The sequence below is a fragment of the Colossoma macropomum genome, unplaced genomic scaffold (assembly GCF_904425465.1).
Source record: "Colossoma macropomum unplaced genomic scaffold, Colossoma_macropomum, whole genome shotgun sequence".
Classification (NCBI taxonomy): Eukaryota; Metazoa; Chordata; class Actinopteri; order Characiformes; family Serrasalmidae; genus Colossoma; species Colossoma macropomum.
Window position 1 is genome coordinate 8,813 of NW_023495195.1, and position 72,089 is coordinate 80,901.

Below are 72,089 nucleotides of genomic sequence, written 5' to 3' on the forward strand. Positions count from 1 at the left end.
AAGGCAGAAGAGGCAGCAGCATCAGGATGGGCAGCTGTTCAACTCGGCAAAGGAAAGAAAGGAAAAACACAGAGTCAGTTCTACAATGGGTGATTGATTAATTTGATTAGTTTAAATGATTGATTGGTTCAGGTGAATAATTTCGATTAGTTCATGTAGCAACAGCAGTATCAGTGGGGTCAGGTTGTGAGGGTGAGGTTTGCACCGCGTTGTACAGCAGGAGGCTCAATGTTGGTAACCCGGTCCAGAGGGCTGGCGAGCAGTGGCACCCGATCGAGGCAGAAAAGGCAGCAGCATCAGACGCACAGGATGGGCAGCTGTTCAACTCGGCGAAGAAAAGAAAGGAAAACACACAGAGAGTCAGTTCTGTAATGGGTGACCGATCACAAAGAGACTCTGTAAGAAGTTTCTTACACATGTATGTGTAAGAAAGACTATTAGAAGCCCACAAGAAACACTTGAAAGTTGTGGTTTCAGCCAAAGTGGGGTCTTACGAAGTACTGACCGGAAGGGTGCCAAAACTTACGCACATGCCACATTTTGTTTATTTATTGAGCAAATAAACAGTGAACTGTGACTAAAATGAGCAGAAATGTGTCATATTTGAGTTTGTTCCATGCAGCACTTGGAAAATCATGCGGTGCCCAAACTTTTTTACAACTGTATAATAGATGTTACCTACAAACCTTTAGAGGAGATTAAAACTATAAATATTGATAAGCAATTGGTTCAAAATTGGTCAGACATGCAGAAAGAAAGTGCAAACAGAAGTGCTGAGCTTGACATCCTATCAATAGAAGAACCCTTTTAGGTGCTACATAGAATCCTTTTCAAAAAGGTTCTATATAGAACCATCTACAGCACATTCTCCATTAATCTGAAGAACCATTTCACCATGCAGAGAACCATTTAAACATGCAAATTGTTCTTTGAGTGTTCATAATTTTATATAGAACCATTTTTGTCGGGAAAAAACCTTTGAGGAACCATCATTTTTAAGAGTGTGGATGAAATGACAGTGAAGCTCTTCTTCATCTTGATCGTGACTGTGTATTGTACAACCCTATTTCCAAAAAAGTTGGGATGCTGTGCAAAATAAATAAAAACAAAATGCAATGATGTGCAAATCATTTAAACCCTATATTACATTGAAAATAGTACAAAGACAACATATCAAATGTTGAAACTGAGAAATGTTATTGTTTTTTGAAAAATATGTGCCCATTTTGAATTTGATGGCAGCAACACATTCCAAAAAAGTTGGGATGGGGCAACAAAAGGCTGGTAAATTTGTGTTATGCTAAAAAAAAACACCTGGTGGTTGATTGGCAACAGGTCACTAACATGATTGGGTATAAAAAGAGCATCCCAGAGAGGCTGAGTCTTTCAGAAGTAAAGATGAGGAGGGGTTCACCACTCTGTGAATAATAACATTAAAAGATTCAGAGAATCTGGAGAAATCTCTGTATGCAATGGACGAGGCCAAAAACCAGTATTTGCTGGCCGTGATCTTTAGGCCCTCAGGCAGCACTGCATTAAAACAGACATGATTCTGTAGTGGAAATCACTGCATGGGCTCAGAAACACTTCTGAAAACCACTGTCTGTGAAAACAGTTTGTCACTGCATCCACAAATGCTAATTAAAACTCTAAAACACAAAGAAGAAACCAAATATAAACAGAATCCAGTAATGCTGCCACCTTCTCTGGGCCCGAGCTCATTTAAAATGGACTGAGGTGGAGTGGAAAAGTGTCCTGTGGTCTGACAAATCAACATTTGAATTTCTTTTTTAATAATATACAGACAGACAGAGATGGAGACGGACTCGGACAAATGCTTACACTGCTGTGGAACTATATGCAAATTAGATAAAACACAGATTGCTCAGTCTTAGATTTTGACTGTTTCTGTGTGATGAAAGCAGTCAGGGTTGCATATTGTGACATGCGAGCTACATTTGTCAGTCAGAACAGAGGCTTCAAATTGATAACTTGCATCCTTTATATTTGCTCATGTTTGCAAATACTATGAACTTTTTATTTACTCTAAGATGCTTCAACATGATCATGGTGAAGCAGCTTAGAGTAAATATGATGGTCTAGAAAACAGGCTGATCACTTTGACTCTTCCTACTGAGAAGTGAACTAAAACATTGCTGTCTAGTGGACTGAATGAAGTTTTGACATGAACAAGAAGGTTGTTCCACCCCAGCACTAGTTTAAAGGAAAATCCACAAAATTTTCACAATTTCTGCCTAGTTTGATCTAGTTTGGTTGTTAATAGCAGAGGGTCACACTAAAATTTGGCAAATGAGTTAATGAGCCTATGAGCAAAATCCAGCTGATCCAGCACAGGCAGGCTTAGCCCACCCAGAACCTAGCCCCTAAGCCCTCCTACATACATCCAGCTCTGACAGAGAGGTGAAGAAAGAATGAATCGCTTAAAATATACTCTATATAATTGTTATATTTTCATTACCACTACCAATTTTTTTTAAAGAAATAGGCATTTGATGGCAACATTTGCTTTAGGCTAAACAAATTGTTTCAAGTAATGCATTCCACTGAGTCTGACAACTGTGCACATACAAGTCTCTAAAAAAATTACAGTTGTTCTGTAATTGTGTGAAGTTTCATAATTTGTCTTTTTTAACTACTCCTCGAGCTTTCATTGAATTTCCTAAAAAATCTGAGTCTGAAGGTAAATAATTATTAAAAACATTTTGACTTTTAAGTACAGTGTGCGTGCAAGATTGGAACAAGTGGACTGAACTGGTTTATTCTGAATTAATGGGCTAATTCCATCCATGATTGTCTGATTGTAACCGAATTGAGAACATGTGTACAGAATCTTGAGGGCATACAGTAAATTAATTCTCAGCTCTATCACTCAAAAGTAGGGAATGAGCTGCTAAAATGGTGCTTGATATCTTGTTGCTAAATTGTTGCTCAGCATGATAGCATCTACCATCAGACTAAAGTCCTGGGTTCGATTCCCTGTCTGAGAAAATGGCTGGATCTGTATAAAACATAGTGGTCATAACCTTCAGGGATCTTCATCATAAGAAATGGAGGGCTTTCCAAAATTCAGCTGTCTGCTGTATGTCTTCTACGGCCAGAAGCTGGCACATAAGGCATCATTGGCCTCATAGTGCTTGGACTCTGCTGATTGCCATTTGCAGCTACATATATTGGCATTGGACGTAGTTCTTACTCTTGACCTATGGTATGCATGTAAAAATTGGATGGGATTTCCCTTTAAAAAAAGGGAAAATCCCATCCAACTTTTCAAAATGAGGGAGTTTTTCTTGGCTTGGCTTGCTCACTGTGGCTTGGATTTTTGGTAAAAGCTGCTAAAGCTGCTTTGGTAAACGCCTATTCTAAAAAGTGCTTTATGAATAAACTTTGACTTGGCTCGACTAAGTTTGTGCAAATTACACAAGGCAGCAAAACAACCATTGGCACCAATAAGGGAGGTCATTGGATCATTCAGTCGTCAATGAATGGGAGTTAATGGAGCTCAACAGCTAAAAATGAAAAGTTAAAATAGTTTCTAATCACTGAACCAGAACTTTCCTTTAATTTTAGAAAGTAGAGGGATGTATTTCACAAAAAGCAAAGAAATCTCACCTGTATGTTTCCTTTTTTACAGAGCAAACGGGTTTTGGCAGCAGGATGCTAACATTACTGCTACTGAGTGCTGTTTGGTTAGCATTACTGCAACTGAGTGCTGATTGGTTAGCATTACTGCAACTGAGTGCTGATTGGTTGGCATTACTGCTACTGAGGGCTGATTGGTTAGTATTACTGCTACTGAGTGCCGATTGGTTAGCATTACTGCTACTGAGTGCTGATTGGTTAGCATTACTGCTACTGAGGGCTGATTGGTTAGCATTACTGCTACTGAGTGCTGATTGGTTAGCATTACTGCAACTGAGTGCTGATTGGTTGGCATTACTGCTACTGAGGGCTGATTGGTTAGTATTACTGCTACTGAGTGCCGATTGGTTAGCATTACTGCTACTGAGTGCTGATTGGTTGGCATTACTGCTACTGAGGGCTGATTGGTTAGTATTACTGCTACTGAGTGCTGATTGGTTGCCAAGCAGAGCAGCTAACTGGCTTTTCGTACTCACTTGAGCACACTGTAAAAGTTGATGCATGTTTTTTGCTTTCCATATTGCATTTGGAAAAATGACAAAGCTTTTGTAGCTTTTGCAAAGTTAGGATTTACAAAATTTACAAGCTGCATCAGTGTGGGCAGACATGAGGCAGTGAAACTATCAGTGGTCTAACAGATCTGACCCAGAGAAAAATCACTTCTACATTAACGGCAAAGTAGATCAACTTGGAATCAAGTTGCTGCCAACATGATGATGCACCTGCTGGCTTTTTTCTCAAGCTTTGTGAATATATGCTATACATAATAAATAAATTTGCAGAAATTGCAAAAGACAGTCCTCAAAATATATATCAAAATATATATGCTGAGATTATTGATCAGAATATATATCAAGATATACGCTGAGATCACTGGTCAGAATATGTATTAAAAGATATATGCTGAGATCACTTAGGGCCCAGAGAAGGCAGCGGCATTACTGGATCCTGTTTATATATGATTTCTTCTTTGCATGGTAGAGTTTTAACTTGCTTTTGTGGATGCAGCGACGAACCGTGTTCCTGTTGGAAGTGTTCCTGAGCCCATGCACTGATTTACAGAATCGTGTCTGTTTTTAATGCAGTGCCGTCTGAGTGCCCAAAGATAATTGCATACAGAGATTTCTCCAGATTCTCTTCACCATTCTATCCTTTTATTTACATGAATACTTTAAATGTTTTAATGTTTTATTTTCAACCTGTGTTTCCACCAACCTTATCTAAATTGATGTCATTCTGCTTTAAGGCTGACTCATACCTTAAATCCATTGCCACTTTAAATTTAGTGATACCTTAAATCTGCTAGGGCGGATGCATTTTCCTTTTTTTTTCCTTTAGGTTTTGCTAAAGCATTAAAAAAATTAAGGGGAAGGAGGGGGCTTTCAGGTGTCTTATATATTTATATGTATATTTATATAGTGATTACACTAAAATTTCTTATTTTTTCATATACAAAAAAATCAATGAGCCAAGTCTATCTTACAATCATTAGCCTTTTGGTTTTTATAAGAATTACTTTTTGTACAGTTTTCTTAATTGTATGCATTTGAAGACACATGTTATTTGAGTAGGCACCCTGGGCCTGGCCTGGGACAGGTTTTCCTGTGGAGGTCTTCAAACAGAAAAATAAACAGGATGGGAGGGTTCCCATAAACATTCCCCTGAGCCATATCCCACCCAATCTGCTAAATGATAAAATGACCACCACCTCGCCACGATTCCAACAAGCATGAACACTGTAAGCAGAAGAGATACTGTACCACCGTTACTATACTGTTCTTGCAGTACTACTCTTACAATACTTCTGCTACAACACTACTGTTATAACCTGACTCTTACAATCTGACTGTTACAGCATTACTCTTACAACACTACTCTTACAATGCCACTGTTACAACACTGCTGGTACAACATAACTGTTACAACATTGCTCTTAAAACACTACTCTTACAATACTACTCTTACAATACCACTGCTACAACACTACTCTCAAAACACTACTGTTACAACATGGCAGTACGTTTGGCCCAAATACAACTGCCCTCTCAACTGGAGAGCAGTGTGGCAGGGGAGAGGAACTGAGTCCAGGAGAGTTTCTCTACTCTAACACACCAAATATACCTGGCAATGAGTTCAATCATGTGAATCTGACATTCTAGACACAGCCTGAACGCAAACATGGAACCAAAACTGCCCAAGGCTGACCATATGTGAGCATATTGCAGTTTTTTTTTCTGTTTCATCACTAAACCTCAGCTTTCCAAAAAACATCAGTTGCTCATGTTGTCTTTCTATTGTTTGACGGGGAATTCCATCATTTTTTTTTTCAAAATTTCCTGTAAATTTCCTCCTAAATGATTACGATGTAAACAGTCATTATGAGTGGTTTGATGTGAAATGCTTCATTCTTGAGTCAGAACTGCGTCTACAGTGGTGCTGAAAACTGCATGTCTGAAAAGTTGTCTTTAAGGCTTTACACAGTGAGATTTTAAAATCATGGTGGAGGAGTACATGCAGGACATTCTGTGGCAAAATAGTCCCCATCGAAAAGAAATTATTTCAGATTTTCCACTAATCTCCATCATCAACATTCCATGTAAAACTCAGTTGACTCGTGTAGGTTCACTGGTGGATAGTAAATGAAATGTCTATATTTGTGTTGTAGTCATGTTGACCCCTGGTTCCTATCAAGACCACTGTTTGACATCTGAGTCACTAAATTTCTCTATAATCAAACCACTCTGAATTATTTTGATTGCATGTCATTGATTGATAGGGCAAAATTAGACTGTATGGAATAACTAGAAAGGGAACGTTTGTGAACAAACTTTAAGTTGGCTTGAAAAGGCCAGGTAATTATGTTAAAACCTTAAAATAGTGGTAGACTGCTGATGGTTACTAAAGTGTTGCTTAGATGTTGATATGTGGTTGCTATGGTATCTGGTTGAGACCTGGTTGTTGCTAAAATGTTGCTTGGTGGATGCTCTGCTATTAAACACACTGTTATCTTAAATCCACTGTTATGTTAAATCCACTGCTAACTTAAATTCACTGCTACTTTAAATCCACTGCCACCTGAAATGTACTGCCACATTAAATTTACTAATACCTTAAATCCACTGCCACCTGAAACTCAATGCCACCTTAACTTTGCTGATACCTTAAATCCACAACCACTTTAAATTCACTGTCACCTTAAATTCACTGATACCTTAAATCCACTGCCACCTTAAATTTAGTGATGCCGGCTCCCGAGTGGCGCAACCGTCTAAGCGTTGGCCCTATCATCAGGAGATCGAGAGTTCGATCCCTGGTCATGCTACAGCCATCCTTAGCTGGGAGTCCGAGAGAGCACAATTGGCCTCGCTCTCTCTGGGTGGGTAGGATGGCCCCTCCTTCTCCCCCCATCACTCCGCGCGATGCTAGTCAGCGCAGGCGTCTGTTAGCTGACGTAACAGATCTGGCGGTTGCCGCTTTCCTCCGAGCGCGTTCGGCTGTCTAGTGACGTTGCGTGAGCGGCAGTTCGAAAAGAAGCGGTGGTTGGCTTCACAGGTCTCGGAGGAAGCCTGTGTTAGCCTTCACTCTCCTAGCGTTGATAGCATCGTGTGATTGGGGGAGTCCTAACTAGTGGGTGGAATTGGAGACGACTAAATTGGGGAGAAAAAAAAATTTTAGTGATGCCTTAAATCTACTGGCACCTTACGTTTACCTTAAGTTTACTGATTTACCTTAAATCCATTGCAATTTACATTTCCTGCTATCTTAAATTTGATGCTACCTTAAATACACTGCTCCCTTGAAGCCACTGTTTCCTCGTGTCACGGATTCTCCCTTTGTCCCTCTCAGTGTGTCTTTCGTCCCCTCTATGGTAGCCATGTGCCTTTTGTTTTCTTGTACCATGTGCTTTTGTTGTTCTGTGTCTCCTCCTTGGTCCTGCCCCTTGTTATCTGTTCCACCTGCCTGTGCTCCGCCCCTCATTAGTCACAGGTGTTTCTCGCCTCCGTGGACGTCGCTGCAGGGCCGCCTGCCTCCGTGGACATCGCTGCGGCCCAGCCTGCAGCCAAGGACGCCGCTGCGGCCCAGCCTGCAGCCGAGGACGTCACTTCTGAGTTCCCTAACCTGCTGGTTGCCTCCATGTCTCCAGACTTGCCTGTGGCCTCAGCGTCACCAGTTCCTGCTCCCTGGGCCACTCCTGCTTCTGCACCCTGGGATGCCCCAGTTTCTGCTCCTGCACCCTGGGATACTCCTTTTCTCATTTCCTGTCCTGGTTTGGCGCCAGCCTCTCAGCATCATGCTCTGCCACCAAACTCCCAGCGACCTCCTCCTATGCCTACCTTTCAGCATCCAGTAACTGCCTCACAGTATTCTGCTCCAGTGCTGACCTTCCAGCGTCCTGCTCCTGCAATGTTTCCCCAGCTCCCTGCTAAAGTACTATTCTCCTTGCGTTTCCGGTTCCCCGCTCAGTCTGCCACCCAATTCCTTCGCCTGCATGAACTTCTTAATTCTGTGTCTTCCCCCTAGTCTGTCCAGTCTCCAGTCCATAGTTTTGTTTTTGTCCCTGTAACCATGTATATATCTGTACCTGTCTCTGTGTTCCTGTTTCTGTGTTTGGTCTTATTGTACCTATTCCTGTCCATGTTTCTGTTCCTGTCCCAGTAACCATGTCTGTTCCTGTCCCCATGTCTGTTAGATCCATCTCCTGTTCTGCCATCTTTCCAGCCTCCTATGCAGTCTTTTGTCTAGCCCACTGTCTGTTCCTCTGTCCAGACCTCCCTCCAGTATCCTGTTTCTCCACTCCAGTCTCCTGTTCTCTCTCCACTTTTGTTTCCAGTCTCGTCCCTGTCTGGTCCTATCCAGTTGCGTGTTCCATCTCCTGTCCAGCCCTTTGTTCCGTCTCTTTCCACTTACGTCTCATCTGTCTCGTCCTTCATCCCATCACTTGTCCAGTCCCATGTTCAGTCTACTGTCCAGTCTCGCATTCAACCATTGTCCAGTCTCATGTCCTGTCATTTCAGAGGTTTCCTGTCCATTCCCTTATCCAGTTTCCTGTGCATTTCTCTGTCTAGTTTCGTCATTGTCCCTTGTCCAGTCCCTTGCTCGGTTTAGTGTATGATCCCGGTCTGGTGTCCTGTCCCCTGTCTAGTTTCCTGTTTGTTCCTATGTTTTCCCGGTCCCTCCTCCTAACCAGCTCCCACTTTGGATGGCCTTTTTCGTGCCTCAGGAGCTGTGCATTAGGTGGGGGGTTCTGTCACGGATTCTCCCTTTGTCCCTCTCAGTGTGTCTCTTGTCCCATCTATGGTAGCCACGTGCCTTTTTTCTTGTACCATGTGCTTTTGTTGTTCTGTGTCTCCTCCCTGGTCCTGCCCCTTGTTATCTGTTCCACCTGCCTGTGCTCCGCCCCTATTCACAGGTGTTTCTTGTTTCCCCTCTGTGTATTTATACCCCTGTGTTTGTTCAGTCTCTGTCTTGCATTGTGGATGTATTTGTGGATGTTATCTTGTTTGCTTGTCTTTTGTAGTGTGTGGTTTTTTTTTGTGTCATGGATTTCACTGCTATGTTAATTTCACTGCTACCTTAACTTTCCTCATATCTTAAATTCACTGCCACTTTAAAAAAACTGCTACCTTAAATTTGGGCTACTTAAGGTGGTATGGTGGATGTTAGATTGGCAATGTGGCGAGTGTTCAATCACCTGCCCCCCACACATGACCAATTACTGTCCTTGTTTACCACGTTCCATTTTAAATTCATTTTGTTTGGTTTACTTTCCCAGTTCATTGCCCTTCTGTTTTTTTCCAAGTTGCACCTTTCTCTCTACTTTCAATTATTCTGCACTTGAGGGCCTATCACCTTAAACTCACTGGTACATTAAATTCACTATCTTAAATACACTGTCACTTTAAATTTACTGATACCTTAAATACACTGCTACCCTGAATTAACTGCCATCTTAAATTCACTGCCACCTTAAATTACCTGCTATTTTCAATTCATTGCCACCTTAATTACTAAATCTGTCACTAAATTAGACTTTATGCCAGGGATCCTTAACCTTTTTCACCTCAATGCCCACCTATTTATCCCTAGAAATCTTGAAGGCCCACAGGATAACCATACTCGTACTTTTCACTGTTTTTTATGACAAAATGCCATCACCAACCCACTACAGACCACTGGCTCCCCACAGTATTGGCCTGAGGACCAGCAAAGGGTGCTTTGCAGCCCACTGTTTGAAAAACCCTGCTTTAGATAGTATTCTAAATGCCCTGTGGTTCAATCAACAAGGTCAACAGTTCAGCCAAAAAAAAAATTAAAAAAGAAATTACCCATATACACGATTAGGAAAAAAAGGAAAGAAACTGTCACTGGGGTGGTTCACTCAAGGGTACATCTCAGTACTTTTAGTCGTTGTATTGACTTCACAAAACATCAGGCCATGAAAAGATACACTGGGAAAAAGGTACACAATTAAAAATCAATGTAATAAAACCAATGTACATACACGTAACAGTGTAGGACATTACTGCCAAATCCTTAGCAGGGATTTGTTAAAACTGATTTAAAGTCTCGCTGGTCAGATATGCAGAAATAAAATGCAAACAGAAGTGCAAAGAAAAGCAGAAGGTTGTCTGGTCCTGTATGGATGTTCTTGTTTTTCGTCTCACATGGAACTGGACAAACTCCCGGTGTGTCTGTGGAACATAAACAAACAACAAATCACAACACATGTGAAATTCTAACTACATTCAAATATGAATGTAGTTAGAATAATGTGCTGCTGAGCAGTTATTTCCAGTCATACAAGACCAGGGGCCACATTACAGAAACTTCTTATTTTTTTTGTCTCAATTTACGATCTGACAGGTCAAGATAAGATTTTTCACAAATTTGTACTACAAATGCAAATTTTACTTTAATTTAGGAATTTGATCTTTTCTTACAGCATCTTATCTCAAATCTTAACTTACTTGATCAAAGCTGAAAATCAATTGTCAGGTCTGTAATCAGAATAATCATGTTAGTTAGCCAGACAGCTAACATTAACTACTATTACTGATGTTTAAAAAGGTCAAACAACACTAAGGCACGATAATCTTGAAATTATGAATATTGTGGCAGCGCTTCATGCTGTTTATCAGTGTCACTGCTCCCCAGTCTCCATTTCCCAAACGCTTTAGCCGATATGGCCCAGGCTCCTATTTCTTTGAATGGGACGAGACCTAAAAGCTCAAAACTGAAAATCAAATAACTGTTTCAAAATCATATTTGAAATTAGTGAAAACATTAGTGTTTGGCTTAGTAATACACAAAAATTGTGCTTTCTCAGGTTATGCTGGCTACTGCGCTTGCTCAGATCTCCAAAATGACTGACTCCATTTGGCGAGTTTTCAGAGACACAGGTATAGTGCCGTACATAAGCCCTAATTGTCGCAACTACATCTTGCTGTAGCTCTTTCCAACAGCTCTTTAATGCCTGCGAGCTGCATCTTTCCAAAGTCTAGTCTGCAGCCTCCTGTCAACCCAGGGGAAGGCATTGTGGCCACTGCTATATTGATGTGGCATCCCCTGTGTTGATGTCATGCTGCACTAGGTGAGACTATATCAGCTCCAAATGCAAAGCAGTCCTGAAACTCCACTAAGATGAACCACAACATTTATAAAGTTCTTGGTGTTACTGGGAAAACATTCTTTAAAAAAATGTAACATTTCTTGTGGCGCCCCACAAGGTTCAGTTTTAGGGCCTTTGCTTTTCTCTTTGTACATGTTTTCTCCATCTATCTCCATCTATCTTTTTAGCCATGTGACTCACTTGCAGGTACCCTCCAGGGCTACAGCACACATACAGCATTTTAGCTCTGTTTAAAGTTAAATCAGCGCCTCCATCCACTTCTTATTCTCACTATTCGTTGCAAAAGTGCAGGAAAACTACAATAGGGAGTTTTTGACAGTGCTTCTGCTGTAGTTAACCTGCTAATGCTGTAAACCAGAAGTAAGCTCTTTGTGAAAAGGGTCCATTGTCTATTTACACCTTATGGGAAGTGATTTAAGGTGTCCACTGTTACAGCCTGTACTTTCTGTGCTTTCAGCCAGAAACTCTTTTTCATCTATTTTGGTATATGGATACAATCTGTTTTCTAATGTGTTGTCTTTCTTATCTCCCTTATTTTATTAATATTTCTCTGCCAATGTATTTTGGTGTTTCAGTTTATTTATTTGTTTACTTGTTTTCTTATACTTTTACTTTATTTTACTTTCCCATTCTTCTCTGACTGGACTTTGTTTATTTTAATAAAAATAAATAAATAATAACTAAACAGGTCTTGCTGGAGGCTGTGTCCAAAACATCAGGTGTTGCAGGAAAATGAGTGGATAAGGACTTTGGTTCCACCCACCATTAGCAAAATGCCTCTGAGTGTTCTGCACACACATCCAGTATAACAGAAGTCCTCATGGGGAACAGAAAGAGAAAATAACAAGGAGGTTCAGCTGCATGAAGCTCTTCTGCGTCAGGGTAGGGCAAACATTTGTTGATTTTTTTTTGTCTATGGCAGTTGTACATTCCTCCATCAGTCTTCTTCACACTGCTGAGTTTGATGGAGAAGTTTCCTTTTGTCCACTCGTCTGGAAAACTTTCAACTCGACCTCTGAACGATGCAGCCTGCTCATCCAACGATGCTCTGCTGTCGAAGATGTCGTACACAGTGCTGCTGTCTCTGAATCTCCAGAACACAGTGACTTTATTTGGCAGTGCTTTACCACTGTTTAGGCATGGCAAGATGACGGTGTCTCCCACAAAAGCTTTAGTGTCCTGCAGGGACACTGAAAGGGACAATGAAACACACATAAAATGAAAAGTGTCCAGGCACAGTCTGGCTTTTAGTTTTCCATTTCTTACTGAAACCTCAGTGAAGCTCTAGTCTTTCAAATATTTGTTTATTGGGTGTAAAATGTGCTCACCTTTCTGAATCAGCAGGAACACTAAGGGCCAACAGCGTCTGAGGAGAACATCAGAAAACAAACAGAGAAAAAATTGGTTTGTGCCACAGAAGCCGGCAGAAATACACTGACCCTGCCACTAACATACTGCTGTTCTTGCTGTGCTTCCACTTATACGCTCTGGGTGCAAACAGCTTGCAGAAACAGGTTCTGCATAGGCTGATGATAATAATCTCATTTTTTGGAAAGACATAGAGTAAGTTACCTGAACCTGATTTTTAGGTGTCAGTAGATGGTTTTGTTTGGGCTGCTGCAGATAAACAACAAATTGCTAGCCACGAGGTTAGCTACAGCTACGGAACCGATCGATTATGTTTGAGATGCCGTGACCAACTAATTGGAGTATATTTGTGGAGTAAATGGAGTAGAAAGTGACGTTAAATGTAAATGCTGGCTTGTTATGTTTCATTATAGCGAGCTAACTAAAGTTGCATTTCAGTTAGCAACTGTAATTATGATGCGTTAGGTGGTTAGCTCTATTAGCTCTATTAGCTCTGTTAGCTCTATTGGCTCTATTAGCTCTATTAGCTCTGTTAGCTCTGTTAGCTCCCCTGAGGGGAATTACCAAAACTGACTAACAAGGCTGACTAACTGTAGGTCCTTATTAACAATGTGTCTCACATGAGAACCTAGGTTTTTTACCTCATACGTGATGCTCGCCTCATCTTATCAGTGTCGTATGCGTGGTAATAGGGCCTCGTAAAGAATCAACTTGATGCTTCCGTGGCTGCTTTCGCTGAACCCGTCTGTGTATGTCACGTGATGTTAAGCTGAAAAATCAGGCTAATCAAGAGAAAGTATGAGTATTTAATAATAATAATAATATTAACAACAACAATAATAATAAATTAGATATAATTTTTTAGATTTTCTTTCTTTTTCCGAACGCTGCATGCTGCCTATTTTGGGCGATGGACCACTGTCAATGACACCACTCCATGATATACTTGTACCGGCACCAGAGAACATGCCCTGACCACCCAGATGGTAGGTGGTTACCAGCTGTGTCCTGATATATTTAATATTTTTAATACAGTTGTATCACGTATTTGGCAGCAATTGTTTTTGGAGACTTTTATTTTATAAAAGTTGTTCTGTTCACTTTGTGCTCTTTTATACGTCGCTATATATTTTGCACAGCTACTTGTTGAAGTTTGTTTATCTGAATGATTTTAATTTATGCAGAATTTTTATTGAATGTTTTACTGAATATTGTTGTGTTCATTTATATATATTTTAGAATTTGTGTTGCAACAGTGCTATCATAAAAAGACTCTTTTGGGGTGCAAATTAGATTTTGGCTAAATGGCTCTGTCCTGCTGTATGTATATGAAATACTGATGTCCTGCTGTATAATAAACATAAAACATGCATGTCCTGTGACCTGTTTTTGTGTGTTTATTGCACTGTAAGGTTAATTATACGGCACTGCTTTCTTTAGCCCATTAATGCTCATATTTTCCAATTTATCAACTAACGGCGAAAAAGTGAGATTTTATCATTTAATTTATCAGTCAGTGTTTGGATCACATGGTACTGACTTTTTTACCAAAACAACAGAACATCCAGTATTGAGTGTGAACAAAAGTGGTGAAAATTGACGTGTTTTCAAACTCAATCACATGTGGTACCGTTCATCTAAACAGCCTATGCCATAGTTTGGCCAACCGTGATAAATTATGATTTGTTGATTTTCTAGGTGAAATTAGTCACGTGAATGTATATATGGGAGCCCGTCCCACATTTAGGGTTTTTCCAGCATGTTAACTTTTGTTGTGCATAGATTTAGCAGAAATTACATGTTTAATTGTGTTTCTCTATAAAGATGTTAACTATTTTTTTGCAATTACAAATTCCACAACACATGTCCGTTTCATTGGGGTGCCCAAACTTTTGCCTGAGACTGTACCATTAGCTGAATATTACATCACTTTGGCTAATAAATGGGTCAACCAGCCAAACATAAATGGCTTAAAGGCAAAAAAACATAAATAAGCGGCTGAGCCTGTGCAATTACACAAGCGTATCTTCTACACAGGAACGTTCCTGTATTGCAGTGTTAAAGTTATCCTGTATAATAAGTGGACAGTTCCTGTGTAGTTATTATGTAGGTACTGTGTAATAATGCAGTGGTAATATAGATGCTGTATATATTAGGGGTGGGAATCTCTAGGCACCTCACAATTCAATTCGATTATGATTCAGAGGCTGTGATGCGATTATAAAACGATTATCGATGCATCTTGATGCATCTTTTTTTTCTATATAGCATTTATATATTTATATTAAATAAGTTTATTTATCACTTGCACAACATGTCAGGACATTTATGCATTGAAATGCTTGTGGTGAGGCTCAGCTAATCACTCTACAGAAAGTAAATAAGTAAAAATAAAAATACAAGAAAAACCAACTGAAATATATTAAATATACACAAAATATACACAGAATGTAGAGACAATAAACATCTTAAAGTGACTGAGTGACTCTGTGATATTGTTATTTAAAGTGACTTGGTAGTTTTAAAGCAAAGTATTTGTCATGATCCATAATGAATTTACTTCCAATATCTTTTTTAATAAAACAGATGGAAGTGATGTGGCAGGTGAACTAGAAGGTTCTCATTCAGTGCTCTTGTTTGGAGCACGAGAAGCTGCTGCCACTCATCTGCGATAAATGCGCAGTTACGGTGAAATAAGATCCTGTGGTAGTGGATCTCCACGCAGCACGTTACAGCCGTCCTACCCGTTTTCTTTAGTGATTTTATAACTTTGGTTTTGGTCTAGTTGTAGAGACGGGGGGTGATCGCTGTGTCAGTAAAGTATCTTTGAGACAGGTCGTGTGCAGCATAGCGCGAAAGCCCTGTTTCACAACGACTGAGAACCAGCGTGCAGACTGCAGGTCACATAGCAGCGATGCGTTATTCGCATTTATAAGCAGCGCAGTTGGTTTCCTGGTACGTTAAATCTGCAACGATAGACTGTCAAACACTAAAAAGTGGCGAAGCTGAAGTCGCTTCTCTTTTGAATTCTCCTGTTCCACCTTAAATGGTGCCGCATTTACATTCATGCATTTACGCCTCAGTTAGAATTTAAGGTAGAACGGGAAAATTCGAATAAGAAGCGACTATAATATATATATATATATATATATATATATATATATATATACATACATATATATGTGATATATATATATATATATATATATATAATCACAGCACTAGCAACACAAATGCTGGCTAAATGTTAGGAAAGCTGGCAGACCCTGTGTAAGTAATGTCTTAATGTCCGCTATTACATACTTCTTTTTACTGCTGGGGAAAAAAATTAAAAAACTGCCGTTCCAGTCTGATTACTAGTGAAGTGTAATTACATATGTTATTTACTTCTGTAACAGTGACTAAATCATTAGTAGTTACATTGTTGTTGCATATGTTGTTCACATGTAACTACACAGCTATTAGAGACACTTAATATAAAGTGGAACCAAATCTTGCAGCAGGTAATGTCACATTACAAACAGCATTTATAATAACCTTATTACTACACATTCTTTTTTAACAAGATCAATACTGAGGCAACAGTAACAAGAACACATCCTGAGGCCTTTTCCTCATTAGGTCAGTGGCTGCATGTGGTCAGCGTCTCTTATCCTGTGTTGTCCTGTTTGGTTATTACAGGTGATCTGTGTCTATGTTGCACTGAAGCTCTGGAGGAGCGAGTTTTTTTCCACTGTATGCTTGAATATGGATGAAATGACTATAAAGATCCTGATCTTGATCGTGATGATGGGCCTTATGTGTAATAATAGAAGTTGGTTTCCCAATAAAGAGGAGCAAAGAGAATCTGACACTTCAAGTAGATAATATGACTAATAAAGAACTATAATAAGGCAATTAATGAAAGAGTAGCTGTTAATGAAGTAATGCTCTTTTTATTTGAGGGTCCCATTTCAGAAGATTTCAACCACTACCCTGTAACTCAGTTCCGAAAGGCAAGGTGACACTATACCTTGAGAGGTTCATTCTGATCATAAATGATTTTTTGGAAGATGTCGGGTGTCTGTAATTCCTGCCGTCTACCTTACTGTCCATTTTTGGAATGAGAAACAATTTGTGCAGGGCAGATCTGTCACACGTCCTTAGCTTGATGGATGGAGAAGATCTCAAGTATTTCCTCTTTAGCGCATTGCTGAAGGAGTTCCTGGCCTTCGGACGTCAGTTCTTTGGGTTTCACAGTGCTCAGAGCTCGACTGACCCACATGTAGATTCCAGGAGCTCCACCTTTTCCCTCACATTACTGAGAAGGTCAAAGATGTGAGCGCCACTGACAGGCTTCACGATGGTGCTCACAACACCCTGTTTTACAGGGTTCATCTGCTGTGATTTCACCTCAACCATAATAACATTCATATAGAAATTTAGTGTTTCGTTAGTTCCATCCTGCATCACTTGTAGTTGCCTAAAGGAAGAAAAATGCAGAGTTTCAATTTAAGATTTGTTTGCTACTTAGTTACAAGTTTAAGTTTAATAAAAACTTTAAACTCAGATTCACAAATGAGTTTCCTTTACTAAACTGCATCTGTAGGTCTCTGTTCATAAACATAAACTAGCCAAAACAAATTTACTATAAAATGAAATAGTGTTTGTATAAATTCAGAAAAAAGACACGTCAGTCACAACTGCATATGTGTACATATTTCTATATTGTGCTCTGTTTACACAAAGTTATGTTAGTTCATCATTTATGTTGAATAGACTCTCCCAAAATTTTACGCTGCTGCACTGACGTTGAACCGTGTGCTGCACTGGGTCGGTATGACCAACAGGTCAAAACAAACTCAAAACAAAGTGCACCCTGTGCCCTGATTGGTGTTCTGACTTAGCGCTTCTTTCATTTTGCCATGTTACATTTTTATGCACACATAAACCAAAAGGAACGACAGATTTCTCATAATGTAGTGGAGTAAAAAGTAAGATATCTGACTTTGAAATGTCGAGGAGTGAAAGTAAAAAGTCGCGCAAAATGGAAAAACTTCAGTAAAGTACAGATACACAAAACAACTACTTAAGTACAGTAACGAATTACATTTACTTAGTTACTGTCCACCACTGTCAGTTTCTGAAAACCTACTCATTAGGCTGCCACTCATACTCACAGTCAGTGAGGTATCTAGAACTTTCAGAAGGCAAAGAGTGATATTTTTCTCATGAAATTGGTCCTATCAAAACATGATTAGTTGATTCCTTTATCACTTAATAATTGTCCAGATAAGAAAAAGCCGTTTTATTGCTAATGTAACAGAAAGTAACTGTATATTTACTGGATATATGATTATTAATCTTCTCATCTTTCCTGTGTTCTTGATTCTACATGTTTAGTCTTTTATCTGTTTCTCATTTGTGTCACTGTTTATTTGACTGTGAGGGGGCGTGTCTGCCTGTAGGCCACATCTGATACATCACTGGCTAAAGGTTTCTGCATTAAACATCACCGTGTTTATGAGCGACTGGCACGTTTGTGATTCTATGACTGTATGTTGAACAGATTTTGGTGCAGATTTATTGTTATTGATGTTCTGTGTCACAAAAACTCTTCTGGAGTTAAAAGTGTCGTGATTTACTAAACAGACGCAGCAGCTCTTTAGAATAAGATCAAAGAGGAGGAGCTGCTGTTTTTTGCCTCTGACTCAATACATCTGCAAGACAGACAGACAGACAGACAGATAGACAGACAGACAGATAGACAGACAGACATATAGATAGATAGATAGATAGATAGACAGACAGACAGTAAGGCAGACAGATAGATACACATATATAGTTAGACAGAAAGACAAAGACAAACAAATAGAGAAATAAATAGATAGATGTATAGACAGAGAGATAGACATATAGGCAGATAGACAGATAAATAAACAAAGAGACAGATAGATTGATAGATATATAGATAGACAGATAAATACATATATAGATAGATAAATAGACAGACAGACAGACCCAAATCGCATATGACTTTGTTTTTCACAGACAGTTTTGATGTAAACAGAAGGTAAAAACCTTTTCTCCTCATGTCAATCATGATTTTGAAGGTTTAATTAAGATTTCAGGAGGCAAATTTATTTACTACACGTTTATTTTAAAAGGGCAGTTCAAAGTGCTTTACAAAGTGATGAATAAAAACAAAACATAAACAGTACAATAAAATAAGGGGGAAACAAAAAACTAAAATGAACTGAAAAGAAGTGCAAAGTCTAAATGGAAAGTATGAAAGATGCAGAAGATAAAAAGAAGAGTCTGACTTTAAAGATTTAAAGACGAATTAGGGGCAAATCTGAGATCTTCTGGCAGCCAATTCCAGCTTCAAGCAGCAGGCGAGCTGGTTTAGAGCCACAGAAGGACTTTTATATTTCATTGGTTTGGCCAAAACTGTTTCTGCTACATGTTGAATACAGTCTATGTAAAGAAACAGAGTTTTAGGATTAAACAGGTGAAGGCTGACATCCTGCATTGATTGGGGAATTTAAACTTAAAACTAAATTTCAGGCTGGATTAAAGCTTTAATTTGGATCCGTTGGTACACCCAGGTTTCTGACTTAGTCTTTAGATACTGGAGCTCTGAAGTCTGCACTGACCTTCAGTCTTTCCTCTTCATTGCCAAGTAATACAACTTCTGTGTTGATTTATCTGGAGGAAATGTTGACAGATCCTTTAACTCATTTTAAGATCTGTTTCTACAGCACATTTTACAACGAGCGTCACAAAGCAGGTTCAGAGAAAATCCAGGTCCGAGCCCCAAATGAGCAAGCCGAGGGCGACGGTGGCAAGGAAAAACTCCCTAAGAGCAAGAGGGAGAAACCTTGAGAGGAACCAAGACTCAAAAGGGGAACCCATCCTCCTCTGGTCGACTGGATTTGCTCTGAGCACCGACACAAAGTATCTATGGGACCACAGTCTTTTGGTGAGAGAGTGAAGTAAACCTGGGTGTCGTCAGGAGAACAGTGATAGGTGATTTTGTGTTCTGGCAGGATTCGGCCTGACGGGAGCACGAAGAGAGATTATGAAGATCTTAATGGAAATGAATGAGCTTAAAGGGGCCCAAGGCAGCTGATTTTCCTAAACCAGCAGAACATCCTGGAACAAATGGACGCTCTCCTAGGCTTCTCCTTTTTTGACACACTCTTGGATCCACCTGCAGAAAGAAGATTTCACATTCAGTGTTTGCATATCAAATAATGGAAATGGCTATTTTACTAAATATGTAGTGCCTGTTTTAAAGTTATATTGCCATTTATCTCAAACTTCACTAAATCTAAACTACACATGAATTTAATTAACCATGTAAACTTACTCATATCAGCAGTGCGGCGACTCTGCAAATGGTCCTGATCTGAAGATTGACCAGCATTATCGTCCTTTCTGGATTTCTATGATGTGAGAAATTGATCATATCATCAAACTTGTAATCATTTAAGTCTCACCACAATTCAAAGTGTTCATATTAATATTGCATATAACAGCATGTTAATAATATGATGTACATAATGTTACTGGGACAAAATAGCACAACATTAAAACTACTTTAAAATGATTCTTACCTTTTTGAAGATGCTGGGCTTTGGCATCTTGAGATTGAAGATGTTCTTGAGCTTTTTCAGGTTCATGTTCTTCGGCCTCTCTGTTTCGGGCCCTGCAATTGAAGCATCTGCATCTAGATGCTTCCGTAAGGCAGTCATCAGGGCCTCATCAAATGCAGAGTCTCGAGGGTCCAAAGCTTTTTGCAGAGAACCTTCCTCACCAAACCTTTGAAAGAGCTCAAGAAACGTACCTGTTAGAGCTTCCTCCAGCTTTGCAGCACTAGAGGATGCAGAGAACTCGCTGAGAATTCTCTCAATCAGCTCTTTCGGATCGTTCGAGCTCGCTTCCTTTGTTAGGTCTGATGAAGTTGCTGCTGACTGCGCCAGAGTCCGAAGAACAAGCCAAGTTGCCAGGATGGCATGATCCTTTGTTTCCGACGTAAGCAGACCTCTGCTTGAGACTTGGCTTGATACGAAAACGTCATCAGTGATCTGGCTGGAGACCAAAGGTTCCTCTTTGATAGAGGGAGAGGAACCAGACTCAACCGATGCAGGACGGTACAAGTCTTTAGGGTCTGCACTCTTAATTGCCCTGACGACAGAAACAGCCAGAGATCCTGCCAACAGCTCACTCTGGGCTTTTACTGCTTCAATGAGCTGATTTTCGGATCTCATTCTCTGAAGAAGCTCTTCATACACAGCATCAATGATGGAATGGTGAAGTTTTTGGAGAGCATGCTCTCCATCTTCCACTGTGACAGCAGTGAAAAGGGATAAAATTCCTTTGACCATGTTGGTAACATTCTGGACCTGGTCCTCATCAATTAAGAGAGGAGATCCATGGACCCCAGTGGATGAAATCCCCTGTACTTTTTGTAATATTGCACGTACGCAACAACGGAGAGCATCCACGGAAATGATTGGACGAGATGTGTTGATTTCTTCAGAGCTGTGTGAGTCACTTTCTGGTGTCTCTTCAGCATTTGAATCCACAGCATCCAACTCATGATTGGACAGTGCTGACACTTTGTCCATCACACTGTTCACGATTACTTCGGAGAACAGATCCACTGTGTCAGAAAACACCTCAGATGGGGGTCTTGAGATCTCAAAACTCTCAGGAGTGACTCTGAAGGGCATCACCAGACTCGGAATGTCATTAGCAGTGGTAGAAACTGGTCGAGGGGCAATGCATGACCTGAGCAAACATTTCACCGCCTTGTCTGCAAATTCAACAAGAAACTCCGAAGCAAAGGGTCGTTGTAGGTAAGGGTAGTGCCGTAGAACAGATGCTGACATGTTCAGAGAACTTAATCTGTCTGTCAGTATGAGCCGGACCATGTTGGCCAACTCCTGAGGGGCTGCGGTCGAAAACAGGTCCTCCACTCTTTCTGCTGCTGCAGATAACTCCTCAAGAGAGTTAAAAGGACCTGAGCTCTGTAAACCCAGGGAGGCCATCATGGTGTCCAGTAAAGAGGCCACTGAAACCCTCTCTCTGCTCTTAGGTGGCTCGTGTTCATCGATCACTGATGGTCTTTCTAGGTGTGATTTCTTACCAACACTTCCCCCAACACTGATCTCTAAAGGATCGACCTTAGGTGGTTTCTGCTGATACACTGCAGAAAAATCCCTGAGGTGTCTCATGGCACTGTTGTAAGTACTACACGCAGTGTACCACAGAATCTCCTCAGGGGCGTCAACACCTGATTCCATCCAACCCAAAGCTTCAGACCGTGTTTCTTTCAAACCATCTGGTGTTGTAGAATCCAGATGTTCGCAAATTCCATCAATGACGGAATCGACGAGGTCGAATGCCTTAAGCAAACATTCCGACGGAGTTGGTTCCACACTGCAATGTCTTTGGCTTGTGTGAGCACGCCGGGAACGTGGAGAACTCACAAGGAAGCTTGAAGACTCGAGTAAGATTTTACTCACTTCCTGAGCTGCCTTGATCCGAGTATCCTCACTCTGGATTTTCTGGAAGCTCTTAGCTGAGAAGCTTCGACAGAAAGAAGGTACCCGACAATCCAGAGTAGTGGCAGGTATGCGGTCTCCGAAAGATGAACCTGACACCTCTTGGATGTATGCCATTAAATGGTCTACAAGCAACTCTGATACGAGAGATGTATCAGAGGTACATTGTCCAAGTACTGACCGAGCATCCTCAGATACCTCGGACTTTGTAAATGAGTCCAGGTGGACTAACAGCTCATCCACAAAGATTTTGGCATACAAGGATGCGTTCCTCAGAGTTTGTCCAGGAACGGAAGTCTCCATCTTGCAAGCCATATTGGTCAGTTTCATAAGGCTGGGGATTCTATGACAGGACTTAGCTCTTTTGAGTGCTTTATCAGCCATGCTGTCACTTCCACCACAGGCTGGATCAGAGCTGATATCATTACTGATCGATGAACTCTGAGAGGACGTTTTCATGTCACCCAGCTCTGATAGCAAGCATTCTGCAAAATCTCTGACGCACATCTTTGGAGGGCAAGACAAATCCAATGCACTCTTCAGTTCTTTGGCCTGATAGATGGTGTAAACCTCAAGAATCACATCTTTAGCACATTCCTCAAGTTGTGCCTGGTCTTTGGATGTCAAGCTCTCAGCACTGGGCTCAACAGACAGTGACGAATTACGGCGCTCAACTGACCCACAGGAAGACGCCAGGAGCTCAGTCTTTTCTGTCACATTTCTATGAAGCTCAAGCATGTGAGAATCATCAAGAGCGTCAATGATGGTCTTCACAATGGTGTTCAGAACTTCTTTGGTGACTGACTCCAAAGAATGATTTAAGGATCCTGGTCTCGCAAGGAAAAGCGAACTGGCATCCATATTCAGAACTTCACAAGTTGTTGGAATGATGACCTTCTGTGATACTGTGGTCACGATCTTCTCAATGGCCATGTTCAATTTGGTGATTTCATCCCTCGTAAACTACAAGTAAAAGAACATATTGACAGGATTAGTCATCACTAGCATTGCCTTACAGGGTTCATCTGCTGGGATTTCACAATAATGATATTAAAATAAAAATATAAATGAATTGTATTTGAATTATAAAAGCTCACCATTTGATGCATCCCACCAAGTATGACTTGTAGTTGCCTGAAAGATAAAAGATAATGCAGAACAGCCATTTAGTGCTGATGTAACAGAGACAGCGACTTTTGCACTAAAGTGACGATCATAAAAGTACACAAATTCATCATTATTGAGTCTTGTCTATTTAACCACCCTAGAGGGAAATGTCATGTCTGTTAGCTTGTTTCATCACATTTTATTGGCTACCAGCTGCTAAAGAACCAGGATTAACCAATCAGGATTCAGATCTGTTACCATAACATTAATAATTTGAAAGCTAACCTGCTAGCAACATAGCTGTAATGGAAGATAAGCCATAATAAATGCCATATATGTGTTTTATTCCTTATGCGTAGTAATGTCATTCATATGTATATTTCATATCTGTGTACCTGTATATACATTTGTACATGGTGCTGGATATTTGTATGTTTGTATTTGACAGTGTACATTTGAGTAATTCCTGGCTGCACCACTCAGTGCTGAGTACATACCGATCAGTCAGGCTCTGTAGGAAATGGGCCAAAGCAGAGTCATCAGGTTCTGGGAGAGAACCTGCTGCTGCGTTACGGAGCGCTTCCTCTGCCATGGTGGACTGTCCTGAGATTTAAAAACACACAAAAAACACAAGAAATCAGGGACCTGCACAGCAGCCTTTTGTTTTGATAAGACACAAAATTTGTGTTTCCACGATTTCTCCTGCTGACAAACTAGAATTTTGCACAAGGGGGCACTACTAGAAGCATTCATTGTCTAAACAATCAAGCATAACAATAATAGGCCTAATAATGATAACAACATCAATAATAACAATAATAATAATAATAATAATGATTCTATAATACAGAATATAATAACCAGTGCAATAAACTGTAACATAACTAGAATTGTACATATAAAAATTGCCATTTTTGTCAAACACATTCAAATGTCCAAATGGTTCTATGTGAAGAACCTCATTTCTACTTATCATACTAATATCCACACCTACACAGTCAACAGCTTCACTTCTGGCTACCTTTCACTAAGTGTTCCATCACTGGTAGAGTTCTTTATCTCTGTTCTGGTTCTTTATCTCTATTCTAGTTCATTTTCTCTATTTTCATTCTTTATCTTTTTACTGGTTCTTTATCTCTATTATGGTTCTTTTTCTCTAATTCTTTTTCTTTATCCTAGTTCTTTTTCTCTATTCTGGTTCTGTACCTCTATTCTTGTTTTCTATCTATATTCTGCTTATTTTTCTCTTTTTCATGGTTTAATGTCCTGATTTGGTTCTTCATTTTCGAATTATCTTCCATTCTTCCTTCTTTTCTGGGATGTAAACAAGTGTAAAACTGTACTCACCTCAACGGGAGAAGATCCACGCTGTCCTATCTGAGAGCTTGTCGGGTTCTAGATAAATATCGCACGTCCGAACTCTACAAGGTCAGCAAGTCGACTGAACACGAGGCTGGAAACTTCAGCTATTTATATGGAAGCCCCGCCTCTTTGTGACGTCACATACGCTGTTTGGTTACCATGGAAACCAGACTCCACTATATATAAAACAGCTACATATATAAATACGTGTGTGTGTGTGTGTGTGTGTGTGTGTGTATACATATCATATATATATATATGAATGAACCCCATTAAATAAAACTCTTAGCTTTTATTGATCGTCTCTAAGCCGTTCGGCGATGTTTGTCGGTGCTGGTTGGAGTTTATTGCTGTTCACTGCTGAGAGTTTCAGCGGGACGTTCTCTTTTTAGTCCGTCTCATATCGCTCCCTACTCCCTATCTAGTGCACTACGTAGCTCACATAATAATATCTTCAACATCCAAACAGCGTGCTGTATGTAAAACAGAGAGCCATTTGGGATTCAGCCACAGGCTGCACGACTTCTTATTGGGCATATAATTCACTATTTCGGTGTAAATGCCATCGTCTGACATGCACTACAGAGGGAGCATGAAGCCATTTGAGACACAGCCTGCATTTCTCCACCGCCCCCTTACATATTTACTACTTCTCGTTCCACCTTAAATGGTGCAGCAGTTACACTCTGGTGCCTGAGGCGAATCTGAGGGGCCAGAATGTAGCTGCTGTACTATTTAAGGTGGAACGGGAAAATTCGAGTCACCTTAGCTAAGAAGGTGGTTTCATCCTCGTTTACTCAGTTTAGTCAGTCAGGAGAGCTAACGTTAGCTTAGCTAGTTAGCCAGGCGTAACGTAAGAGTGCTTTATTCCGAACAGTACTTCGGCACTTTTCGCGTTTCAGCAGTCCGAAGTCATACAGGGTGTAATGATTGCTTGGACTCTGCAAAATCTGCTTAGCAACCAGGATGCATTTTGATTGGTCACATTTGGGCCAATACTTTTAAAGAAATAGGAAAAAAAGCGTCATCGGTTTCAACGGTTTGTACCGTCAGTATTCCGTACACCAGCTTCCACAGAGGGAGCGGTTTTCCGTTCAGTGTTTTCCCTGCATTTTATTTGAAGTTTTATGAAATCTAATTGCATAAAATTATACATTAACAGATTATAAAAGTGAATTAATGTAAACAATGAGTGCAGTGAATGAGGCTACCATGGAAAGAAGCCCAGTAAAGTGAGTCAGTGCTGTGAAGCTGCGCAGCTGAAAGGAGTCTGCTGAGGTAAATTAGCTGACGGTGTAAACTTAGATGAACAGCTCAGTACTAAACATACTGTGTTTCATGGTGATGATCGATTATTTAATATTCGTTTTAGTGTTAAATATGATGTTTAAAGAGAACCATTTTTGTTACTAAAGAACCCTTGAAGAACCATCGTTTTTAAGAATGTACTAGTGTCTGAGTGTGTCAGTGCTAAATGTGAAGCTACACACTTTGCATTATTAAGAGTTCTTTGCATCGTTAAAAGGTTCTTCAGATTGATTCGAGAATGTGTGGTAGATGGTTCTATATAGAACCTTTTTGAAAAGGGATCTAAATAGCACCCAAAAGTGTTCTTCTGCTGTGGTGATTTCAAGCTTGTAACAATAGAGGAACCCTTTTCAAAATGGTTCTAAATAGAACTATATTCAGCACGTTCTCCATCAATCTGAAGAAATATTTCACAATACATAGAACACATTAATCATGCAAAGGGTTCACATAGAACCATTTTCCTTACTAAAGAACCCTTGAAGAACCATCTTTTGTGAGGGTGTAGTATAATGATAAGGATATATACTGGTGGCTGCTGTTACTTTGGCTTAGGAAACTAATCAGTTCCAAACATTTCCACTAGGTGGAGCTGTTTAACCGCACTGACTACACTTAGTGAACCTGGTGCTGCTGAAACAGCGCCTGCATGTTCTACAGCTTCACTGTATTAGTCAGTCATTAAAGGGAAGATCCACCAAATTTTAGATTTCTGCATAATTCAATCACTGAGATGTAAACAAAGTCAGTCACAGTGGTTTGATGTGAAACGGTTCACTGTAGAGAAACTTCAGTGTCAGATTTCTTTACAGTGGTGGGTGATGGTGATAGGAACCAGGGGCTTATTTACTGTCTAGAACCACCAGTGAACTTACATATGCTGTCGGAACAAAACCTTGTATCTCCATTTTTGTCGTTTTTTGTTTTTTGGGATAATTTGAAAATGATCTGTTGTCCTGTTTAAACACCTCAGTGTCACTGCTGGACTGAGAATAGTCCACCAACCAAAAATATCCAGCCAACAGCGTCCTGTGGGCAGCGTCCTGTGACCACTGATGAAGGACTAGAGGATGACCAACACAAACTGTGCAGCAGCAGATGAGCTATCGTCTCTGACTTTACATCTACAAGATGGACTGACAAGGTAGGAGTGTCTAATAGAGTGGACAGTGAGTGGACACAGTGTTTAAAAACTCCAGCAGCACTGCTGTGTCTGATCCACTCAGACCAGCACAACACACACTAACACACCACCACCACGTCAGTGTTACTGCAGTGCTGAGAATGATCCACCACCCAAATAGTACCTGCTCTGTGAGGGTCCAGGGGGGTCCTGACCACTGAAGAACATGGTAAAAGAGGGCTAACAAAGTATCAGAGAAACAGATGGACTACAGTCTGTAACTGTAGAACTACAAAGTGCACCTATATAGTAAGTGGAGCTGATAAAATGGACAATGAGCGTAGAAACAAGGAGGTGGTCATAATGTTTTATTATGTTAGTTAAAAAGAATTAACTGACGGTAGCTAAGCTAGCTAACCTAGCTTACTGTCTAGCTTAACTAGAAAGTTCCTGGCTAGTTTGCATTACACAGTGAACCAAAATAAACCATATTTACTCGGTTCACTAAAATAAAATGAGCTAAATCAAATCCTGTCTATCTATATCAAGTTATTAGAGCGCCTGCTGTTAACTGAGGGCAACCTACAAAACTAGATTGGCTGCTGTGACTGAGGGCAACAGCTAACTGTAACTAATAGCAACTTGTTGACTGTCCAGTCTGAGGTCAACAACTAAAGTAGACTTTTAAAAAATATGGTTGTTCCAGGGTTCTTTAGTTCTCTAGTTTAGACAGCGCTTCTGTATAGAACCGTGAACACTTAAAGAACCATTTGCATGCTTAAATGGTCCTTTGCATGGTGAAATGGTTCTTCAGACTGGTGGAGATGAAGGATGTTCTATATAGAATTTCTTTTAAAATGATTCTATATAGAACCAAAAATGATTCTTCTATTGTTACAGGCTGGCAGCCATAGGAGAGCCCTATTTGGTGCTATATAGAACCATTTGCAAAAAGGCTCCATATGGAAATGTAGACAATACATTCTCCGTTAATCTGAAGAACTATTTCAGCACGAACTCATGGTTCTAAATCCTAATCCCTCCATCTCTTTGAGAGTGTAAAATTAGCTAAATATCTAGTATTAGGTACTGTTTGTGTCACATAATGAATTGACATAAACCACATCTGCTCAATTCACTACAATAAAAGGAGATAAATAATGTCTACTGATATCAGGCTCTGTTATTAAAGTGTTCACAGCGTAGTGTTAACTAATGGCAACAAGTGAAACTACTGTGTGTTAACGGAGGGCAACAGCTAACTGTAACTAATAGCAATAAAGTTAACTGTCAAATCTGAGGCCGACAGCTAAAGTAGACTGTTATGTTTAAGGGCTACAGTACTAAATAATTTATAGTACTGAAGTATATGAAATAGTTGCTGCATCAAGCATGAAATGTTTCTGATTTAGGATTATTATATGCAGATAAAATGAATAAATAATTAATGAACAAATCTTACAGTTTTCCTTTAGAAATTATTCCGAAAACAATTTTTTTGGGCTATTTTATTTCAACTTTATTTAACCAGGAAATTCACATTGAGATACAAAATCTCTTTTACAAGTAATAAACACAAAGTGTAATAGAAAAATCTTAAAATTCCAGGTGTAAAACATTATATTGATGTTTTTATGTAAGAATCAACCTTCAAAAGAAAGCATCAAGATCAGTAGTAGTTTTGATGTTTAAGTATCGACCTGCCCTTTTCTGATTTAGACCATTTTCGCATTACTGCGTGTTGACATGTGTTGACGTGTTTGATGCAGGCTGTAAGCACGGCGCTGGAGCAGGTGGACCGCGAGAAGATCTATGAGTGGATCAATGAGCTGTCGAGGTTATTAAGGCCCCAATCCCGTTTCTTCTTTTTACCCCTACCCCTTGTTTTTGAGTGTCACCATAACCCCTTAGAACTAAGTTACAGGGTAGTGGTTGAAATCTTCCGTCTGAAATGGGACCCTCAAATAAAAAGAGCATCACTTCATTAACAGCTACTAGCGCTGCTCTGTAGGCGACGCTGCCAGTCTGCAGTGACAGCAGAGGAGGGTAAAGTTCAGCTCCTCACTGCTGGGCTTTAGTTACATTTAGGGACACATATGCCTTCAAAGAGGGGGTATAAGGTAATTATTCATTATACCCCATCCCTAATTCTTCAGTGATACGAAGTTGAAGTCAGTTGTTCACCAGCTTCGTTTGATTTTTCCCGTTCAACCTTAAATGGAGCAGCAGTTACGTTCTGGCGCTTCAGGCATCAGAACTGCTGGACTATTTAAGGTGGAACAGGAAAGTTAGCTAGCTAGCTACCGAGTCATTAGCATGCTGTTAGTGAGTTTTTATTCTTGTCATGAAGAAAACGACCATAATACACTGAAACGACATTAAACTAAGACGTTATGATGGTTATCATAATTTTTTAACTCTACAGTCTGTAATTGTAGAACTACAAAGTGCACCTATATAGTAAGTGGAGCTGATAAAATGGACAATGGGCGTAGAAACAAGGAGGTGCTCATAATGTCTGATGGGTGTGTGCTGTGTAAATATTCTAATAGATATACTTTTATTCCTACTCTTTCATACCTTAACTTATTGTATTTTTTTGTTTCTGAGTATGTTATGTCTTTTTATTTCTGGCTAATGTACGTAAGGTTACGCGCAGTTATGTCTTGCTGCTGTAACACTGCAGTTTCCCTTTGGGATCAATACAATTCTGTCTGTCTGTCTATGTATGTATGTAAAGGTCCACACTGGAGTGCCGGGAACGAAGAACCAACCCAGCATATTATCATGAACAAACTAGCTGACATTTGTCCCGAAAAGTTTTCACTCAGCTGCTGCTCCAATGAAGCAAGATTTAGTTTTGATTTAACAAATGGTGTAACGCACTAACACAATGTTGTCAGTTAACAGATTTTAAACAGTGTTGTTGTTGATGTGTATAGTTTTGTATCTTTGACACTGTTAAACGCTAAGTAAGATATGTGACTGATTCTCCCAGCAATGTATCTGATGCATATTTTTCTTTTGATGTTTTTTAACAGGAAATTGTGAACATCTATCTCTCCATTAACCCTCCCACGCTGACGGCGCACCAGTCCAACAGAGTGTGTAACGCCTTAGCTTTGCTGCAGTGTGTGGCTTCGCATGTAGAGACACGGTAAGCGCTGCACACTCCAGGGAAAAAAGCCAAATATCATGTACTGTAGCTAAAACAAAACTAATGTCACTAGTGTGCAGGTCCCATCCATTGCATCGTGGATGATACAGTGCTGTGTTATTGTTTTTATGATTAATTATGTCACAGCATGCGTTCCTGAGGAGTTCACAAGTAGCTTTATATCTAGAACACTGGCCAGTTGCATGTGTAATAGAAAAATAGATTTCAGCTACGTTCGAATTACAAGCCTCGTTGCTCAAATCCGATTTTTTTGCTCAAATCCGATCTCTCTGACACGATGGTTCATACTCGTTTAGGTAAGTGACTCAAATCTGTCATTAATGTGAACAAACCGCGTCCTGAAATGACCCGAATGCGCGCATCCTACTCAGTAACGTCACGTGAATGAGCAGAACGAGCTTCACTGTGAAGATAATTAACTCTGATCCGCTCTCAGCTTCATTATTAGAGTGAGATGAAGTAGAAAAAACGGTGAGATGAGCTGCTTTTCCACCGTTTACAGGCTTTAAATTCTGTTCGGCGCTGCTGCCATGGTAACGCTGAATGATGGAGCACAGGCAGTGGAAAAAAAAGCACATGAATTCTGATCTTAGCGTCACATTAAGGTCACATGGCCACAAATCGGATATGTATCCGATCTCGGAGCACATATGAAGTGACTCAGGTTGGATTTGAAAAGATCAGATTTGTGACTACACAGCCCTGAAAACATCAGATCAAAGTCACACTAGGGCAGAAAAATCTGATTTGTGCCACTTCAACCAGGTAATGTGAACATAGCCTTCGACTGTCTGTGAGACTGAATGACAGCAAGTGATGTTTTATGGCAAATAAACTCATCACATAAAGTACTAATAAGGAGCTAATTTGATGTTGGTCCTTTGTGCCAGTTTCTTATTTATTTTTACCAGTTTTGTTTTTTCCTCCTTTTCCTTGTTGTAAAAATCATTGTTCTTTTAGTATTTTTGTTTTTAGTATTTCAGTTTTGCTGGTGTCCAAATTGTTAACAGTGTATTAAGCATTATGAAGATTGTAGTATTCAAATATTGCATTTTTGCCATATTGTCCATTGCGATTGTGATCTCAGCATTCAGAGATTTTGAACAGCTCTCTATGTGTTGGTTTCTTCTAGATCAGTGTTTTTGGCAGCCCACATCCCCCTGTTCATGTATCCATTCCTGCACACCGTCAGAGTACCTTCGAGTACCTTCGTCTCACCAGCCTTGGAGTCAACGGTATGTGCCTTAACCTCTCTCACAGAACATTTCAAATACACAATTAGGCTGCATCGAATTTTAATAAGTCTTTCCTCCTCACTGCCAAATAATACAACTTCTGTGTTGATTTATCTGGAGGAAATGTTGACAGATCCTTTAATTCAATTCAAGATCTGTTTCTACAGCACACGAGCGTCACAAAGCAGGTTCAGAGAAAATCCAGGTCCGAGCCCCAAATGAGCAAGCCGAGGGCGACGGTGGCAAGGAAAAACTCCCCAAGAGCAAGAGGAAGAAACCTTGAGAGGAACCAAGACTCAAAAGGGGAACCCATCCTCCTCTGGTCGACTGGATTTGCTCTGAGCACCGACACAAAGTATCTATGGGACCACAGTCTTTTGGTGAGAGAGTGAAGTAAACCTGGGTGTCGTCAGGAGAACCGCGATAGGTGATTTTGTGTTCTGGCAGGATTCAGCCTGACGGGAGCACGAAGAGAGATTATGAAGATGTTAATGGAATAGATAAATGAGCTTAAAGGGGCCCAAGGCAGCTGATTTTCCTAAACCAGCAGAACATCCTGGAACAAATGGACGCTCTCCTAGGCTTCTCCTTTTTTGAAGGCACACTGTTGGATCCACCTGCAGAAAGAAGATTTCACATTCAGTGTTTGCATATCAAATAATGGAAATGGCTATTTTACTAAATATGTAGTGTCTGTTTTAAAGTTATATTGCCATTTATCTCAAACTTCACTAAATCTAAACTACACATGAATTTAATTAACCATGTAAACTTACTCATATCAGCAGTGCGGCGACTCTGCAAATGGTCCTGATCTGAAGTATGACCAGCATTATCGTCCTTTCTGGATTTCTGTGATGTGAGAAATTGATCAAATCATTAGCCTCGAAATCATTTAAATCTCGCCACAATTCAAAGTGTTAATAAGGCATATAATATCATGATGTACATAATGTTACTGGGACAAAATAGCACAACATTAAAACTACTTTAAAATAATTCTTACCTTTTTGAAGATGCTGAGTTTTGGCATCTTGAGATGGAAGATGTTCTTTAGCTTCAAGTTCATGCCTTTTTGTTTTGGGCCCTGCAGTTGAAGCATCTGCATCTAGATGCCTCCGTAAGGCAGTCATCAGGGCCTCGTCAATTGCAGAGTCTTGAGGGTCCAAAGCTTTGTGCAGAGAACCTTCCTCACCAAATCTTTGAAAGAGCTCAAGAAACATACCTGTTAGAACTTCCTCCAGCTTTGCAGCACTAGAGGATGCAGAGAACTCTCTGAGAATTCTCTCAATCAGCTCTTTCTGATCGTTCGAGCTCGCTTCTTTTGTCAGGTCTGATGAAGTTGCTGCTGACTGTGCCCGAGTCTGAAGAACCCGCCAAGTTGCGAGGATGGCATGATCCGAGGCAGGACGGTACAAGTCTTTAGGGTCTGCACTCTTAATTGCCCTGACAATGGAAACAGCCAGAGATCCTGTCAACAGCTCACTCTGGGCTTTTACTGTTTCAATGAGCTGATTTTCTGATCTCATTCTCTGAAGAAGCTCTGCGTACACAGCTTCAATGATGGAGCGGTGAAGTGCTGGCACTTTGTCCATCACACTGTTCACGATTACTTTGGAGAACGGATCCATTGTGTCAGCAAACACCTCAGATGGGGGTCTTGAGATCTCAAAACTCTCAGGAGTGACTCTGAAGGGCATCACCAGACTTGGAATGTCGTTAGCAGTGGTTGAAGCTGGTTGAGGAGCAATGCATGACCTGAGCAAACATTTCACCGGCTTGTCTGCAAATTCAACAAGAAACTCCGAAGCAAAGGGTCGTTGTAGGTAAGGGTAGTGCTGTAGAACAGACACTGACACGTTCAGAGAACTTAATCTGTCTGTCAGTATGAGCTGCACCATTTTGGCAATCTCCTCAGTGGCTGTGGTCGAAAACAGGTCCTCCACTCTTTCTGCTGCTGCAGATAACTCCTCAAGAGAGTTAAAAGGACCTGAGCTCTGTAAACCCAGGGAGGCCATCATGGTGTCCAGTAAAGAGGCCATTGAAACCCTCTCTCTGTTCTTGGGTGGCTCGTGTTCATCGATCACTGATGGTCTTTCAAGGTGTGATTTCTTACCAACACTTCCCCCAACACTGATCTCTAAAGGATTGACCTTAGGTGGTTTCTGCTGATACACTGCAGAAAAATCCCTGAGGTGTCTCATGGCACTGTTGTAAATACTACACACAGTGTACCACAGAATCTCCTCAGGGACATCAACACCTGATTCCATCCAACCCAAAGCTTCAGACCGTGTTTCTTTCAAACCATCTGGTGTTGTTGTAGAATCCAGATGTTCGCAAATTCCATCAATGACGGAATTGACAAGGTCGAATGCCTTAACCAAGCATTCAGACGGAGTTGGTTCCACACTGCAATCTCTTTGGCTAGTGTGAGCACGCTGGGAACGTGGAGAACTCACAAGGAAGCTTGAAGGCTCAAGTAAGATTTTACTCACTTCCTGAGCTGCCTTGGTCTGAGTATCCTCACTCTGGATTTTCTGGAAGCTCTTAGATGAGAAGCTTCGACGGAAAGAAGGTACCTGACGATCCAGGGCAGTGGCAGTTATGCCGTCTCCAAAGGATGAACCTGACACCTCTTGGATGTATGCCATTAAACAGTGTACAAGCAACTCTGATACGAGAGATGTATCAGAGGTACATTGTCCAAGTACTGACTGAGCATCCTCAGATACCTCGGACTTTGTAAATGAGTCCAGTTGGACTAACAGCTCATCCACAATGATTTTGGCATACAAGGACGCGTTCCTCAGAGTTTGTCCAGGAACGGAAGTCTCCATCTTGCAAGCCATATTTGTGAGTTTCATAAGGCTGGGGATTCTATGACAGGACTTAGCTCTTTTGAGGGATTTATCAGCCATGCTGTCGCTTGCACCACAGGCTGGATCAGAGCTGATATCATCACTGATCGATGAACTCAGAGAGGACGTTGCCATGTCAACCAGCTCTGATAGCAAACGTTCTGCAAAATCTGTCGCACACATCTTTGGAGGGCAAGACAAATCCGATGCACTCTTGAGTTCTTTGGCCTGATAGATGGTGTAAACCTCAAGAATTACATCTTTAGCACATTCCTGAAGTTGTGCCTGGTCTTTGGACGTCAGGTTCGCAGCACTGGGCTCAACAGACAGTGACAAATTACGGAGCTCAGCTGACCCACATGAAGACGCCAGGAGCTCAGTCTTTTCTGTCACATTTTTACGAAGCTTACACGTGAGAATCATCAAGAGCGTCAAGGATGATCTTCACGATGGCATTCAAAACTTCTTTGATGACTGACTCCAAAGAACGGTTTCAGGATCCTGGTCTTGCAAGGAAAAACAGCCTGGCATCCACATTCAGAACTTCACAAACTTTTGGAACGATGACTTTCTGTGATACTGTGGTCACAATCTTCTCAATGTCCATGTTCATTGTGGTGATTTTGTCCCTCGTGAACTTCAAGCAAAAGAACATATTGGCAGTATTAGTCATCACTAGCATTGTCTTACAGGGTTCATCTGCTGGGATTTCACAATAATGATATTAAAAATATAAATTAATTGTATTTGAATTATAAAAGCTCACCATTTGATGCATTCTACCAAGTATCAGTTGTAGTTGCCTGAAAGACAAAAGATAATGCAGAACAGCCATTTAGTGCTGATGTAACAGAGACAGCGACTTTTGCACTAAAGTGACGATCATAAAAGTACACAAATTCATCATTATTGAGTCTTGTCTATTTAACCACCCTAGAGAGAAATGTCATGTCTGTTAGCTTGTTTCATCACATTTTATTGGCTACCAGCAGTTAAAGAACCAGGATTAACCAATCAGGATTCAGATCTGTTACCATAACATTAATAATTAATTTGAAAGCTAGCCCACTGGCAACACAGCTGTAATGGAAGATAAGCCATAATAAATGCCATATATGTGTTTTATTCCTTATGCATAGTAATGTCATTCATATGTATATTTCATATCTGTGTACTTGTAAATACATTTGTACATTGTGCTGGATATTTGTATGTTTGTATTTGACAGTGTACATTTGAGTAATTCCTGGCTGCACCACTCAGTGCTGAGTACATATCGATCAGTCAGGCTCTGTAGGAAACAGGAGACGTCCTGATACTTAGCAGATTCTCCAGGCTCCGAGAGAGAACCTGCTGCTGTGTTACGAAGAGCTTTCTCTGCCATGTTAGACTCTCCTGAGATATTAAAACACAGAAAAAAAACAAGAAATCAGGGAATTTAAATACAGGTAAACCTACCAGATTACACCGTTACACAGAGTTACCAACTTCATCCCACAGCAGCCTTTTGTTTAGTATGACACAAACTTCAATGAGTTGCCACCATTTCTCCTGCTGACAATATAGCATTCTCCACAAGGGGGCACTATTAGTACAATAGTTTTCATGTGCATTGTTGAAAGGTAGGAAATCACCTTTTTTATAACAGAAATATTTAGCACGAGATTTTATAACAGAAATATTTAAATCTGTGGAATTATTTTGGAAGCTTTGTTGAAATTGAGCATTTGTACTTTTACTCAATTACAACAGCAAAAGAAAATATTCATTTAGACCCTCACAGTTCTTGTACTCACAGTACTAGAAGCCTAGTAATAATAACATCAATAAAATGTGTCAATAATCAATAAAACATCATGTGTGTGTGTGTCTGTGTGTGTGTGTGTGTGTGTGTGTGTGTGTGAATGAACCCCATTAAATAAAACTCTTAGCTTTTATTGATCGTCTCTAAGCCGTTCGGCGATGTTTATCGGTGCTGGTTGGAGTTTATTGCTGTTCACTGCTGACAGTTTCAGTGGGACAAATGAGCGCGTTCTCTATTTAGCTCCGTCTCAAATCGCTCCCTACTCCCTATCTAGTGCACTACGTAGCTCTTATAACAGCTAATAGCTTCTACATCCAAACAAGGTGCTGTAGATATAATAGAAAGTCATTTGGGATTCAGCCACAGGCTGCACGACGTCTTACTGGACATATAATTCACTATTTTGGTGTAGATGCCATCGTCTGACCTGCACTACAAAGGGAGCATGGAGCCGTTATTGTCTCGCTTTTAGGCAGCTTAGTTCACTATTAGCATAATGAGCTGTATTTGTTTATACTGTAAAACGCTGCTTTCACTGTGAGATGTTCTTCTTTTCTAACTCTGCGTTTCAAAAATCTCAGACGCTGCAGACTCGAACTCCACCGTCCCTCTGATCACCTTCATCTGTTAATGTTGATGATGAAATATTACAGTGATGGTGGTGAATAATGAGGAGACGGAGCTGAACGTGTGTGTGTTCATTAGGAGGAATAACGTTAGCGCGCTCGGCTAAAGCGCTTCTGATGCTGCATAAATTCTTCAGTACAAATTCTTAGCATTAGCAAATTACGCTAATAAGTGCCAGGCTGAAGCTTCTTATTCGCCGGTTTCTGTTTATAATTTCCCCGTTCCATCTTAAATGGTCTGGCAGTTACACTCTGGTGCCTGAGGCGCGTCTGAGGGGGCAGAATGTAATCTGGGCTATTTGGGCAAAAACTCAATTTTCACAGCAGAGGCTGTGTTGGATTAGAGCAACAGCAGCTCCTCCCCCAGTCCGCGCCCTGTTATCGCAGCATGTTGTAAATTTGGAGGCTCGATGGTACAGTTGAACAATGAAGAATGAAGGCAAAATACTGTTGACCATTTGAACCAATGGGGAACATCCATTTGGCGGGGCTAAAACTGGCCTAGTGACCAGTGGCGTTTCTACGTTAGAGATAGGTGGGCCTGGCCCCACCGGATGTCGCTGTGGAGCAGTGCACGACATGATCAATAATTCAGTATAACAACTAATATATATGTATTTTTCTTAGTAACTAACATTGTTGCGCGATTATTACATATGACAGTGGTCAGGCTGTCCAATACATTCCAAATACCTTCCTGTACTTGTTGTGTAAATGCCAGTAGGCTCCCTACTTCTCCTAGCAGGCTTGGTTTGATGAGTGTGGGGGGCGTCAGCGCTCATCTTACCAAGTGAGCAGTTAAAAAACAGTCTGCATGTTCAACACACTTTCATTAACCAGCTGTGGGGCCGATCACGCTGGCCCAGTGCTGAGAGCAATACAACATAATACATTTACATACGTCCAGACATTTAGTAACGTTGTTTTTGGTGTAGGTGTTGCTACACAGCTAGGCATTGTTCCCCATCAGTTTTGGTAGCCACTCATTAAAGCAAGGTAAAATAATGAGTCGAAAATGTAATGAAAGTTCACTTTGGCTCCAGCCATTAGATCTTAGATTAGAGATTAGATTAGAGAAATTAGAGATGAAACATTCGGGACACACCAGCCAGAGGATTTCAACATCATTCAGTCCGGAAAGGACAAAAACCGCCCCTTCAGTCCAGAGAGGTTCAAGAGAAAAACATGGCTAACTGTGAGTGTAGCTAAAACCACTCTCCTGCTCTCCTCGCCTGCCCACTTGAGTTCATTCATGTATTGGTGGATTTTGAGAGAAGGGTTTTTGGCAAGTTTGCCCAGGCTGGCTGTACCAAACCCCAGCTAACAGGTAAGGCAGCTACTCACACGGTTAATGACACAAAATACAGCCTAATGTAGCTGCTGATTTCTTAATAATGTTAGCTGCATGATGCTATACCATCTATATGCTAGTTAACAGTGAACTTCCTCATGCTAGTTGTAGTAAGATTGTAGGTAACAAAATACAGCTTTAATTTCTCATCTAATCACTAATACAGCCTATCATGGAGGCTGTAGTCTGAACTGAGCAGCTACCTGAACTAAACTCTTCTCCTCATTAAACAGAAGGTGGCGTAGTTGGGTGTTTTGTTATGGGCCACTGATGAAAGCACATTTTTCATTCGCTTTCATTTTGCGTTGGTTCAGCTCCTTTTCTGCTTTCCTCTTGCTCACATCTCTCACTCTGGAGCTCTTTTTAGACCAAAGCTTATGTTGATGCATCCAGCCATCTAGTGGACTTTATAACCATTGAATGGAAAACAGCAGGTAAGGCAAATTGACGCATACATACACCAGAACATCACTATCAGTCAGGTTTACTGCATGTTTCAGGTTGCAGAAGTTCTGCAAGGCCAGTATCAAAGAAATGTTCAAGAAAATCAAACTTTATTCTTAATTCTGTAAACTGGATTAGTTTAGAGACTGTAGCCCATCTGCTGGTGCCCAATGTTAGCCATACTCTAGTCCAGGGGTCTTTACTTAAAATTCAATAAGGTCCAGTTAGAGAAAATGTCCTCAAGCAAACGTCCAGAACATCATAATGTCTAACTTACATCATGACTCAGTGCCATATACTGTTTACTGAAGTAGCCTAGTAGGTATATCAACATCTTATACAGTCAACAACTGAATATCAAATCAAATAAAGTACAATTCAGTAACATTTCAACAACATTTATTGTGATTTTTCCCTTTTTAGATCATGACGTGTGAAATAACTTCCCTCTGACTCACTTTCTTCTCTGACTGCTGTTTCTCGCCTCGTCCCTCCCCTGTGTGTGCGTCACTCTCTGGAGTCTCAGTGCTTAACGTATTGCACAGATCTGATTGGCTGAGTAGCGTCACGTGTGATATTTACAACGAATGTGATTGGTCTGTGAGTCTCCGGCCGCTAAAGCTACCGTAAAGGCTAGAAGAGTTACGCTAATTAAAACAGGACCACATGTCGAAATGAAATCATTCTCCATTGTTTATCGGTTACAGGTCCAGGTCCGCATAGGACAGCGTCTGAGTCCGGACCCAGACCGCGGCCCGCCTATTAGTGACCTCTACTCTAGTCCATAATCAGTGACCAGTTTCTGATCATCTTTGAACAGACCTAAGTAATAAATGCTCAACATCTGTGGCCAGAAACTGGCCAATAATGAATGAGCAGAGAGTGACAGCAAACAGGAAGAGATGTAAGTGTACACCTGTATAGTGGAGCTGTGAGGTAGAAGTACAAGTGGAAGTACAAGTGTTTCTAATAAACTGGCCAGTGTGTAAAGAGAGTAATCAGCTGCATCTTTCTCAGCTCCACTCATCAGACTAAACACCACCTGACCATTTACAATCAAGCAGTATCAGTTTTTTCTACTTTTCTAATGAAACTAAAAGTAACCAGACAGCGTCCAGCAAAGCAATGTTGAAAAGATCAAAAGGAAAAAGTTTAATAAGAACACAGAAAATCCACGGCTGATCAAAGTCCAAACATAAATGGGGATATAAATCACTCCTACACACCACACAGTAACCAGGTTTAGAGGTGTTTGAAATACTTTAAAACAGATTTTATTTTTAGATCACAGTGACTGGACATTCTGATTGAAGAGGAAAATAAGTAAAAAAGATTTACACCCATCAGGCGTAACATCCTGACCACCTCCTTGTTTCTACGCTCATTGTCCATTTTATCAGCTCCACTTACTTTGTAGATCTACAGTTACAGACTGTAGTCCATCTGTTTCTCTGCATACTTTGTTAGCCCCCTTTTACCCTGTTCTTCAGTGGTCAGGACCCCCAGGGACCCTCACAGAGCAGGTACTGTTTGGGTGGTGGGTCATTCTCAGCACTGCAGTAACACTGACGTGGTGGTGGTGTGTTAGTGTGTGTTGCGCTGGTGTGAGTGGATTTTTAAACACTGTGTCCACTCACTGTCCACTCTATTAGACACTCCTACCTTCTCAGTCCACCTTGTAGATGTAAAGTCAGAGACGATAGCTCATCTGCTGCTGCACAGTTTGTGTTGGTCATCCTCTAGTCCTTCATCAGTGGTCACAGGACGCTGTTGGCTGGATGTTTTTGGTTGGTGGACTATTCTCAGTCCAGCAGTGACACTGAGGTGTTTAAAACTCCAGCAGCTCTGCTGTGTCTGATCCACTCAGACCAGCGCAACACACACTAACACAACACCACCAGACATCAGTGTTACTGCAGTGCTGAGAATGACCCACCACCCAAATAGTACCTGCTCTGTGAGGGTCCATGGGGGTCCTGACAACTGAAGAACAGGGTGAAAGGGGGCTAACAAAGTATGCAGAGAAATGGATGGACTACAGTCTGTAACTGTAGAACTACAAAGTGCTCCCATATTGGTGAACCTGATTAAATGGAAAATGAGTGAATACAAGGTAGATGTAAATGATAAAGTGGCTGTGTGTGTGTGTGTGTGTGTGTGTGTGTGTGTGTGTGTGTGTGGTGTACTGCACATTTCAGTTTGGTGTGTATTTTTCTTTAACACCTGTTTATTGGTATGTTAACTGTTTCCCTTTCTGCACTGACTATTCCATTTTGTTAGTGTTGGAGGCCTGAACTGTATATTTATGTAAGACCATTAAATCAGTTGTTTCCATATGATTTTTAGTGTTGTCACTGAAATTCATGCATGCATACAGGTGAAAACAGGTGAGCTTTAAGATTGTGTTACAAGGCATGATACACTACATACTAGCTTAATAGATGATGATGCACATTAAAACTGTGGCAGACTGTTGATTGTTCAGCTGTGTTCACCTGTGCTGTACTGTGTTCATTGGGGATTTGGGTCACTTGGTTTTCTTTTTATTGTTGTCTGGATTCTGTTATTTCAGAATAAAAGTTCATGTTAATCTACATCTGAGCAAATGCTGTGCTTTTGGTTGAGGTACATGTAGTTCTAGAGATTCAGATTTATGCAGAAACTATATAGAAGTAAATTGAGTATATTTAGCCAGCTGGGAGTGTTAATAGCACAACGTATCCGGATGTGAGCCGAGCATTTGGGCCAGAATTGGGCCGACATACAAACCAAACCAGATACAAAAGTCTCGGCCGACGAGGTTTAAGCTCGGTATGCAGTATTCAGCCTAGATGTGGCCCAACTGATTTTTGCTATCTGGGAGACTCAATGTTGAAAGGTAAGACGTTGAAACAACGTCGCGATATCAACGTTGATTCATCTTTCAAAATCGAAACATAATCCAACGTTGTTTCAACCATGATCTGTGAATAAACGTTGAAATGCCAGCTGGGACTTTATCCAGACTGAAGCACATTAATCTGGAGGAGGTGATTCAACTGCATCAATATTATATCATATATGATCGATTAGAACAATTTTCGAGAGAATTCAGTGAAATTATTCGGCTATTTTTATGTAAGTACACTTTTAAAAAGGATGGTTCTTTAAGGATTCTTTAACAAAGGGAATGGTTCTGTTTAGAACCAGGAGTTATATAGAGAACCATTTCAATGCTTTTATGTTTCTTTACATGGAGAAATGGTTCTGCCTGTTTCCTATTTCAGCCGTTATTATTTATTATTGCATTAATATTTATGTATTTATTGTTTTATACGTCTTTTTGTTTTGCTGATTTTCACTCGTTCTAGTTGATCAATTTCACTTCAACTTTTTCAGTCTCTGTTTAATTTGCTCGGCTACACTGTAAATGAAGGTCACCCTCAATGTACTTCTGGGTCAAAATAAAGGTTGATTGATTGGTTGATTGATTGATTGATTTAAAAAGTCACAAAAGCACTTTTAACTGATCTGCAAAGTCAAAGCTTAACGAGGCTTCAGGTTCAGGTTTCTTTCCAGTGGTGGTGATAGGAACCAGGTGTTGCCATGACTACAACACAAATATAGACATTTTAATTTCTATTCAAAACCACCAGTGAACCTACACGAGTCTTCTGAGTTCATATGGAATGTTAATTTTGGGAAAATAGTCATAAATCTGAAAATGATAAGTTTTGGGTGGACTGTTTTGCCTCACGACGTCCTGCATGTATCCCTCCACCACGAATGGATTGACAAGACATTTTAGGCCAAAACTTTCTCAAAACTAAGGTAAAATAATGTGTCGGTCATCAGGCAGTGAATTCATAACCATTTCATGTAGTAACTTTCTGCGAGGGAGCTTTTAGAGGTGGACGTCTGGTTCCTATCACCACCACTGTGAACAGCTCTGACTCCAAGTTTCTCTAGAACAGAGCGTTTCACACCAAACCACTCTGAATGACTCTGTTTACATCTTAACCACTTAATTATGCAGAACTTTTGAAAAGTCAGTGGAGCTCTCCTTCAAATATCAGCAGGCACTCTGGTGTAGCTCCTCCTGAGGGACAGTAAAGTGTTTGAATGAGTATTAAAGCCTAATTTTACAAGCTTCGATTTTTGTAAGACTTTTTTGTAAGTGTGGCTTTTATAAGCGAGTCAAATGAAATAAAAAAGAAAAAATGAGGAAGAGTTCACGTCCACACCCTGCTCCCTACTTACTGCATCTACAGCCTGTGCCCTACACCCTGCTCCCTACTTACTGCATCCTACAGCCTGTGCCCTACACCCTGCTCCCTACTTACTGCATCATACAGCCTGCTCCCTACACCATGAACACCTTCACCCAGAATCATCTCTTAATTGGAAACTAAAAGACATGTTAACAGATAGATAGATAGATAGACCCACATCACCTATTACTGTTTTATTTAACAAACATTTGTAATGTAAACAAAGAGTAAAAGCCTTTATTCTACATGTGAATCATGTATTTGAAGATTTAGTTAAGATTTCAGGAGGCAAATTTATTCATTACATGTTTATTTGTAAAAGGGCAGTTCAAACTTTCCAAAGTGCTAAAAAAAGGAGGGGAAATAAAAAACCCAAAACAAATGAACAAAAAAACTGCAACTTTAAGTTAAATTTAAACTTAATTTTGGACGGCTGATGTTTTTAAGAGATCATTTCATATATTTATTATACGCGGCTTTGGGTGAGTTTTTGGCAGAATTTTGTTGAATTCAAGATCTGTTTCTACAGCACTTTTTACAACAAGCGTCACAAAGCAGGTTCAGAGAAAATCCAGGTCCGAGCCCCTGATGAGCAAGCCGAGGGCGACGGTGGCAAGGAAAAACTCCCTAAGAGCAAGAGGGAGAAACCTTGAGAGGAACCAAGACTCAAAAGGGGAACCCATCCTCCTCTGGTCGACTGGATTTGCTCTGAGCACCGACACAAAGTATCTATGGGACCACAGTCTTTTGGTGAGAGAGTGAAGTAAACCTGGGTGTCGTCAGGAGAACCGTGATAGGTGATTTTGTGTTCTGGCAGGATTCAGCCTGACGGGAGCACGAAGAGAGATTATGAAGATGTTAATGGAAATGAATGAGCTTAAAGGGGCCCAAGGCAGCTGATTTTCCTAAACCAGCAGAACATCCTGGAACAAATGGACGCTCTCCTAGGCTTCTTCTTTTTTGACGGCACACTGTTGGATCCACCTGCAGAAAGAAGATTTCACATTCAGTGTTTGCATATCAAATAATGGAAATGGCTATTTTACTAAATATGTAGTGCCTGTTTTAAAGTTATATTGCCATTTATCTCAAACTTCACTAAATCTAAACTACACATGAATTTAATTAACCATGTAAACTTACTCATATCAGCAGTGCGGCGACTCTGCAAATGGTCCTGATCTGAAGATTGACCAGCGTTATCGTCCTTTCTGGATTTCTGTGATGTGAGAAATTGATCATATCATCAAACTTGTAATCATTTAAGTCTCACCACAATTCAAAGTGTTAATATTAATAATGCATATAACAGCATGTTAATAATATGATGTACATAACGTTACTGGGACAAAATAGCACAACATTAAAACTACTTTAAAATAATTCTTACCTTTTTGAAGATGCTGAGTTTTGGCATCTTGAGATGGAAGATGTTCTTGAGCTTCAAATTTATGTTCTCCTCTGCTTGAGACATGGCCTGATAACAAAACATTGTCAATGGTCTGGCTGGAGACCAAAGGTTCCTCTTTGATAGTGGGAGAGGAACCAGACTCAACCGATGCAGGACGGTACAAGTCTTTAGGGTCTGCACTCTTAATTGCCCTGACGATGGAAACAGCCAGAGATCCTGCCAACAGCTCACTCTGGGCTTTTACTGCTTCAATGAGCTGATTTTTGGATCTAATTCTCTGAACAAGCTCTGCGTACACAGCATCAACGATGGAGCGGTGAAGTTTTTGGAGAGCATGCTCTCCATCTTCCACTGTGACAGCAGTGAAAAGGGATAAAATTCCTTTGACCATGCCCATAACATTCTGGACCTGGTCCTCATCAATTAAGAGAGGAGATCCATGGACCCCAGTGGATGACATCCCCTGTACTTTGTGTAATATTGCACGTACGCAACAACGGAGAGCATCCATGGAAATGATTGGAGATATATTGAGTTCTTCAGAGCTGTGTGAGTCACTTTCTGGTGTCTCTTCAGCATTACTTTGGAGAACAGATCCATTTTGTCAGCAAACACCTCAGATGGGGGTCTTGAGATCTCAAAAGTCTCAGGAGTGACTCTGAAGGGCATCACCAGACTTGGAATGCCGTTAGCGTTGGTTGAAGCTGGTTGAGGAGCTGCGAAGGAAAGAAGGTACAGATAGTTAGTTCAGTACCAACATTCCCAGATTACCGCAGGACAGATCTGCGCCTTATTCTAACAGGAAAACAAATTAACCAAAGGCTCGACTAACCAGGTACGTTTTTAGCCTAGACTTAAAGATGGAGGCTGTGTCTTAGTCCCGAATACAGACTGGTAGGTTATTCCAAAGCTGGGGGGCTTTGTATGAAAAGGCTCCTCCCCCTGACGTAACTTTATTTATTCTGGGTACTAATAATGAGCAGCACCTTGTGATCTAAGTGGGCGTGTCGGTTGATAATAGGAAATAAGGTCACTGAGGTACTGAGGAGCAAGGCCATTCAAAGCTTTATATGTCAGTAGAAGAATTTTGTACTCAATGTGGAATTTAACTGGCAACCAATGTAAGGTACACAAAATTGGGCTAATGTGGTCAAATTTCCTGGTTTTGGTGAGAAAGCAGAGCGTTACAGTAATCTAATGTGATAAAGCCGTGAACGAACGTTTCTGCATCCTGTAGCGACAGTGCATTTCTTAATTTAGCGATGTTACGCAGGTGGAGGAAAGCTATTCTGGTAATAATGGTAATATGCTCATCGAAGGCCAGATCGGGATCGATCGTGACACCAAGGCTTTTTACAGATGTGCCTGGTGCAACTGAGAAACTATCGAGATTAAGAGTAAACGTAGGCAGATTATTCCTGGCAGCTTTTGGACCAAGAAGAAGAACTTCTGTTTTGTCCGAATTTAGTAAGAGGAAGTTCACCATTGGTTCACCATTTACATTAACAAACTCAAAGCATCACTAAGGTAAGATCTGAACCACGAAAGCTTTACCTGTCACTCCTACTAGTTTCTCAAGCCTGTCTAATAGAATGGAATGGTCTATTGTGTCAAAAGCTGCACTAAGATCGAGTAAAACCAGTAAGGATATGTTTCCTTTGTCAGCGGACAATAAAAGATCATTTACAATTTTCACTAACGCTGTTTCAGTACTATGGTGAGGCCTGAAGCCAGACTGAAATTTTTCATGTATATTACTTCTATACAGATGGGAACATCATTGTTTTGCCACGGCTTTCTATAAAATTTTTGATAAAAAGGGAAGATTTGAAATAAGTCTATAGTTTGATAACTCAGAGGGGTCAAGACTAGGTTTCTTTATTAGGGGTTTAATTACACCTAACTTTGAGATTTTGGAACACAGCCGAGGATGAAATAATTTGGACAAGCTCTGTTTGTTGGAGTAAAGTAAAAGACTCCAGCGTCTCTGTAGTGGTTATACTGCACTCTAGATCTAGATTAGGTTTATAGGACACTGCACTTGTTAGCTGCGCATTTTGAATTTGGTGCCTAATCGATTGAATTTTATTATTGAAGAAGTTCATGAAGTTAATGCTGCTGTAGGCTGACGGTATCTGGGCTTCAGTAGTTGCTTGATTATTAGTCAATTTAGAGATAGTACTGAATAGTAGCCTAGGATTATTCTTGTTATTTTCAATCATTGACGAGAGATAGGCTGAACGTGCTGACTTTAGTGCTTTTCTATAGTCTATAAGACTCTCCTTCCAGGCAGACTGGAAAACCTCAAGTTTAGTCTGATGCCATTTACGCTCTAATCGCCTGATAGTCTGTTTCATAGCTCGAGTATGGTCATTGTACCATGGAGCGAGCCTTTTCTGCCTTATTCTTTTACTTTTCAATGGAGCCACATTATCTAAAGTAGAGCGAAAAGTGTCTTCCAAACATTTAGTCAGCATATCTAATTCATTAGGTTCAGACGGACAACTAATTAAGGACGAAAGATCTGGAAGGTTTTCAATAAAGCTATTAGGTGTAAACGATGTTATAGTACGTTTAACACTATAGAGTGTGGATGAATATATATTACGACTAAAACTGATTTCATATGAGATTAAGTAGTGATCTGACACTGCTGCGGTCTGGGGAAGGATGGCCAAATGCTTCATGTCTATACCTAAGGTCAATATTAAGTCTAGAGTGTGGTTACAGTAGTGAGTAGGCCCCATAATATTTTGAGTGAAGCCAAAACAGTCTAAAATAGATACAAATGCCTTACTTAGCGGATCCTGTGGTTTGTCTATGTGGATATTAAAATCTCCAACAATTATTACTTTAATCGAGATTGTTATTGTTATGCTAAACTAGATAACAGGTCAGTAAATCCCTGTAAAAACTCAGAGTAAGGCCCCGGTGGCCTGTAGATTATGATGAGCGAAAATGAGCTCTCATTTGTTCCTCAATTGCTAACATTAAGAAACTGAATTTCAAAGGAAGAGAAACTACGGTCTGCTTTCTGGTTTATTCCTAAAGTATTGGTGTAAATGGTTGCTATGCCTCCACCTATGCTATGGCTTCATTTAAAGCTAAGTACTCTTCAGGTCTAATCCACGTCTCTGTTAGACACAGAGCATCAAAGTGGTGATCAGTAATAATTTCATTAACAATGACGGCTTTAGGTGTGAGAGATCTTATATTAAGCAGACCTAGTTTTAGACCAAAGGTGCGGTCATTGCAGAGTGGTACAACTGGTCTGATATTAAAGTTACTAGAGCAAACATTTCAAGGCTTTTTGATGCTTTGTTTTATTCGGGGAACAGACACCGTCTCAATTGGGAGAAACCTATGAGCATTTGTAATTATAGAATAAGTATTTTTATCAGCACTTGCCTTATTTACAGTATAAGTGCTAGTAATCGTCTTATTTTCAGTACTAACACTAGCATTATAAGCTGTAGCGTTTCTATTGTTGGCGCTACTTACGTGGCCTTCGCTGTGTAGTCAGTGGATGGCCCTCTCGATGTTCCGAGGCCCAGTCGTCCACGTAGCCCAAGCCGTTGAAGGCGCACCAACCGCGGAGCCAGGACTGCAGCGCGAAGAGCCTGCTGAAGCGCTCGGATCCCCTCCTGTACGTGGGAAGCGGTCCGGAGATGACGATCCTGGCGTCCGTCTTCTTCCTGGCGGTGTCTAGCAGCGTCTGGTAGTGCTCCTTCAGGACCTCACTACGTCGGGCGAGGATGTCGTTGGTCCCGACATGGATACCCACGGCCCCGAAGGCGTTGCGTCTGCTGAGAGCCGAGGGGAGACGCTTGGCTATGTCTACAACACGTGCACCTGGAAGACAAGAGACAGTGGCATGGGTATTTTTAACCTTTACTTTTATGTGGCGGACAACAGAACTACCGATAACGTAAAGAGTCCTGTGTAGAGGGACGAGGCGCTGGGGCGGGCGGCCAGGAGGCCCGAGACGTTGGTGAGGGCGTAGGCGGTGAACTGAGGGCAGCGAAACGGTTGCAGGAGGTGAAGATCGGCTGGTCTGCAAGGCCCTTTGCGGCGCTGGCGTTCCCAGGGTCCATGTGGGGCTGGCGTGAGAATGGCGTCTCCCACCGTGCGGAAAGATGAGGCTGGAACAGAGGGGGAAACTTCCCGGGTGGCTTCAAGCATCGACTTCCGCTGAAGGAGCTCGTCCTGTTTCTTCAGGAGGGCAGTGATCTGCTGGTCCAGCTGGGCCCACTCTGAGCTCAGGGTCTGGAGGGCTCGTTCTTGGGCGGACACCATGATGGATGGGCTGAGGAAGTATCTGTGAGAGAGACAGAGAAAAAGAGAGGGAGAAGACAAAAATAAGAGGGAGAGGTGTGTCAGTGAGCTCAGTCTTTTCCATGTATGACGTTCATAACTTCTTTGGTGACTGACTCCAGAGAATGGTTTGAAGACCCGGGTCTCGCAAGGAAAAGAGACCCGACATCAACATTCAGAACTTCATGAACTTTGGGAACCATGACTCTGACAATGTGGGCACAATGTTCTCAATGGCCATGTTCATTATGGTGATTTTGTCCCTCGTGAACTACAAGTAAAAGAACATATTGACAGGATTAGTCATCACTAGCATTGCCTTACAGGGTTCATCTGCTGGGATTTCACAATAATGATATTAAAATAAAAATATAAATTAACTGTATTTGAATTATAAAAGCTCACCATTTGATGCATCCCACCAAGTATGACTTGTAGTTGCCTGAAAGATAAAAGATAATGCAGAACAGCCATTTAGTGCTGATGTAACAGAGACAGCGACTTTTGCACTAAAATGATCATAAATGTCAACAGATTCATCATTATTGAGTCTTGTCTATTTAACCACCCTAGAGGGAAATGTCATGTCTGTTAGCTTGTTTCATCACATTTTATTGGCTACCAGCAGCTAAAGAATCAGGATTAACCAATCAGGATTCAGATCTGTTACCATAACATTAATAATTTGAAAGCTAACCTGCTAGCAACACAGCTGTAATGGAAGATAAGCCATAATAAATGCCATATATGTGTTTTATTCCTTATGCGTAGTAATATCATTCACATGTATATTTCATATCTGTGTACCTGTAAATACATTTGTACATGGTGCTGGATATTTGTATGTTTGTATTTGACAGTGTACATTTGAGTAATTCCTGGCTGCACCACTCAGTGCTGAGTACATACCGATCAGTCAGGCTCTGTAGGAAATGGGACAAAGCAGAGTCATCAGGTTCTGGGAGAGAACCTGCTGCTGCGTTACGGAGCGCTTCCTCTGCCATGGTGGACTGTCCTGAGATTTAAAAACACACAAAAAACACAAGAAATCAGGGAACTGAACTGCAGCTAAACCTACCAGATTAAACCGTCACACCAACTTCGTCCCACAGCAGCCTTTTGTTTTGATAAGACACAAACAGACTCCAGCCTTTCAGCGGGACGAACGAGCGCATTCTCTTTTTAGTTCTGTCTCAAATCGCTCCCTACACCCTATCTAGTGCACTACGTAGCTCACATAATAATGGCTTCTACATCCAAACAGGGCGCTGTATGTAAAACAGAGAGCCATTTGGGATTCAGCCACAGGCTGCACGACTTCTTATTGGGCATATAATTCACTATTTCGGTGTAGATTCCATCGTCTGACATGCACTACAGAGGGAGCATAAAGCAATTTGAGACACAGCCTGCATTTCTACAGTGTATATCGTGTTAGGCGGCTGCGTCAGACAGCAGAGCTCACTACTCGCATAATGACGCTACATGTATTTGTACTGTTAAACGCTGCTCTCACTGTGAGATGCTTTTATTTTCTAACTGATTAAATCTGAGATTTAATCTCAGACACTGCAGATACGATCTCCACCGCCCCCTTACATATTTATTACTTCTCGTTCCACCTTAAATGGTGCAGCAGTTACACTCTGGTGCGTGAGGCCAGTTTAAGGGGGCAGAATGGAACTGCTGCACTATTTACGGTGGAACGGGAAAATTCGAGTCACCTTAGCTAGGAAGGTGGTTTCAGCCTTGTTTACTCAGTTTAGTCAGTTAGGAGAGCTAACGTTAGCTTAGCTAGTTAGCCAGGCATAGTTACATATTGACCCAGATAGCAAAAATCAGTCAGGCCACTTCTGGCCCAAATGCCGCATGCCATGCCTGAATCTCATCGGCCCAGATTCGGTTTAAATCTAGGCCCAATTCTCAAGGCTCACATTCGGGCCGAGTACCGTCAGCTGGTATTCATTTCATGGGCCCACGTCCGGGCTCAGCATTAAGCTGTGGATAAGTGTGGGGCTCAGCATTAATCTGTGGATGGGTGTGGGGCTCAGCATTAAGCTGTGGATAGGTGTGGGGCTCTAGCACTAAGCTGTGGATAGGTGTGGGGCTCTGCATTAAGCTGTGGATAGGTGTGGGGCTCTGCACTAAGCTGTGGATAGGTGTGGGGCTCTGCACTAAGCTGTGGATAGGTGTGGGGCTCTGCACTAAGCTGTGGATAGGTGTGGGGCTGCTCTAGCTAGCTTAAGCTGTGGATAGGTGTGGGGCTCTGCACTAAGCTGTGGATAGGTGTGGGGCTCTGCACTAAGCTGTGGATAGGTGTGGGGCTCTGCACTAAGCTGTGGATAGGTGTGGGGCTCTGCACTAAGCTGTGGATAGGTGTGGGGCTCTACACTAAGCTGTGGATAGGTGTGGGGCTCTGCACTAAGCTGTGGATAGGTGTGGGGCTCTGCACTAAGCTGTGGATAGGTGTGGGGTTCTGCTCTAAGCTGTGGATAGGTGTGGGGTTCTGCACTAAGCTGTGGATAGCTGTGGGGTTCTGCTCTAAGCTGTGGATAGCTGTGGGGTTCTGCTCTAAGCTGTGGAGAGGTGTGGGGTTCTGCTCTAAGCTGTGGATAGGTGTGGGGCTCTGCACTAAGCTGTGGATAGGTGTGGGGCTCTGCACTAAGCTGTGGATAGGTGTGGGGCTCTGCATTAAGCTGTGGATAGGTGTGGGGCTCTGCACTAAGCTGTGGATAGGTGTGGGGCTCTGCACTAAGCTGTGGATAGGTGTGGGGCTCTGCACTAAGCTGTGGATAGGTGTGGGGCTCTGCTCTAAGCTGTGGATAGGTGTGGGGCTCTGCACTAAGCTGTGGATAGGTGTGGGGCTCTGCACTAAGCTGTGGATAGGTGTGGGGCTCTGCACTAAGCTGTGGATAGGTGTGGGGTTCTGCACTAAGCTGTGGATAGGTGTGGGGTTCTGCTCTAAGCTGTGGATAGGTGTGGGGTTCTGCTCTAAGCTGTGGATAGGTGTGGGGTTCTGCTCTAAGCTGTGGATAGGTGTGGGGTTCTGCTCTAAGCTGTGGATAGGTGTGGGGTTCTGCTCTAAGCTGTGGATAGGTGTGGGGCTCTGCACTAACCTGTGAGCAGGCATGGGGCTCTGACAACAGTTCCAAGTTGAAGTGCTAGTTGAAGCATTATTAAACAGTTTAAATGCATAAAATTATAGTAATTTTCATTCTGACTCCAAAGTTGCACAATTATATGAAACATAACTAAACACCTCTAGAAATACATCATAATTTAAATAAAGCTACTCATAAAACATCTGAATCTTGGTGTAAATGAAACGTCAATACTAGTGTACCATACGACAAACTAATCTGGCTTAACTGAATCTGAATTTTTATTTTGAGCCCAGCATTGCATATATGCATGGGAAACTGCAAACACACAAATAAATTGCCATTTTACATACAACATTTTCATTATAGTTTTGCTACTGATACGCTTCTATATCAATATGGGAGCTGATAAAATGGACAATGAGTGTAGATTCAAGTACGTGTACTTAATGAAGTATACACACACAATTTCAATAACTGTTTTAGAAAAATGTTGTTTGTTTCCTCCGCTCTCCTGCGCTAATCAGCAGACATGTTCAGTTTGAACAGCAGCTGATAAGTGAAAAACATGGTCTGCAGCTGCTTAGACCTGTATCTTTAGCTGACATGCTGTTAATATTAAATGATTTATTTAAAATATTTAAAAATATTAAATAATATTATGAATTAATATTACATGATTTATTATATATAATATATAATAATATTGTAGACTTGGGTGATATCTAAAAATCTTCACATTATCTGCTTTAACCTACTTTCTACTCTAGTTTGTGTTTATTTACTTTATTAAACATTAACTGTTTTAACGAAAATCGTTAAGTCCCGCCTTTATTACCGCAAACACGCGTGTTGGTTACAGCCTGCTGGGGTTCGTGGCTGTTTCTTGTGGGTTAACAGCGTCCCCTGCTGGAGAAGCTTTACAATCGCTTTCCCACCATCACAGTTGGAGCATCCTCTTCATTTTATATATAAATATATATAAATAAATATAACATATAAAAAGCCTCACCTTACCCCACTCTGCGTTTTCCAGCCTGTAAAAAAACAAGAACAAAATCATCATCCGTGAACACAGAAAGCATTCAAATGTCTAGCAGTTCTTTTTCGACACTCACAAACCAACAAATTAAGCAGGTTTTTTATTTATGGCACAAGATAATTCGGGGGACCTGCCCTGTGATGCTAAGCTAGCTAGGAACAGCTAAGCTAGCTAGCTAGTTATAACAGATAAAAGTTGTCCTACATGAATTAATCTTTCAGTGCGGAAATATAAACGAACATTAATAAATGTGTAATAACTAGATGGAAGGCTGAAGGAGCTAATGATGCTGTGCACTGTAAGTTAGTTCACTTCAAGCTGATTTTAGCTTAGCTACCTAGCTAACATTAGCTTCACTGTAAAACGCCCGGGAACACAACATTGATGCGTTTTCGCGCCATTATGGCAACGTTAGCTAGCGAAATTCGGTGTGATGGTCCTTATAAATAAAGTAGAAACCGTTTAAAGCAAGTATTTACAGAAATCGCGCTGCAGTGTGTGGATAACGCCAACCAGCTAACGAACAGCTATACACTATTCAAAGGGCTTAAGTTAGCTAGCTCCCTTTCAATACAAAGCTTTTTATTCATTTGTGTTAATATTAGATCGCTACTGGAAACTGTTTAGGCTACTCTAAAGTCATTTTAACTCAGGTTCTGCCAAACACATAATTAAACTCACTGGAAGCGAAGCAGCCTCTGCTGAAGTCCAGCTGGAAAGGGAGAAGTCCAGGGAAGGTGGGCTCTTATATAACTCACATCTACGTTTTCGCGCCAATTGACACGTCATCAGTGATATTTTAGTGTAAGCAGTGAATAAATGAAGCTTTTCCAAATAGAAATCCTTAATTTACCACATTTAATTACAATAAAATACAACATTGCAGTGTTTGTTTCTTAATAAATAAACACTGTAAATAGTGGACTTACTGCGATATTGCCGAGACAGGCTGAGTCTCAAATGGGATCTTACTCCCTATATAGTTAGTGCACTACGTCATTTAAGAAACTCTGACTTCTTCATCTAAATAGCTGTCCAGGGAATTCACACCGGACTGAATCCATGCGCTCTTTGTTAGACATATTATGCCCTGTTTGGTTTCAGGAGCCGTTATTTCAAGACCTACATAGTGCACTACGCAGGGAGCAGGAAGCCATTTGAGATGTATCCATAATCAGCAGCCTGCATGCATGGGCCCGAGCACATATGGGAGCTGGTCCGAGCTCCTTTTGCCGACTCTCCAGATGCCAAATGTAACGTACACTCGGCCCAGACCTGTAAATACTCACTGGGGCCGCATCAGCACACATGATGACACATTAACATTACTTTGGTTCTTAATATTTTGGTTCTATTATTGTTCTCATAGATTGATTAGCTGTGGTTTTGAACCATGTAGCTACTTGTTAATCCATTCAAACCCAAATTTTGTATGAAAAGGAATTTAGTTTATTAAATTCCACACTGTAATAATAATAAAGCCACAGAACCTTTTCTGACTGTTTGTGTAGTTTGTATAACTGCCTTGAATGAATATCTGTTTAAATATCATTTTCACTTTTATTCACAATATTTTAGATGTTGCTTTGTTAAAAATCGATACTCACGTTTGACCAAATGACCAGATTTATATGATCAATTAAGTGATGAAACGTATTTATCTGTATGGTTTGATCGGTTTGATACATTTTTTCACGTTTGTGCTCAAACTGAAATTTAAAAATGATTAAATTCATTTTCACACTTAAAAGATGGTTCTTCAAGGGTTCTTTAGTAAATAAAATGGTTCTTCATAGAACCATAAACAAAGAACCCTTCGTATAATTGAAGCGTTCTGTGCGTCATTAAAGGGTTCTTCAGGTTGATGGAGAATGTGCATGAATGTGCTCTAGATGGTTCTACATAGAAACTTTTTGAAAAGGGTTCTATATGGCACCCAAAAAGGTTCTTCTATTGTTACAACACTCTTACAAATGATGGTTCTTCAAGAGTTCTTTAGTAAAGAAAATTGTGCTACATGGAACCATGAACACTCAAAGAACCCTTTGTATAGTTGGTGCATTCGTTGCATCAATAAAGCGTTCTTCAGATTGATGGACAGTGTGCTGTAGATGGTTCTACATAGAACCTTTTTGAAAAGGGTTTTATACAGCACCAAAAAGGGATCTTTTGTTGTTACGATGTCAAGCCTGTAATGATAGAAGAACCCTTTTTGGTGCTATATAAAACCCTTTTCAAAAAGGTTCTATGTAGAACCATCTACAGCACACTGTCCATCAATCTGAAGAACGCTTTCATGATACAAAGACTTCTTTAATTGTGATTCTTCAAGAGTTCTTTAGTTAAGAAAACTGTTCTATATAGAACCATAAACAAAGAACCCTTTGTGTGATCATTGCATTGTTAAAGGTTCTTCAGATTGATGGAGAATGTGTGGTAGATCTATAAAGAACCTTTTTGAAAAGGGTTCTAAATAGCACCCAAAAATGTTCTTCTACTGTGGTGATGTCAAGCTTGTAACAACAGAAGAACCCTTTTCAAAAAGGTTCTATATAGAACCATAAACACTCAAAGAACTCTTTGTATTATTGAAACGTTCTGTGCATCATTAAAGGGTTCTTTAGATTGATGGAGAATGTGCATGAATGTGCTATAGATAGTTTTATATAGAACCTTTTTAAAATGGGTTCTATAAAGCACCCAAACAATGTCTTCCATTGTTACAACACTCTTAAAAAGGATGGTTCTTCAAGAGCTCTTTAGTAAAGAAAATGGTTCTGTACAGAACCATAAACACTCCCTTTGTATAACTGAAGTGTTTTTGAATCAATAAAGGGTTCTTTAGACTGATGGAGAATGTGTTGTATATGGGTCTACATAAAACCTTTTCTTTATGAAAGAACCTATTAAGAACCATCGTTTTTAAGAGCGCTCTAGTGTCTGAGTGTGTTATTGTTAAGTGTGAAACTTTGCATGTTTAAGAGTTCTCTGCATTGTTAAAGGTTCTTCAGATTGATGGAGAATGTGTTGAAGATGGTTCTATGTAGAAAATGTCAGTAAAGAGTTCTATATAGCACTTAAAAGGGTTCTTCTACTGTGCTGAGATCAAGCTTGTAACAATAGAAGAACCCTTCTTGCATCGTTAAAGTGTTCTTCAGATTGATGGAGGATGTGCTGAAGATGGTTCTATGTAGAAACTTTATGTAAAGGGTTCTATATAGCACCCAAAAGGGTTCTACTGTGGCAATGTCAAGCTTGTAAGAATAGAAGAACCCTTTTTGCATCATTAAAGGGTTCTTCAGATTGATGGAGAATGAGTAGTACATGGTTCTATGTAGAACTTTTTTGAAAAGGGTTCTATATAGCACCCAAAAGAGTTTCTACTGTAACAATGTCAAGCTCTGGTTCTATATAGAACCATATTCAGCACGTTCTCCATCAGTCTGAAGAACTATTTCACAATACAAAGAACCCTTTAATCATGCAGAGGGTTCTTTGAGTGTTCATGGTTCTATATACAACCATTTTCTTTACTAAAGAACCCTTGAAGAACCATCTTTTGTGAGGGTGTAGTATAATGATAAGGGTACATTGGTGGCTGCTGTTACTTTGGCTAATGAAACTAATCAGTTCCAAACATTTCCACTAGGTGGAGCTGTTTAACCGCACTGACTACACTTAGTGAACCTGGTGCTGCTGAAACAGCGCCTGCATGTTCTACAGCTTCACTGTATTAGTCAGTCATTAAAGGGAAGATCCACCAAATTTTAGATTTATGCATAATTCAATCACTGAGATGTAAACAAAGTCAGTCACAGTGGTTTGATGTGAAACGGTTCACTGTAGAGAAACTTCAGTGTCAGATTTCTTTACAGTGGTGGGTGATGGTGATAGGAACCAGGGTCTTAGTTACTGTCTAGAACCACCAGTGAACTTCCATGTGCTGTCGGTACAAAACCTTGTGTCTCCATTTTTGTTTTTTGGGATAATTTGAAAATGCCTGTTGTCTTTTATATTGTGTGCAAATCTCCTGATGTTTGGGGACGGCCCCTTCCTGTTCCAACATGACTGCCCACCAGTGCACAAAGCAAGGTCCATAAAGACATGGATGAGCGAGTTTGGTGTGGAAGAACTTGACTGGCCTGCACAGAGTCCTGACCTCAACCCGATAGAACACCTTTGGGATGAATTAGAGCGGAGACTGTGAGCCGGGCCTTCTCGTCCAACATCAGTGTCTGACCTCACAAATGCGCTTCAGGAAGAATGGTCAAAAATTCCCATAAACACTCCTAACCCTTGTGGAAAGCCTTCCCAGAAGAGTTGAAGCTGTTATAGCTGCAAAGGGTGGGCCGACATCATATTAAACCCTATGGATTAAGAATGGGACCTCACTGAATTTCATATGCGTGTGAAGGCAGACGAGCGAATAGTTTTCGAAGTATAGCATGTGTGTATATATATACACAAACAACCCCATTTCCAAAAAAGTTTAGATGCTGTGCAAAATGTAAATAAGAACAAAATTCAACAATGAGCCCTTTTGAAGTCGCTTCTCACTCACCAGCTTCTTGTTCATCTTAAGTGGTGCTGCAGTTACATTCTGATGTAGTAGGCACCATTTAAGGTGGAACGGGAAAATTCAAACAAGAAGCTGGCGAACGAGAAACTGACTTCAGCCTCGCGTCTTTTTAGTGTTTGACAGTTTCTCATTGCAGATTAAACGTATCAGGAAAGCAGCTGGAGTGATTATGAATGCAGATCAGTGTAATTAAATATAAAGCTCTGAGAATATTGTACTTCATTTTCAAATGAAAATGAGCATCTTAGCAAACCGTTTACACACTAAGAATGAAACTTCAGTTAGAATTTTCCTTTCTCAGTCGCATAAAATCAGCGTGGTTTTGTGTGAAATGTTCTGTTTGAATCAGAACTGTTCACAGTGGTGGTGATAGGAACCAGATGTCCGCCTCTAAAAGCTCCCTCACAGAAAGCTATGAACACACTGCCTGATACCTGAGACACTGTTTTATGATAGTTTTTGTGATAACACATTGGAATGAAATGTTGTTTTATGATAGATTGACACTTTTGGCCTTAATAGTAGTTTCTAATCCATTCATGCAGGGTGAGGTTTGTAACTGAGCCCCTTTGTGATGAGTTTAGAGCTCGTGTGAACAGTATTCAATGTTAAAAACTTTCCATTGGTGAAATACAGAATGGTGAAATGACCGTTAGCTTCACATGCTGATTGGTTACCGTTCATTTACATCTGATCAGACAAAGCACTTCCAAATAATGACTGACAGGTCTTCAGTTTTCTACTAGTTCTTACTTTGTGTGTCTGAGTTACCACTCCTGCTGTACACTGAAATTAAATGTCGCCATCTAGTGGATGAATTACGTACAATGAAAGTATAATAGACAGCACAGCGTTAATATACATGCAGCGCTGGAGTTTCAATGTCAGTCAAATGGTTTAGTGCATGTTGTAGACGCTCACTGTTCATTAGGGTGTTTCTAATAAAGTGGTCAGTGAGTGGAAGTGCAATGTGGGTGTTTCTAATAAAGTGGCCATGAGTGAAGCGGGTGGGTTTCTAAAAAGTGCAATGTGAGGTGTGTTTCTAATAAAGTGACCAGTGAGTGGAAGCAAGGTGGTGTTTCTAATAAAGTGGCCAGTGAGTGGAAGTACAAGGTAGGTGTTTCTAATAAAGTGGCCAGTGAGTGGAAGCACAAGGTGGTGTTTCTGATAAAGTGGCCAGTGAGTGGAAGTACAAGGTAGGTGTTTCTGATAAAGTGGCCAGTGAGTGGAAGCACAAGGTGTGTGTTTCTTATAAAGTGGCCAGTGAGTGGAAGCACAAGGTAGGTGTTTCTTTGTTTCTTTGTTTGAGTTGACTCAGAAGAGAGAGAGGGAGAGAGACGGAGAGAGAGAGAGAGAGGACGGGGAGGTGGAGAGGGATTGTAACACACACACACACACACACACACATATATATATGTATATACAAACACATACACACACAGACACACACTAACAGCAGGCCATGTAGGAGGAGAACAGAGTGAAGGACACAGCACCTCCACACTTTTACTCCCCGTGGGTTCAGCCCAACACCACATGTGGAATATAAATGTGTGGGGGGTGAACAGTGTGAAGACACTCAAAATGGGTTATTTTATATGTTCTTCACAGAAAATGAACAAAGGCCAAGAATCTGAGGTTGAAATAAAAATAAATCGCATCATTTTTTCCTTCGGTAAAGATTGAAAATGGGTCCCACAGACCTCAACACCACATAAGGGTTAAGAACCTCCTCCTTGTATCTACAAGCAAAACACCGTCAGCACTTAGTCGTCACTAGTGTTGTTTTACAGGGTTCATCTGCTGTGATTTCACCTCAACCATAATAACATTCATATAGAAATTCAGTGTTTTGTTAGTTCCATCCTGCATCACTTGTAGTTGCCTAAAGGATGAAAAATGCAGAAAAGCCGTTTTATTGCTAATGTAACAGAAAGTAACTGTATATTTACTGGATATAGGATTATTAATCTTCTCATCTTTCCTGTGTTCTTGATTCTACATGTTTAGTCCTTTATCTGTTTCTCATTCGTGTCACTGTTTATTTGACTGTGAGGGGGCGTGTCTGCCTGTAGGCCACATCTGATACATCACTGGCTAAAGGTTTCTGCATTAAACATCACCGTGTTTATGAGCGACTGGCGCGTTTGTGATTCTATGACTGTATATTGAGCAGATTTTGGTGCAGATTTATTGTTATTGATGTTCTGTGTCACAAAAACTCTTCTGGAGTTAAAAGTGTCGTGATTTACTAAACAGACGCAGCAGCTCTTTAGAATAAGATCAAAGAGGAGGAGCTGCTGGTTTCTGCCTCTGACTCAATACATCTGCAAGACAGACAGATAGACAGACAGACAGATAGACAGACAGACAGACAGATAGATAGATAGATAGATAGATAGACAGACAGACAGTAAGGCAGACAGATAGATACACATATATAGTTAGACAGAAAGACAAAGACAAACAAATAGAGAAATAAATAGATAGATGTATAGACAGAGAGATAGACATATAGGCAGATAGATAGATTGATAGATATATAGATAGACAGATAAATACATATATAGTTAGATAAATAGACAGACAGACAGACCCAAATCACATATGACTGTTTTTGACAGACAGTTTTGATGTAAACAGAAGGTAAAAACCTTTTCTCCTCATGTCAATCATGATTTTGAAGGTTTAATTAAGATTTCAGGAGGCAAATTTATTTACTACACGTTTATTTTAAAAGGGCAGTTCAAAGTGCTTTACAAAGTGATGAATAAAAACAAAACAAAAACTGTACAATAAAATAAGGGGGAAACAAAAAACTAAAATGAACTGAAAAGAAGTGCAAAGTCTAAACGGAAAGTATGAAAGATGCAGAAGATAAAAAGAAGAATCTGACTTTAAACATTTAAAGACGAATTAGGGGCAAATCTGAGATCTTCTGGCAGCCGATTCCAGCTTCAAGCAGCAGGCGAGCTGGTTTAGAGCCACAGAAGGACTTTTATATTTCATTGGTTTGGCCAAAACTGTTTCTGCTACATGTTGAATACAGTCTATGTAAACAGCGTCTGAGTCCGGACCCAGACCGCGCTCCGCCTATTAGTGACCTCTACTCTAGTCCATAATCAGTGACCAGTTTCTGATCATCTTTGAACAGACCTAAGTAATAAATGCTCAACATCTGTGGCCAGAAACTGGCCAATAATGAATGAGCAGAGAGTGACAGCAAACAGGAAGAGATGTAAGTGTACACCTGTATAGTGGAGCTGTGAGGTAGAAGTACAAGTGGAAGTACAAGTGTTTCTAATAAACTGGCCAGTGTGTAAAGAGAGTAATCAGCTGCATCTTTCTCAGCTCCACTCATCAGACTAAACACCACCTGACCATTTACAATCAAGCAGTATCAGTTTTTTCTACTTTTCTAATGAAACTAAAAGTAACCAGACAGCGTCCAGCAAAGCAATGTTGAAAAGATCAAAAGGAAAAAGTTTAATAAGAACACAGAAAATCCACGGCTGATCAAAGTCCAAACAAAAATGGGGATATAAATCACTCCTACACACCACACAGTGACCAGGTTTAGAGGTGTTTGAAATACTTTAAAACAGATTTTATTTTTAGATCACAGTGACTGGACATTCTGATTGAAGAGGAAAATAAGTGAAAAAGATTTACACCCATCAGGCGTAACATCCTGACCACCTCCTTGTTTCTACGCTCATTGTCCATTTTATCAGCTCCACTTACTTTGTAGTTCTACAGTTACAGACTGTAGTCCATCTGTTTCTCTGCATACTTTGTTAGCCCCCTTTTACCCTGTTCTTCAGTGGTCAGGACCCCCAGGGACCCTCACAGAGCAGGTACTGTTTGGGTGGTGGGTCATTCTCAGCACTGCAGTAACACTGACGTGGTGGTGGTGTGTGTGTTGTGCGGGTGCGAGTGGATCAGACACAGCAGTGCTGCTGGAGTTTTTAAACACTGTGTCCACTCACTGTCCACTCTATTAGACACTCCTACCTTCTCAGTCCACCTTGTAGATGTAAAGTCAGAGACGATAGCTCATCTGCTGCTGCACAGTTTGTGTTGGTCATCCTCTAGTCCTTCATCAGTGGTCACAGGACGCTGTTGGCTGGATGTTTTTGGTTGGTGGACTATTCTCAGTCCAGCAGTGACACTGAGGTGTTTAAAACTCCAGCAGCACTGCTGTGTCTGATCCACTCAGACCAGCACAACACACACTAACACACCACCACCACGTCAGTGTTACTGCAGTGCTGAGAATGATCCACCACCCAAACAGTACCTGCTCTGTGAGGGTCCCTGGGGGTCCTGACCACTGAAGAACAGGGTAAAAGGGGGCCAACAATGTATGCAGAGAAATGGATGGACTACAGTCTGTAACTGTAGAACTACAAAGTGCTCCCATATTGGTGAACCTGATTAAATGGAAAATGAGTGAATACAAGGTAGATGTAAATGATAAAGTGGCTGTGTGTGTGTGTGTGTGTGTGTGTGTGTGGTGTACTGCACATTTCAGTTTGGTGTGTATTTTTCTTTAACACCTGTTTATTGGTATGTTAACTGTTTCCCTTTCTGCACTGACTATTCCATTTTGTTAGTGTTGGAGGCCTGAACTGTATATTTATGTAAGACCATTAAATCAGTTGTTTCCATATGATTTTTAGTGTTGTCACTGAAATTCATGCATGCATACAGGTGAAAACAGGTGAGCTTTAAGATTGTGTTACAAGGCATGATACACTACATACTAGCTTAATAGATGATGATGCACATTAAAACTGTGGCAGACTGTTGATTGTTCAGCTGTGTTCACCTGTGCTGTACTGTGTTCATCGGGGATTTGGGTCACTTGGTTTTCTTTTTATTGTTGTCTGGATTCTGTTCTGTTATTTCAGAATAAAAGTTCATGTTAATCTACATCTGAGCAAATGCTGTGCTTTTGGTTGAGGTACATGTAGTTCTAGAGATTCAGATTTATGCAGAAACTATATAGAAGTAAATTGACTATATTTAGCCAGCTGGGAGTGTTAATAGCACAACGTATCCGGATGTGAGCCGAGCATTTGGGCCAGAATTGGGCCGAGATACAAACCAAACCAGATACAAAAGTCTCGGCCGACGAGGTTTAAGCTCGGTATGCAGTATTCAGCCTAGATGTGGCCCAACTGATTTTTGCTATCTGGGAGACTCAATGTTGAAAGGTAAGACGTTGAAACAACGTCGCGATATCAACGTTGATTCATCTTTCAAAATCGAAACATAATCCAACGTTGTTTCAACCATGATCTGTGACGTTGATTCAACCGTGAATAAACGTTGAAATGCCAGCTGGGACTTTATCCAGACTGAAGCACATTAATCTGGAGGAGGTGATTCAACTGCATCAATATTATATCATATATGATCGATTAGAACAATTTTCGAGAGAATTCAGTGAAATTATTCGGCTATTTTTATGTAAGTACACTTTTAAAAAGGATGGTTCTTTAAGGATTCTTTAACAAAGGGAATGGTTCTGTTTAGAACCAGGAGTTATATAGAGAACCATTTCAATGCTTTTATGTTTCTTTACATGGAGAAATGGTTCTGCCTGTTTCCTATTTCAGCCGTTATTATTTATTATTACATTAATATTTATGTATTTATTGTTTTATACGTCTTTTTGTTTTGCTGATTTTCACTCGTTCTAGTTGATCAATTTCACTTCAACTTTTTCAGTCTCTGTTTAATTTGCTCGGCTACACTGTAAATGAAGGTCACCCTCAATGTACTTCTGAGCCAAAATAAAGGTTGATTGATTGGTTGATTGATTGGTTGATTGATTGATTGATTTAAAAAGTCACAAAAGCACTTTTAACTGATCTGCAAAGTCAAAGCTTAACGAGGCTTCAGGTTCAGGTTTCTTTACAGTGGTGGTGATAGGAACCAGGTGTTGCCATGACTACAACACAAATATAGACATTTTAATTTCTATTCAAAACCACCAGTGAACCTACACGAGTCTTCTGAGTTCATATGGAATGTTAATTTTGGGAAAATAGTCATAAATCTGAAAATGATAAGTTTTGGGTGGACTGTTTTGCCTCACGACGTCCTGCATGTATCCCTCCACCACGAATGGATTAACAAGACATTTTAGGCCAAAACTTTCTCAAAACTAAGGTAAAATAATGTGTCGGTCATCAGGCAGTGAATTCATAACCATTTCATGTAGTAACTTTCTGCGAGGGAGCTTTTAGAGGTGGACGTCTGGTTCCTATCACCACCACTGTGAACAGCTCTGACTCCAAGTTTCTCTAGAACAGAGCGTTTCACACCAAACCACTCTGAATGACTCTGTTTACATCTTAACCACTTAATTATGCAGAACTTTTGAAAAGTCAGTGGAGCTCTCCTTCAAATATCAGCAGGCACTCTGGTGTAGCTCCTCCTGAGGGACAGTAAAGTGTTTGAATGAGTATTAAAGCCTAATTTTACAAGCTTCGATTTTTGTAAGACTTTTTTGTAAGTGTGGCTTTTATAAGCGAGTCAAATGAAATAAAAAAGAAAAAATGAGGAAGAGTTCACGTCCACACCCTGCTCCCTACTTACTGCATCTACAGCCTGTGCCCTACACCCTGCTCCCTACTTACTGCATCCTACAGCCTGTGCCCTACACCCTGCTCCCTACACCATGAACACCTTCACCCAGAATCATCTCTTAATTGGAAACTAAAAGACATGTTAACAGATAGATAGATAGATAGACCCACATCACCTATTACTGTTTTATTTAACAAACATTTGTAATGTAAACAAAGAGTAAAAGCCTTTATTCTACATGTAAATCATGTATTTGAAGATTTAGTTAAGATTTCAGGAGGCAAATTTATTCATTACATGTTTATTTGTAAAAGGGCAGTTCAAACTTTCCAAAGTGCTAAAAAAAGGAGGGGAAATAAAAAAAACCAAAACAAATGAACAAAAAAACTGCAACTTTAAGTTAAATTTAAACTTAATTTTGGACGGCTGATGTTTTTAAGAGATCATTTCATATATTTATTATACGCGGCTTTGGGTCAGTTTTTGGCAGAATTTTGTTGAATTCAAGATCTGTTTCTACAGCACTTTTTACAACAAGCGTCACAAAGCAGGTTCAGAGAAAATCCAGGTCCGAGCCCCTGATGAGCAAGCCGAGGGCGACGGTGGCAAGGAAAAACTCCCTAAGAGCAAGAGGGAGAAACCTTGAGAGGAACCAAGACTCAAAAGGGGAACCCATCCTCCTCTGGTCGACTGGATTTGCTCTGAGCACCGACACAAAGTATCTATGGGACCACAGTCTTTTGGTGAGAGAGTGAAGTAAACCTGGGTGTCGTCAGGAGAACCGTGATAGGTGATTTTGTGTTCTGGCAGGATTCAGCCTGACGGGAGCACGAAGAGAGATTATGAAGATGTTAATGGAAATGAATGAGCTTAAAGGGGCCCAAGGCAGCTGATTTTCCTAAACCAGCAGAACATCCTGGAACAAATGGACGCTCTCCTAGGCTTCTCCTTTTTTGACGGCACACTGTTGGATCCACCTGCAGAAAGAGGATTTCACATTCAGTGTTTGCATATCAAATAATGGAAATGGCTATTTTACTAAATATGTAGTGCCTGTTTTAAAGTTATATTGCCATTTATCTCAAACTTCACTAAATCTAAACTACACATGAATTTAATTAACCATGTAAACTTACTCATATCAGCAGTGCGGCGACTCTGCAAATGGTCCTGATCTGAAGATTGACCAGCGTTATCGTCCTTTCTGGATTTCTGTGATGTGAGAAATTGATCATATCATCAAACTTGTAATCATTTAAGTCTCACCACAATTCAAAGTGTTAATATTAATAATGCATATAACAGCATGTTAATAATATGATGTACATAATGTTACTGGGACAAAATAGCACAACATTAAAACTACTTTAAAATAATTCTTACCTTTTTGAAGATGCTGAGTTTTGGCATCTTGAGATGGAAGATGTTCTTGAGCTTCAAATTTATGTTCTCCTCTGCTTGAGACATGGCCTGATAACAAAACATTGTCAATGGTCTGGCTGGAGACCAAAGGTTCCTCTTTGATAGTGGGAGAGGAACCAGACTCAACCGATGCAGGACGGTACAAGTCTTTAGGGTCTGCACTCTTAATTGCCCTGACGATGGAAACAGCCAGAGATCCTGCCAACAGCTCACTCTGGGCTTTTACTGCTTCAATGAGCTGATTTTTGGATCTAATTCTCTGAACAAGCTCTGCGTACACAGCATCAACGATGGAGCGGTGAAGTTTTTGGAGAGCATGCTCTCCATCTTCCACTGTGACAGCAGTGAAAAGGGATAAAATTCCTTTGACCATGCCCATAACATTCTGGACCTGGTCCTCATCAATTAAGAGAGGAGATCCATGGACCCCAGTGGATGAAATCCCCTGTACTTTGTGTAATATTGCACGTACGCAACAACGGAGAGCATCCATGGAAATGATTGGAGATATATTGAGTTCTTCAGAGCTGTGTGAGTCACTTTCTGGTGTCTCTTCAGCATTACTTTGGAGAACAGATCCATTTTGTCAGCAAACACCTCAGATGGGGGTCTTGAGATCTCAAAAGTCTCAGGAGTGACTCTGAAGGGCATCACCAGACTTGGAATGCCGTTAGCGTTGGTTGAAGCTGGTTGAGGAGCTGCGAAGGAAAGAAGGTACAGATAGTTAGTTCAGTACCAACATTCCCAGATTACCGCAGGACAGATCTGCGCCTTATTCTAACAGGAAAACAAATTAACCAAAGGCTCGACTAAACAGGTACGTTTTTAGCCTAGACTTAAAGATGGAGGCTGTGTCTGAGTCCCAACACAGACTGGTAGGTTATTCCAAAGCTGGGGGGCTTTGTATGAAAAGGCTCCTCCCCCTGACGTAACTTTATTTATTCTGGGTACTAATAATGAGCAGCACCTTGTGATCTAAGTGGGCGTGTCGGTTGATAATAGGAAATAAGGTCACTGAGGTACTGAGGAGCAAGGCCATTCAAAGCTTTATATGTCAGTAGAAGAATTTTGTACTCAATGTGGAATTTAACTGGCAACCAATGTAAGGTACACAAAATTGGGCTAATGTGGTCAAATTTCCTGGTTTTGGTGAGAGCTCTGGCTGCAGCGTTCTGGACGAACTGAAGCTTGTTAAGGTTTTGGCTGGAACAAGCAGAAAGCAGAGCGTTACAGTAATCTAACCTGGATGTGATAAAGGCGTGAACGAACGTTTCTGCATCCTGTAGCGACAGTGCATTTCTTAATTTAGCGATGTTACGCAGGTGGAGGAAAGCTATTCTGGTAATAATGGTAATATGCTCATCGAAGGCCAGATCGGGATCGATCGTGACACCAAGACTTTTTACAGATGTGCCTGGTGCAACTGAGAAACTATCGAGATTAAGAGTAAACGTAGGCAGATTATTCCTGGCAGCTTTTGGACCAAGAAGAAGAACTTCTGTTTTGTCCGAATTTAGTAAAAGGAAGTTCACCATTGGTTCACCATTTACATTAACAAACTCAAAGCATCACTAAGGTAAGATTTGAACCACGAAAGCTTTACCTGTCACTCCTACTAGTTTCTCAAGCCTGTCTAATAGAATGGAATGGTCTATTGTGTCAAAAGCTGCACTAAGATCGAGTAAAACCAGTAAGGATATGTTTCCTTTGTCAGCGGATAATAAAAGATCATTTACAATTTTCACTAACGCTGTTTCAGTACTATGGTGAGGCCTGAAGCCAGACTGAAATTTTTCATGTATATTACTTCTATACAGATGGGAACATCATTGTTTTGCCAAGGTTTTCTCTAAAACTTTTGATAAAAAGGGAAGATTTGAAATAAGTCTATAGTTTGATAACTCAGAGGGGTCAAGACTAGGTTTCTTTATTAGGGGTTTAATTACACCTAATTTTGAGATTTTGGAACACAGCCGAGGCTGAAATAATTTGGACAAGCTCTGTTTGTTGGAGTAAAGTAAAAGACTCCAGCGTCTCTGTAGTGGTTATACTGCACTCTAGATCTAGATTAGGTTTATAGGACACTGCACTTGTTAGCTGCGCATTTTGAATTTGGTGCCTAATCGATTGAATTTTATTATTGAAGAAGTTCATGAAGTTAATGCTGCTGTAGGCTGACGGTATCTGGGCTTCAGTAGTTGCTTGATTATTAGTCAATTTAGAGATAGTACTGAATAGTAGCCTAGGATTATTCTTGTTATTTTCAATCATTGACGAGAGATAGGCTGAACGTGCTGACTTTAGTGCTTTTCTATAGTCTATAAGACTCTCCTTCCAGGCAGATTGGAAAACCTCAAGTTTAGTCTGATGCCATTTACACTCTAATCGCCTGATAGTCTGTTTCATAGCTCGAGTATGGTCATTGTACCATGGAGCGAGCCTTTTCTGCCTTATTCTTTTACTTTTTATTGGAGCCACATTATCTAAAGTAGAGCGAAAAGTGTCTTCCAAACATTTAGTCAGCATATCTAATTCATTAGGTTCAGACAGACAACTAATTAAGGACAATAGATCTGGAAGGTTTTCAATAAAGCTATTAGGTGTAAACGATGTTATAGTACGTTTAACACTATAGCGTGTGGATGAATATATATTACGACTAAAACTGATTTCATATGAGATTAAGTAGTGATCTGACACTGCTGCGGTCTGGGGAAGGATGGCCAAATGCTTCATGTCTATACCTAAGGTCAATATTAAGTCTAGAGTGTGGTTACAGTAGTGAGTAGGCCCCATAATATTTTGAGTGAAGCCAAAACAGTCTAAAATAGATACAAATGCCTTACTTAGCGGATCCTGTGGTTTGTCTATGTGGATATTAAAATCTCCAACAATTATTACTTTAATCGAGATTGTTATTGTTATGCTAAACTAGATAACAGGTCAGTAAATTCCTGTAAAAACTCAGAGTAAGGCCCCGGTGGCCTGTAGATTATGATGAGCGAAAATGAGCTCTCATTTGTTCCTCAATTGCTAACATTAAGAAACTGAATTTCAAAGGAAGAGAAACTACGGTCTGCTTTCTGGTTTATTCCTAAAGTATTGGTGTAAATGGTTGCTATGCCTCCACCTATGCTATGGATTCATTTAAAGCTAAGTACTCTTCAGGTCTAATCCACGTCTCTGTTAGACACAGAGCATCAAAGTGGTGATCAGTAATAATTTCATTAACAATGACGGCTTTAGGTGTGAGAGATCTTATATTAAGCAGACCTAGTTTTAGACCAAAGGTGCGGTCATTGCAGAGTGGTACAACTGGTCTGATATTAAAGTTACTAGAGCAAACATTTCGAGGCTTTTTGATGCTTTGTTTTATTCGGGGAACAGACACCGTCTCAACTGGGAGAAACCTATGAGCATTTGTAATTATAGAATAAGTATTTTTATCAGCACTTGCCTTATTTACAGTATAAGTGCTAGTAATCGTCTTATTTTCAGTACTAACACTAGCATTATAAGCTGTAGCGTTTCTATTGTTGGCGCTACTTACGTGGCCTTCGCTGTGTAGTCAGTGGACGGCCCTCTCGATGTTCCGAGGCCGAGTCGTCCAAGTAGCCCAAGCCGTTGAAGGCGCACCAACCGCGGAGCCAGGACTGCAGCGCGAAGAGCCTGCTGAAGCGCTCGGATCCCCTCCTGTACGTGGGAAGCGGTCCGGAAATGACGATCCTAGTGCTCCTTCAGGACCTCACTACGTCGGTCGAGGATGTCGTTGGTCCCGACATGGATACCCACGGCCCCGAAGGCGTTGCGTCTGCTGAGAGCCGAGGGGAGACGCTTGGCTATGTCTACAACACGTGCACCTGGAAGACAAGAGACAGTGGCATGGGTATTTTTAACCTTTACTTTTATGTGGCGGACAACAGAACTACCGATAACGTAAAGAGTCCTGTGTAGAGGGACGAGGCGCTGCAGCAGGCGGCCAGGAGGCCCGAGACGTTGGTGAGGGCGTAGGCGGTGAACTGAGGATGGCGAAACGGTTGCAGGAGGTGAAGATCGGCTGGGGCTGTGGTGAGGGTCTCTGGGCCAACTCTGAGCTCAGGGTCTGGAGGGCTCATTCTTGGGCGGACGCCATGGTGGATGGGCTGAGGCAGAGAAAGAAAAGGAGAAGACAAAAATAAGAGGGAGAGGCGTGAGGGGGGTTAAGGGCCTGCTAACTGCAGAATTCTCAAGTAATTTTCAAGTAAAGTTTGAACGCTGACCGATCTGAAGTTCGAAGGTACGCTGCTCTCTGTCGCTCGCAGTCTCTGTCGCTAGGATAAACTCTGAGAGGAGGTGTCAACACCTGATTCCATCCAACCCAAAGCTTCAGACCGTGTTTCTTTCAAACCATCTGGTGTAGAATCCAGATGTTCGCAAATTCCATCAATGACGGAATCGACGAGGTCGAATGCCTTAACCAAGCATTCCGACGGAGTTGGTTCCACACTGCAATGTCTTTGGCTAGTGTGAACACGCCGGGAACGTGGAGAACTCACAAGGAAGCTTGAAGACTCGAGTAAGATTTTACTCACTTCCTGAGCTGCCTTGGTCCGAGTATCCTCACTCTGGATTTTCTGGAAGCTCTTAGCTGAGAAGCTTCGACAGAAAGAAGGTACCCGACAATCCAGAGTAGTGGCAGGTATGCGGTCTCCGAAGGATGAGAGAGAACCTGGGAGAGAACCTGCTGCTGCGTTATGGAGCGCTTCCTCTGCCATGGTGGACTGTCCTGAGATTTAAAAACACACAAAAAACACAAGAAATCAGGGAACTGAACTGCAGCTAAACCTACCAGATTAAACCGTCACACCAACTTCGGCCCACAGCAGCCTTTTGTTTTGATAAGACACAAACAGACTCCAGCCTTTCAGCGGGACGAACGAGCGCATTCTCTTTTTAGTTCCATCTCAAATCGCTCCCTACACCCTATCTAGTGCACTACGTAGCTCACATAATAATGGCTTCTACATCCAAACAGGGCGCTGTATGTAAAACAGAGAGCCATTTGGGATTCAGCCACAGGCTGCACGACTTCTTATTGGGCATATAATTCACTATTTCGGTGTAGATTCCATCGTCTGACATGCACTACAGAGGGAGCATGAAGCAATTTGAGACACAGCCTGCATTTCTACAGTGTATATCGTGTTAGGCGGCTGTGTCAGACAGCAGAGCTCACTACTGGCATAATGGCGCTACATGTATTTATACTGTTAAACGCTGCTCTCACTGTGAGATGCTTTTATTTTCTAACTGATTAAATCTGAGATTTAATCTCACTGCAGATACGATCTCCACCGCCCCCTTACATATTTACTACTTCTTGTTCCACCTTAAATGGTGCAGCAGTTACTCTCTGGTGTGTGAGGCCAGTCTGAGGGGGAAGAATGGAACTGCTGCACTATTTAAGGTGGAACGGGAAAATTTGAGTAACCTTAGCTAAGAAGGTGGTTTCAGCCTCGTTTAGTCAGTTTAGTCAGTCAGGAGAGCTAACGTTAGCTTAGCTAGTTAGCCAGACATAGTTACATATTGACCCAGATAGCAAAAATCAGTCGAGCCACTTCTGGCCGAAATGCCGCATACCAAGCCTGAATCTCATCGGCCCAGACTCGGTTTGAATCTAGGCCCAATTCTCAGGGCTCACATTCGGGCCGAGTACCTTCAGCTGGTATTCATTTCATGGGCCCACGTCCGGGCTCAGCATTAAGCTGCGTGCAGGTGTGGGGCTCTGCATTACACTGCGTGCAGGTGTGGGGCTCTGCATTACACTGCGTGCAGGTGTGGGGCTCAGCATTAAGCTGCGTGCAGGTGTGGGGCTCTGCATTAAGCTGCGTGCAGGTGTGGGGCTCAGCATTAAGCTGTGGATAGGTGTGGGGCTCAGCATTAAGCTGCGTGCAGGTGTGGGGCTCAGCATTAAGCTGTGGATAGGTGTGGGGCTCTGCACTAAGCTGTGCGTAGGTGTGGGGTTCTGCATTAAGCTGCGTACAGGTGTGGGGCTCAGCGTTAAGCTGTGGATAGGTGTGGGGCTCTGCATTAAGCTGTGGATAGGTGTGGGGCTCTGTATTAAGCTGTGGATAGGTGTGGAGCTCAGCATTAATCTGTGGATAGGTGTGGGGCTCTGTATTAAGCTGTGGATAGGTGTGGGGCTCTGCACTAAGCTGTGGATAGGTGTGGGGCTCTGCACTAAGCTGTGGATAGGTGTGGGGCTCTGCATAAACTGTGGATAGGTGTGGGGCTCTGCATTAAACTGTGGATAGGTGTGGGGCTCTGCATTAAGCTGTGGATAGGTGTGGGGCTCTACACCAAGCTGTGTGCAGGTGTGGGGCTCAGCATTAAACTGTGGATAGGTGTGGGGCTCTGCACTAAGCTGTGTCTAGGTGTGGGGCTCTACACCAAGCTGTGCGTAGGTGTGGGGCTCTGCACTAACCTGTGCGTAGGTGTGGGGCTCTGCACTAAGCTGTGTCTAGGTGTGGGGCTCTGCAAAGAACTGTGATCAGGGGTGAGGCTCTGACAACAGTTCCAAGTTGAAGTGTTTCTAGAAATTACTGGACATGTGATTGCTAGAGTCTTTTGGCACGTTCTTTCCTTCCACCTTCTCGATCAGATGCAAGTTGGAACCACCTTGTGATATTTTTTTCCATTTCTTTGTCCATGCAGCACTTCGCCACTGGGTTCTTCCTGACAGCATCTATACACACACACAAAAAGAGAAATTAGCTCTAAGAC

The 72,089-nt window shown here is 41.0% G+C and overlaps 1 protein-coding gene and 1 long non-coding RNA gene across 3 annotated transcripts; both read right to left on the reverse strand.

Annotated features, from left to right (window-relative positions):
- Nucleotides 1-18,560: 18,560 nt before the first annotated feature.
- On the reverse strand, nt 18,561-34,058 carry LOC118801132. Of its 2 annotated transcripts, none has more exons than XM_036561297.1 (3): nt 32,529-34,058; nt 20,010-20,085; nt 18,561-19,850 (listed from the first exon to the last, which is right to left on the reverse strand). In XM_036561297.1, the coding sequence occupies exons 1-2, from the start codon at nt 33,793-33,795 to the stop codon at nt 20,066-20,068; spliced, it is 1,287 nt and encodes a 428-aa protein (XP_036417190.1). In that variant the 5' UTR covers nt 33,796-34,058; the 3' UTR covers nt 18,561-19,850; nt 20,010-20,065. The 2 variants fall into 2 exon arrangements, with proteins under 2 accessions (XP_036417190.1, XP_036417191.1); XM_036561298.1 differs by lacking the exons at nt 18,561-19,850; nt 20,010-20,085 and adding exons at nt 31,318-32,139; nt 32,299-32,374.
- A 146-nt stretch (nt 34,059-34,204) lies between these two features.
- LOC118801133 lies at nt 34,205-35,934 on the reverse strand. The gene is made up of 3 exons (XR_005006459.1): nt 35,617-35,934; nt 35,150-35,186; nt 34,205-35,020 (listed from the first exon to the last, which is right to left on the reverse strand). It is a non-coding gene; the product is annotated as an uncharacterized LOC118801133 (long non-coding RNA).
- Between the last annotated feature and the right edge of the window lie 36,155 nt (nt 35,935-72,089).

Bases quoted from the DNA above. Each gene is read 5' to 3' on its own strand.
- LOC118801132 (XM_036561297.1), bottom strand. From the start codon at position 33,795: ATGGAATCAGGTGTTGATGTCCCTGAGGAGATTCTGTGGTACACTGTG. The intron at 20,086-32,528 runs GTAAGAATTATT...CTCACATCATAG, and splicing joins AACTCAGCATCTTCAAAAAG to AAATCCAGAAAGGACGATAA.